The sequence below is a fragment of the Suncus etruscus genome, chromosome 3 (assembly GCF_024139225.1).
Source record: "Suncus etruscus isolate mSunEtr1 chromosome 3, mSunEtr1.pri.cur, whole genome shotgun sequence".
In the NCBI taxonomy this organism is placed as follows: Eukaryota; Metazoa; Chordata; class Mammalia; order Eulipotyphla; family Soricidae; genus Suncus; species Suncus etruscus.
In genome coordinates this window covers 11,382,678-11,454,766 of record NC_064850.1, presented here as the reverse complement: position 1 = coordinate 11,454,766, position 72,089 = coordinate 11,382,678, and the positions used below count along the sequence as shown (strand labels likewise).

The following is a 72,089-nucleotide window of genomic DNA, read 5'->3' as shown; positions in this document are numbered from 1 at the left end:
AGGAGATGGGCTACACCAGGGGTCTCAAACTCAATTTACCTGGGGGCCGCAGGAGGCAAAGTGGGGGTGAGGCAGGGCCGCATAAGGGATTTTGCTTCCCGAATATTCGCAATAAAAATTTGCATTAGTAAGAAAAAAAATCGCAAAAAATCACATTAAACATTTGCATCCCCCGAACGTAACTGCTCGGGGTATGCGAATGTTTAATGCGATTTTTTCTTACTAATGCGATTTTTATTGCGATTATTCGGTAAGCGAATAATAGCGAATACTGCGAGTTAGATCCTTGGCACCACCTGGCCGTGTGGCTCATAGCCAAAACCAAGCCCAACCAAAAGGAAATGATTTTTTTAATCAGAGATTGAACACCACGGCAGTCTTTTGGGGGTCGCTGACAAGCAAATAGCATTTCTCTCTTTTTCTCAAAGTAGCTTTTAGGAGAAATATTCAAGCCATGTTTTGGAATTTAAACTTTTTGGGTTTTTTGTTTGTTTGTTTTTGTTTTTGTTTTTGGGCCACACCCGGCGGCGCTCAGGGGTTACTCCTGGCTGTCTGCTCAGAAATAGCTCCTGGCAGGCACGGGGGACCCTATGGGACACCGGGATTCGAACCAACCACCTTTGGTCCTGGATCGGCTGCTTGCAAGGCAAACGCCGCTGTGCTATCTCTCCGGCCCCATGGACCGGCCACTTTCAAGGCAAAGAATACCCATTGTCCTATCTCTCCAGCCCCCGCTCCTCTATAAAATCTACTTAAAAAGAACAAGTCCTCAATAGTAGAATTAGGGGTGGGAGAAATCATGACGCAAACTACGCACATGGTTTGGTTTGCATTTTGCGAAAACGTGATGGAAAGCATTCGCCTCTTGGAGGAAGTTTCTGTTGGCCTTTTCGTCCCATGTTTTCAGGGGGTTGTATATTTATTTTTCTCGTAAAGTTCTTCCAGTGCTTTATATACTTTTGACGTTGTACTTTAATATTTCCGTGCCATATGTTTCCTTTTCAGGAATCATGCTGCTTTTTCACTCAGCTAGGGCAGGTTTCCTTGCTTTCAATGAGTCACAGAGATTTTCTGCGTTGCAGACTTTAAATCAGCTCAATGTATGAAAAGATATAAGAATCTCTCAAGTAACAGACTAGTTATAAGAAACTCCGACAAAGAGGCAGCTATTATTCCTTCCTCCGGTAGTCTTTGCTGTCTCGCATTTGAATCTATTTTGTTGCTAAGTATATTGTTTTATGAATATACCATCATAAGTAAATTCACAGATGTTTGGGATAATTGGCCTTGTTTGTAGCTTTTTACTAGTAGTAAAACTCCTATGATCATCGACACGCAAGATTTGTTTTAAGTACATATCTTACCCCATGCTGTGAACATGTTATTTTATTTTTATTTATGTATTTATTTATTTATTTATTTATTTTGTCACACCTGGCAGCACTCAGGGGTTACTCCTGGCTCTGTGCTCAGAAATAGCCCCTGGCAGGCCTAGGGGACCATATGGGATGCTGGGATTCCAACCACTGTCCTTCTGCATGCAAGGCAAACGCCCTACTACTGTGCCATCTCTCTGGCTCATGTTATTTTTCTTTAACAAATACCTAGGTGGAATGGTTTGATGTCATCTGATAAGAATGTTTTAACTTTACTATACTTCTATTTTACAAAGTGGTTATTCATGGACCATGATGTGGCAAGGATCATGTTGTTCCACAGTCACTTGTGTTTGATGAGGTTTGGCATTGAATTTTCTGGTGGGTTAGTCTGGACTCAGGGCTTATTCCTGTGTCTGCACTCAGGGATTGCTCCTGACAGAGATTGAGGACCCATAGCACACGAGGCAAGTGCCTTGCCTACTCTACTATCTCTCTGGGTCCTGGCACTGAAATTCTGTTTGGCTTTTGGCTTTGGACTACGCTAGATTGAGCACAGGACCCAGCTGGGCTCAGGGTTAATTTCTCTGATACTGGGGATCAAATCCACATGTCCCAGAATGCAAAGCATACATTCTCTCCTATTGAGCTATGTCTCCAGCCTTGGTACTGCATTTTGAAGGATTCTACTGTTAAACAAGCTAGTCATAGCTATGACTTTCTTCTCCAGAATAAATTTGCTGTAGATGACCACTTCCAGAAAAGCAATTCCTATAATGAGAGATTTATTTGCAAATTAAAAACGGCCATTCTAAATAGTTCGTGCTTAAAATAGCTCTGATGATGATCTTGTCTTGGTTTCTTGGAACACGACTTTATTCCTGATTGTGAAGGTGGGAAAGAAATTTCTTCTTCGACATGAATAAAAAGGAAGTCAGGAATCCTCTGGGCTGATGGCCAGAAGACTACAACTAGTGCAGCGCTGTTCACTGGAAGTATGTCAGCATTCTGTATCATTTGAAAAGCATCATTCAGTCTATTCTGTAAGAAAAATTAAAAAGACATGAGTGTAGAATGAATTTACAGATTTAACCCACGCCAAGCAACACACCAAAAAGCACGGTAATATTTGAACAATCTATAAAATGGAAACATCTGTTACTTTTACACAAATACTTCAAAATATGGTTTGTGTTTTAGACTTCAGCTTAGTTGCTAAATTTCCCATCGTTGAAGAGAAATAAAAAGACATTTTTGTGGGGGCCGGAGAGATAGCAAAGCAGCTGGGCGTTTGCCTTGCACGCAGCCATTCAGGACAAATGGTGGTTCGAATCCCAGTCCCCCATACCAGCCAGGAGCGATTTCTGAGCAGAGAGCCAGGAGTAACTGGATGTGGCCCCCCAAAAAAAGACATTTTCTTTGTGGGTGGGAGTATAGAGTTTCCTGAGATGTGCTCAGGTGGTATGGGGTCATTTCCTGCAACACTCATCCAATCTGACTGACAGTTCAAAGTGAGGGTCCAAGGACAGTCAGGGTCACACATAGCGATGCCAGCACTGCCCAGAGGTATCCAGGGCTATGCCCTGTGATGCTTGAGAGGACATAGGGTGCCAAGGATAAAACCCTGTCATATTTGGCAGTACATGCTATGCTACGCATGTGCCTAGCCTGCTATGTTGATCTCCACCATCCCCTGCATCATGGAAGAATATTCTACACAAGGGTTTTTTTTTTTGATGTAAAGAAATAAAATTTTTTATTTCTTAGTTACACTAGCCACATTTCATGTGCTCAAGAGTTCAATGAATTTAGTTGCTAGCATATCTGCGGGACAGGGAGGGGAAGACAGAAGAGTGACACATTCCTTGTCACAGCTCATGGTACAAATACCAGCAAGATCGGTGTGAAATCTGACGTGTATCAATTTTTTTATGGCTTTGAAGAAGTAAACTTAGTTTTTGTTTGTTTTGGGTGCTCGGGTAGTACTTAGGGCTTACTCTGTGCTGAGGTCCAACCTGGCAGTACTTGTATGAAGTGCAGGAATTGAGTTCAAGTCAGCCATACGCAAGGCAAATACTCTCCAGCAGAAACAAGTAAACTTTCTAAGTTTTCTTTTTCTTTCTTCTTTCTCTTTCTTTCTTTCTTTCTTTCTTTCTTTCTTTCTTTCTTTCTTTCTTTCTTTCTTTCTTTCTTTCTTTCTTCCTTCCTTCCTTCCTTCCTTCCTTCCTTCCTTCCTTCCTTCCTTCCTTCCTTCCTTCCTTCCTTCCTTCCTTCCTTCCTTCCTTCCTTCCTTCCTTCCTTCCTTCCTTCCTTTCTTTCTTTCTTTCTTTCTTTCTTTCTTTCTTTCTTCTTTCTTTTCTTCCTCCTCCCTCCCTCCCTCCCTTCTTCCCTCCCTCCCTTCCTTCCTTCCTTTTTTTCCTTTCTTCTTTCTTTCTCTCTCTTTTTCTTTCTTTCTTCTTTCTTTCTTTCTTTCTTTTCTTTCTTTCTTTCTCTTTCTTTCTTTCTTTCTTTCTTTCTTTCTTTCTTTCTTTCTTTCTTTCTTTCTTTCTTTCTTTCTTTCTTTCTTTCTTCTTTCTTTCTTTTTCGATCTTCCTTCTTTATTTCTTTTCTTTTTCAATACCTTTATTTAAACACTATGATTACAAACATGAAGTTGAGTTTCAGTCATAAAAATAATACCCCTGGCTATCTGCTCAGAAATAGCTCTTGGCAGGCACGGGGACCATATGGGACGCCGGGATTCAAACCGACCACCTTGGGTCCTGGGTCAGCTGTTTGCAAGGCAAACGCTGCTGTGCTATCTTTCTGGCCCCGAGGAAGGGATTTTTGAATTGTAAATTTGTGTTCCTAGGGTATATCCCTAGGAGTGGTATAGCTGGATTATATGGGAGGTCAATTTCCAGGTTTTTTTTTGGGGGGGGTCACACCTGGCAGCACTCAGGAGTTACTCCTGGCTCTATGCTCAGAAATCGCTCCTGGCAGGCTCGGGACGATTTGCAATGCTGGGATTTGAACCACTGTCCTTCTGCATGCAAGGCAAATGCTCTACGTCCATGCTCTCTCTCCAGCCTTAAATTCCAGTTTTTTGTTTTTTTTTTTTAAGAATCTCCATATTGTTTTCCATCAAAGCTGGACTAGACGGCATTCCCACCAGCAATGAATAAGAGTTCCTTTCTCCCCACATTCCCGCTAGCACTGATTGTTATTGTTTGTGATGTATGCCAATCTCTGTGGCATGAGATGGTACCTCATTGTTGTTTTGATTTGCAATTATTCCCTGATATTAGTGATCAGAAAAATGAAAATCAAAAAATGCTCCACATCAGTTCTTTTTTCTTTAGCAGAAAGATCTCCACCATCTTTCTGTTAAAATGAAAAGAAATAAGGGGCCGGCGAGGTGGCTCTAGAGGTAAGGTGTCTGCCTCGCAAGCGCTAGCCAAGGAAGGACCGTGGTTCGATCCCCCAGCGTCCCATATGGTCCCCCCAAGCCAGGGGCGATTTCTGAGCGCTTAGCCAGGAGTAACCCCTGAGTATCAAACGAGTGTGGCCGAAAAACCAAAAAAAAAAAAAAAAAAAGGAAAGAAATAACATCCCTTCATGAAGATTAAGAACACATGCATGATAATGTAGATTCAGTGAAGTTTTATGAAGAGAGGGCTTTTGGAAACACTGACCTTTCCTTACAGTTTATATCTCTTCTATATTTGTTTTGGTGCCACACCCAGAGATACTCAGGGCTTGCTCCTGGCTCTGAACTCAGGGATCACTCCAGGCAGTGCTTGAAGAGCCAGTTGTGGTGCTGCGAATTGAACCTGGGTTGGTTGTGTGCAAATGCAAGTATCTTATTCTCTATCCCTCCAGCCCCTCTATGTTTCCTTTTTATTTTACGCTCCCCCTTTCCTTTCTGTTGTAGCTACTATTTTGATGTTCAGGTGTGGTGCAGTTAGAGGTCACACAATTGATTGTGGCTGCTTGTATGCTAGGTTGAGGTGTGGCAGGGGTCACACTCACTGGAGTTTTCATACTTGTTATGGCCTGGGAAAATAGTACTCTGTAACGTCAGTGGTGCCAGGAATAAAATTTGACACCCATGTAGGCACTAGATCACCAAGCTGCATTCCTTAATCCATTCTTATATATATATTTGGTTTTTGGGCCACACCCTGTGACGCTCAGGGGTTACTCCTGGCTATGCGCTCAGAAGTTGCTCCTGGCTTCTTGGGGGACCATATGGGACGCCGGGGGATCGAACCTCGGTCCGTCCTAGGCTAGCGCAGGCAAGGCAGGCACCTTACCTCCAGCGCCACCACCCGGCCCCAATATTTTAAAGCTTAGGGATTGGGAGGGATTAGGTCTTTAAGCAACATCCAATGGTTCATGTTATTTCTCCTAAGTATGCAGGAATCAGTCCTGCCAGTATTCATGGAACCATATGTGATGCCAGGAATTGAACTGGGGTAGTCTGCATGCAAATGCTTCGATTCTTTCCCATCTCTTCAGCTCCAAACATGGGGATTTTTGAAATGCAGAACGCCCACACTGCAGATGGTCCACTGGGCACTACTTGGAGTCATCCCTAAAGATAGAGCCAGAAGTAAACCCTGAACAATTCTGGGTGTGTCTCAGCCACCTGGACGTCCACAGAAATTAATATAAATGTAGAAAGCAGAGATAGAGGGACAATGGCACCCATCTTCCAGGACCCATTGGTGACCTACCATAGAAATAACACACTATTGGTGAATGTCTAAAGGAAAACAATAAGTCAAAGGGAGCAAGTAATAGACTTAGGGACAGCCCTAAAGAAAATAATTCTTTTTTTTTGGGGGGGGGGCCACACCCGTTTGATGCTCAGGAGTTACTCCTGGCTAAGCACTCAGAAATTGCCCCTGGCTTGGGGGGATCATATGGGATGCTGGGGGATTGAACCGTGGTCGTGATCTTTCCTTGGCTAGCGCTTGCAAGGCAGACAGCTCACCTCTAGCGCCACCTCGCCTGTCCCAATGAAAATAATTCTTACAGATAAACAGTTTATGACCTGAAGAACATATAGGTTCTACATGGTTCTTTACTTGAATATCCACTATTCCAGTCATTAAGATTTAATAAACAGATGGACACAAATTAAGATATTGGTGTTTCAAAGTAGCCTTTATTTCTGTCTCAAAAAACACAGCTTTGTTTTTCTCTTGCACTTCCTATTATTTCTTGAGCTTTGTTTTGTAGTCTAGTCGTTGTTTTTTATCTGATAAAACAATGAAGTCATATTAATTAATTAGAAAGTTTGAAATATAGAACACGTCTATAGTATTACTAAGATAAAACAAAAACTGAGGGGCCGGAGAGATAGCATGGAGGCAGAGCGTTTGCCTTGCATGCAGAAGGACAGTGGTTGGAATCCCGGCATCCCATAGGATCCCCTGAGCCTGCCAGGGGCGATTTCTGAGTGTAGAGCCAGGAGTAGCCCCTGAGCGTTGGCAGGTGTGACCCAAAAACCAAAAATAAATAAATAAATAAATAAATAAAACAAAAACTGAAACATAAGCTAAGTGATTAAAATAAAGATTATAATTACTATATAACTTTCAATATAACAATAATAGTCTTTTTTGGTTTTTGGGCCACACCCAGTGATGCTCAGGGGTTACTCCTGGCTATGTGCTCAGAAATCACCCGGGCAGGCTCAGGGATGCTGGGGGATTGAACCGCAGTCCGTCCTGAATCAGCAGCATGCAAGGAAAACGCCCTACCGCTGCGCCATTGCTTTGGCCCCCACAATAAGAATTCTTTAGGCAGAGACGATGTCCTTACAAGTTTTGTTTTTGAGCCACTCCTGGTAGTGTTCAGGGCTTACTCCTGGTCTTAGACTCAATGAACACGCAGGAGGTTCAGGGGGCCATATGTGGTGCCAAGAATTTTAACCAAGACAGTTACAAGTCACAAGACAAGTGCTCTACCTGCTTTCTTTTCACTCCATCCCAAGACGTCCTTTTTTAAATCTAGAAATTGAAGCTATATCTAAGGGACACCAAATTTCTTGATTTTCAAAAATTGGAGGCTACTCCCATTGTGTCTGTGGGCCACTAGGGCCATACTCAGTGATGCTAAAGGGACAAGAGATACTAGTGATTGAAATTTAGATGTTCCATGTGCAAGGCATGTACTCTACCATTTGAGGCATATCCTTGCCCCAATTTATTTTTTTGGCTGGGGCTAAGAGACTTCTCACAGCTCTGTGCTTGGGGGTGACTCCCTCATGATAGGGGGACCATGGAATGCTAGGAATTGAACCTGGGCCTCCCATCTGCAAAGCATACACTCATTGCATGGAGATTTTGCTTTGTCCAAGGTTCCTAGTTTTTTTAATCATCTTATAAGTAAATATTTTTTTCATAAGAACGACTTCTCAAGTAAAACCTAACAATTTAAGATGTTCTAGTTAAATAATTTTCTTTCCTTAAATGTCTATTGAATGATTTGCAAGTTTGTAACCTGCTAACTTGATTTCTTTTTTTCTTTTTTTTGTTTTGTTTTGTTTTTGGGCCACACCCGACAGTGCTCAGGGGTTACTCCTGGCTGTCTGCTCAGAAATAGCTCCTGGCAGGCACGGGGGACCATATGGGACACCGGGATTCGAACCAACCACCTTTGGTCCTGGAGTTTCTTCCCCTCCATATTATCAACAATGTACAATGTAAATATTTGGCAGTCATTTCTAAAATTTCAAAAAGGAAGATTTCTATGTAGTGTGGGACCTGGAGAACTGGTACAGACTTCATGTGTATTTGAAGGAACATGCCTTGCATGTGCCTGACCCTGGTTCAATCTGGCATGGTCCCCCACAAGGTCCCCTCTCAGGCATCGCTGGGTATAGCTCTGAAGGGCCCCAACCTGCATTGACAACCTAAAATCATCAGGCACCACAGCCTTGGGTCCTTGCATTGAACCACTGGCCTGGTTGGCGTTTTCCTTCTTCAATTTGGGGGGGGGGTTGGTTCACACCCGGCAGTGCTCAGGGGTTACTCCTGGCTCTACACTCAGATATCGCTCCTGGCAGGCACTTGGGACCATGTGGGATGCCAGGATTTGAACCACCGACCAAATGACTTACCTTCATGCTATCTCTCTGGCCTCCAATTTTTCTTAGTAAGACCAGTGTTTGGAATATTTTTCCCTTTGGTTTTTGGGCCAAACCAAGTAGTATTAGGTGGATCATGCAGTATGAGACAATGATCTTGGGCCTCTCGCACACAGAGCACATGCTTAATCCATTGAGCTATCTCTCTGTATCTGACATTTCATAATTTTAGGATAATATATCGCATGTTGTAAAAGTCATCAAAAAGAATTAGGTTTTGGGGCTGAAGAGAAAGTACATGAGTTAAGGAAGGCACTTGCCTTGCATGTGATAAATCCTGGTTGGGTTACGTGATCCTGGGTTCCAGTGAGCGTCACCCTGAAGCCCAGAGCAGGAAGTAGCCTTGAGGTGTGGCCCCAAAACCTAACACTCCCTACCCTCCCGAAAGAGAATTGATCATTTTCAAAGAAACTAATCTCTCTGAACTCCATAAGACATTGAGTGATGCCAGGGCTTTGACATTTACTGCTAGATGGACAGACTAGCATGTACCACCTAGAACAACACCACTGCGCTGCCCTCCACCTCCATAAAGAAAGCTCTTCGAGTCAGGGAAGAAAATGACCAGAGCAGAGACACAGACTAAGGAGTGGATGTGGACATTGTGGCGCTATTGAGCAGACACTTTTCATTCACATTTTCCTCTGGTGTTGAGCTCTGGTCCGGGGTGCATGCGGGTGGGTCCCCTCAATAAACTATACAGACTATATGTATGGCCTGTAGATAAACATTTGTACCATTTTCTTTTTTGGTTTTTTTTTTGTTTTTTTGGGTCACACCCGGCAGTGCTCAGGGGTTACTCCTGGCTGTCTGCTGAGAAATAGCTCCTGGCAGGCACGGGGGACCATATGGGATGACCTAAGGGCCTTAGCTCTGCTGGCGAATCTGAGAAAACAGGAGTGTGAGGAGGAGCTAGAGGGTGAAAGAGAATGAAAAGAATTCCTTGCAAAAGCAGGAGTAAGGGCCGGAGAGATAGCACGGACGTAGGGCATTTGCCTTCCATGCTGAAGGATGGTGGTTTGAATCCCAGCATCCCATATGGTCCCTCGAGCCTGCCAGGGGTGATTTCTGAGCATAAAACCAGGAATAACCCCTGAGCGTTGCCGGGTGTGACCCCAGAAAACAACAAGAACAAATCAAAAGCAGGAAAAAGTTATTCTCTCCAGTACTCTTCTGCCTATCCTGATACATTGACCCATGACAGATTTCAGAGCAGAAACCACCACAAAACCGTTCCACATTTCTTCTACTTTGGTTGTTACTATAATAAATAATAGGATTCAATGTTAAATGATTAAATCAATATTTTAAGTTGCTATTCACAGAAGAGAGAACTTTCTGTGAATAACCAAATGCATTATTCAGAAACTATTTTTCTTGGATCTTTGATTCATTTTACTTGTAAAATAACCAAAACATTGCCTTTCATGAATTATTTTTGAATAGAAAATTTTTATTAAAATAAGTACAAGATTCAATCCATGGAATTGTTTCTTTTTTTTGTGTGTGTGTGTGTGTGAAAGTCATCTACTTAGAGCTAGCTATATCTTTATATCTACAGAAGCTTAAATTAATTTTATTAATAAGAAATGGTTACCTTGATATTTGCTTACATATCTTTTCCATATGCTTTTTCTTTGACTGTTTATTTTTTCTTTATCACATCCACTCCCCCTGAGAAAGGGGGAAACAGATGAGCACAAGATTGAGAAAATGAGAAGAGAATTAGACATGACGGGAGAGAACCAGAGGGCAAATAATGAGGGGAAGAAGAAGTGTTCAATAGGAAGGGCGAAAGTAAGGAAAAAAAAAAGACAAAAGCAGGAGAGAAAAGGGCACAGAAAGAAAGAAAAAAGAAAGAAAGAAAAGAAAGAAAGAAAGAAAGAAAAAGAAAGAAAGAAAGAAAGAAAGAAAGAAAGAAAGAAAGAAAGAAAGAAAGAAAGAAAGAAAGAAAGAAAGAAAGAAAGAAAGAAAGAAAGAAAGAAAGAAAGAAAGAAAGAAAGAAAGAAAGAAAGAAAGAAAAGAAATAAAGAAGAAACTAAATTTGGGTTTTCAATTCATTTTAAATTCATTCATACAATATTCTAACCACTTCATCCCTGGTCTCTGCAATGTTCAGTAGCGCTCCTTGTTAAATTCCACATTCAAGTTTTCTGTAATGGCCCTCCCTTTCTCTTATTTTTTTGGCCCAAATTTCATAAACAGAGAATGAACCAGGCTCCTTAGGATTCCCAGGAATTTGATTTGTAATAGTTAAGGGGAAGCTGAAAAAGAAAGACGGACAGGCTCCCCACTCACAGTGTGTATTGTTTTCTTCCCCCCTCTTCCTTTCTTGAATTTCTATCTTTTGTTTCTTTTCTTTTCCCATCTTGAAAAAAAAAATACCATAGGATAAATAAGCCTATTGTTTGGGGTCACAGTTTAAGAGCCCAAAGACTAAAACAGTTAGCGATGGAGAGTCAAGAAAGGAGAGAGGGACCCCCCACCCAGAGACAAAGGCTTATCTGGGGCTACATCTGATCTGCTAAGTCTTTTATATAGACAATACCTTTGAAATGTGTCTCTCTCCATAATTTTACTTTAAAAGTAGAAAAAGTAAAGTTTTTTCAAATTTCTGAGAGGTTTGCGAGGGGACAGGGCGTTCTGTGAGCACTCTCGAGTAGTTTTAATGTGGATCTATCTGACAAGGTTAGAAGGAACAGTGACGCATTCTTTATCGAAGGGAGGACTTTTTTCTGGCTTGCAACTAGAAATGAGACTGATGGACTCATTTTTAAATCTACATGCACTCCTAATTCAGTAGGCCAAGGGATTATGATTCTACTAATGTTTGCTTTCCCTGGATGTGAATAAGGTATGAAAGGGAGAAAAATAGCAATTTAGAGGATTGTGAAAAGGGGGAAAGAAAGGCTGATCAGAGGGAAAACAGCAAAGCTATATAAGCCTAAGTAAGGGAAAATGGGAAGAAACAGGAGAGGAAAGTGAAAAGAATGAGAAAGTATGTGGGGGAAAAAGAAGAGGGAAAATGGTTAATCCTTTATGAAAACGGCATGTCAACTTTGCATATTGTACCATCTTTTGTGCTTTTAGCAAGCAGAAAGTAGAGTCAGCTTTTGATTTCCCATTACTTTCTGTTTTTTTGTTTTGTTTTATTTTGTTTTTACTGCTTTCTGTTTTAAGTTGCCAGCTAAATTTACTTCGGGGCCAAACACCGCCACAAACACTTATGTTTCTAAAATAATAGCAGAAATGGGCTTGAAACATCTTATCATGGGGCGAGTGAGACAGTGGTGCAGGTTATGAGAAGAGAATTCTGATATGAGAAGAGGTATAAAACCCCATACGGTCCCTGCAGTGCCCACTAGGAGTGTTACCTGAACAGAGCACCAGGAAAAAAAAAACCCTGAACACAGATGTGGTCCCCTCTTCTCTGCCCCCCAAAAAAACCCACATCAGCTCTTCATAATCTCTTAATACCCTCATTCTCATATGCACCCACATTTTAAGGTTGGAGAGACTAAATAATGCCTTCATACATAGATACAGTGAGAACTTAGATCTAGGGTTTTAAGAAAAAGGAATTTTAATAGCAAGTATTTTATTTTATTTGGGCCACACCTGGCAGCACTCAGGAGTTATTCCTGGCTCTATGCTCAGAAAATCACTCTTGGCAGGGACCATGTGGGATGCCAGGGATCAAATCTGGTTCAGCTGCGTGCAAGGAAAGTGCCCTACCCACTGTGCTATCTCTCTTACCCTTAAGAAAAACGTTTAAGTTCAACATTCAATAGCTGATTTATTCATCATTCCTTTTAAATTTCCTTCACTTTCTTCCTCCAGCTCTCTTCAGGTCTGTCTTAGACATCTGCGACTTCTCAGGTTCTTCATTCTCAGTTTCTGTGATAGTTGCTTTGTCTTATCATCTTAGGCAAGCTTGACTGTGTTCAAGTCATTTTTTCTTTCTTTCTTTCTTTCTTTCTTTCTTTCTTTCTTTCTTTCTTTCTTTCTTTCTTTCTTTCTTTCTTTCTTTCTTTCTTTCTTTTCTTTCTTTTCTTTCTTTCTTTCTTTCTTTCTTTCTTTCTTTTTCTTCTTTCTTTTCTTTTCTTTCTTCTTTTTCTTTCTTTCTTTCTTCTTTCTTTCTTTTCTTTCTTCTTTCTCTCTTCTCTCTCCTTTCTCTTCTCTCTTTCCTCTCTTTCTCTCTTCTCTCTTTCCTCTTTCTCTCTTTCCTCTTTCTCTCTCTTCTTTCTTCTTTCCTTTCTTTCTTTCTTTCTTCTTTCTTTTCTTCTTTCTTCTTTCTTCTTTTCTTTCTTTCTCTTTCTTTTCTTTCTTTCTCTTTCTTTCTTCTTTCTTCTTTCTCTTTCTTTTTCTTTCTTTCTTTCTTTCTTTCTTTCTTTCTTTCTTTCTTTCTTTCTTTCTTTCTTTCTTTCTTTCTTTCTTTCTTTCTTTTTCTTTCTTTCTTTCTTTCTTTCTCTTTCTTTCTTTCCTCCTGATGGCTACTTTACCTAGTTCAAGACTTTGGCACCTTTCAGGGGACTATTCCAAAGACCTCCTCCCTCTAGCCTTCTCCAACTTCTGTTAGATATGGCAATCAGATGACAAAGATGATTTTAAAACATCATCTGAGTTGTAGAATTTCCCCATCTTTCAGCAGCAAGTGTCTCCTCTTTCCTACCTGAACTATTCAAATTTCTTACTTGTTCACAAGGTGGCTCTTGCTGTCTTGTTCGGTGCTTCATGCTCAGCACTGTCCATCGCTTTGATTTCACTTTCAGCAATTGTTCTTTGTATCCAAGATATTCCTGTTGCCCCTTTTTCTAATTCAAAGATGACCTCTTGAGCATTCCACTTTCGAGTTGCCCAGATCCAACTTTGGTCCATGCAACTCCTTTCTTTTACACTTCATGAGGTCTGTCCCTCTTTTAGTATTCCTTAAATAAACCTATTTTACTTCTTACGCACACCCCAAAATAGACTGCCTCATTCAGAGATTTTTCATGATTGTTTTCCTTTTTATTTGAGCTAAAACCAAGTGCTTCACATTTTTTCTTTAGAGGCTATAATGGTCCAATTTAAGTTTTTTGTGTCTGTGTCTCAGAACAAAGTAATATGTTCTGTTTATTTTTAATTGCATAGCGATCCTACCACAGTCTCTTATACATAATTGAAAGGCCTTGAATGTATGCACAACGAAGCAACATTGAATTTGTGTTAGAGACAAGTGAAAGAATCCATCTTATACAGGATAAAATTAAAAGTGTCAATGCCTGACGTTCACTTAAAATTTTCATGGTTTAAAATTGGCATTTCTCTCTCTTTTGGGGGGGGTACATCTGGTTGTGCTCCAGGCTAACACCTGAGTCTGAGCTGTGGGACCACTCTTGGTGGGCTCAGGTATCCTATGGAGTGCTGAGGCTAGAACTAGATACACCATTTGCAAGGCAAGTGCCTTACCTCTTGTACTATTGCTCCAGGAAATTGGAGTTTCTCAGAGGCTTTATGGTACTCTGGAGGTCTCCAGAATATTCCCAAGGGGGCACAGGCAAAAATAATATAAATGGGGGTGCACAGTATCAGATTAAGGGTCCAACTGGTAGGACAGCAGAGCCGCGGGAAGAAAGCAAGGTCAGAAGTAAACCATGATTGGATGAATGTTGAGAAACACTGGTTTAAATAATGGGTGATTAAAATGCATGCAAAATACACTGACTGGAAGGAACTGATTATGTATTAATGGTAAGGAGGCTGCTAGTTTTATCCTTGTCTTTAGAAAGTATTTTTACTGTAATAGAGACCTATGGGATTTATATAAATTTAATTTGGTTTCATTTTGACTTTTTTGTTTGTTTGTTTTTGGGCCACACCCATTTGATGCTCAGAAATTGCCCCTGGCTTGGGGGGACCATATGGGACGCCAGGGGATGGAACCGCAGTCCTTCCTTGGCTAGCGCTTGCAAGGCAGACTCCTTACCTCAAGCTCCACCTCACTGGCCCCTTTCTTTTTTTTTTTTTTTTTTTAAGGATTATTTTTTTTTTTTATTGTGGGCAAAGTGAATTACAAATCTTTCACAGTAATATTTAAGGCACATAGTAGTGATGAATGAGGGGCATTCCCACCATCTGTGTTGTCCTCCCTCTACTCCTGTTCCCAGCATGCATTCCTCTTCCTTCTCAGGGGTTTTTTAACACCTGGCTCTGCACTCAGAAATCACTCCTGGCAGGCTCAGGGAGCCATATGTGAAGCTAGGGATCAAACCTAGGTGGAACCCAGGTTGCATTCTTGGCAAATATCCTCCCTGCTGTGCTATTGCTCTGGCCCCTGATTTTATTTTGAAATACAATTTTGGATAGGAATTGAGAGTAAACAATTCTATCTACTGCAGAGCTGTTTTTTTTTTTTTTAATAGACTGTGGGTGTGCCTATTTGAGACCCTAAGACCCACCCATTTCTGGGAGGGGTCTTGGGAGCCGGATAGTAGGTGTAACTTTACCTGCGAGCCCCTCCCATTCTTGGGAGGGGTCTGGGAAATGTTAGATAAGGGTTGGACCAAGGGAATTCGGCCCTTTTGGCTTTTGGCCTTTTTGGCTCCTTGCCCTTTCTGCGCTGCTGTGCCCTCTGGCTTCTGGGTTTCTGTGTTCTGGTCTTTGACCAGCATGGAGCCCAAAGGAAAGATGGCTAACAGGAAATAAGATGCAGGGCTAGCTAAGAATGGCTGAATGCTTAAAAGGTTATGATATAGGCCACATATGTGGTGGATAGGGCATGAATAAAGCTGATGCTTCCTAATGGCTGCGTGTGAGTGAGTGATTTCACCTGGGCCTGGAACTCGCCGGCTGCATGGAGGTTGCAGAGCCACGTGAACTGGGGTGGCAGAGAGAAATCCACCGCCATCCAGCCCCATCGTTAATTATTTAACACAACAATAGACCATAATGGCAAATGTTAACCCTTTTCATGCTCTAGTCAGGGGTCCTCAAACTTTTTAAATAGGGGGCCAGTTCACTGTCCTTCAGACTGTTGGAGGGCCAGATTATAGTAAAAACAAAAATTATGAACAAATTTCTATGCATACTGCATATATCTTATTTAGAAGTGAAGAAACAAAATGGGAATAAATACAATATGTGGCCCACGGGTCATAGTTTGAGGACTGTTGCTAGATGAAAATACAGACAAAACTATATTACTACTCCTGAACATTAAAAACTAATGCAGGGCCAAAAGATCGGTATTATTTGTAGAGACGCTGCACCTATGACCATTTGCTTCTTTTGTAGTTTTCTGGCAAAAGTGACTAAGAATGCCTTGCAGTGTTCTTGGTTTCTTAAATACAAGTATTTTTCTCTCTCCATTTAAGTACCGTAAAATGTGCCTTCTGTGTTCTTTCCATGATGTTCTTTTATATGCATGACTGGCCTGGCCTATTCCATTTCCCAGGTTAGACTGTAACTTAGAAGCGGGACAAGCCAAGGGCTGGGGGAGATTTCCACTGGGGCTCATATAATCATATGATCACAACCAGAGATAGCATGGAGGAAGGGCATTTGCCTTGCAAGCAGAAGGATGGTGGTTTGAATCTGGGCATCCCATATGGTCCCCTGAGCCTGCCAGAGCGGTTTTTGAGCGTAGAGCCAGGAGGAACTCCTGAGCGCTGCAGGGTGTGACCCAAAATCCAAACCAAAACAAAACAAAACAAAAAAAACTTGCTACAAAATAAAGAGTTGGAGAACAGGAACCCTTCAAGAAAAATTCTATGAAAAAAACAAAACAAAATCTGTTTTTTTGCGGGCTCTGAATTCAGGAATTACTCCTGGTGGGTTTAGGGGACTTTTATGGGTTGCTGGGGATCAAACCCCGGTCTGCTGCATGTAAGGCTAACACCCTCCTTGCACTTGCTGTATTATTGCTCCATCCCCAAACAAAATCTTTTACCTATATTACCTGACAATAAAGCACAGGGCAAAGATGTGATCAGGAATTAAAAGAAGGGTTAGATGATTATAGATTTATTTAAAAAAATTTTGCTTGTGAACCACTCGGTTTCCAAAACAGCGAAAAAGAAAACCCCCACAACTTTTTTTCTGAGTAGTTTGACTTAAGGAACTAGAAACTTAAATTCTACAGGCCCAGAAAAACAAAGTGCAGCGATGCTTATCGATGGAAGAGAGTGTAAAGATAGACTCTAAGAAACAGTCTGCATTTTGCAGGACTCTCGAAATATAAAGGCAGGAAAGGAAACACATAAGAATGTTTGTCTGGGTTCCTTTGCTTGTAACTACTTGGTTCCAGAACCCATGGTGACTGCGGGGTACCGGGGGCCACAGAGAAACTCGGTGGCATTGGTTCCATACCTGAAGAGTCTGAGTCAGTTCTCAAGCGCCTGTAAAAATAAACAGCACATTTCAAAATACAAACATTTCCAAAAGACTTGCCAGATATGAGATAACGGGTCATTCTTTAAATGCTTTATGGGTAGAAGTGAAACACAGTTAGCAAGCTCGGGGTATTCCCAATTAGACTTTATGGAAGAGTCAGGAAATTTTTAAATCAGCAATACAGAACATAAACTTGACTCAGAGACATTTCTGAAAGTGAAATCGTCTGGAAAATCTATTGGTGGCCTCCTGTTCTATCCAGTAACCAAAATTTTACCCAGTTACCAAAATTTCTGTAATATGCAAGCTTTTCGCTTGGAGAGTGCAACTGATAAAAGCTCAAAGTACGCACGACTAGAGAGCCCCCCTTTAGTAGCTCTACTATCATCCGTTCCATGACACTGTGGGGATCCCCGTGTCTAAAAACATTTTTGGGCAGTTGAGACTGAGAAGGAACTGCAGCTCAGGAGGTTGTGTCTAATTGTACCGGGAATAAAGAGATTCTCAGAGATTTGGGGTGACTTCTGGGAATGGAGCGTGCCTGAGGTTTGCTATTTTCTGTGAACTTGCTTGTGTGACAGTGCTCAGGTATTTGTAGGGGAACATCAAAGTATTCGTACAAATTACTAGATTTGTTTGGATTGCTGGGTAAAACAGGAGGCTACCTATAAATTTTCTAGACCATTTCACTTTCAGAAATGTCTCTGAGTCAAGTTTATGTTCTGCATTCCTGATTTACGTTTTTTTCTTGCAGGGGTGGGGCTTCCTAAGCAATGCCTAGGAAGTTGTTCCATTCCTGGGCCCAGTATTACTGGGAGCCAGTAGAGTCCCCCTGGTGATGGTGCCAGCTATGCATTTCTGATTTTCAAAATTGTTTACAACTATAATGATTACTTTTGAGTCTCGGTGTACGTTAAAACATACTCCACTCATTTCAATCTTCAGCTCTTTCTTCCCTGAACTTGTTTCTTTGGTGTGGTGCCAGGGATTGAACTCAAGTCTCATGCATGCAAGGCATGTGATTTACTACTCAGCCACCTCCTTGAGTCTTCTCGATATTTAATACTTAAAAGCCCTCTTAAATATTTTAAATTATTTAAATAAATGTGTAAACATTGCTATTTGAATAAAAGGAAGCATTTGACAAGAATAATTATCCTCATAGGTAATATCTTTCAAGCTAAATCAGTGGTCCTCAAACTATGGCCCGTGGGCCACGTATTGTATTTGTATCTGTTTTGTTTCTTCATTGCAAAATAAGATATATGCAGTGTGCATAAGAATTCGTTCATAAGTTTTGTTTTTACTATAGTCAGACCCTCCAATGGTTTGAGGGACAGTGAACTGGCCCCTGTTTAAAAAGTTTGAGGACCCCTGATAAATGGACAAAGAATATTTATGTTGGACCATAATCTGTGGTACCTGGAAGTGACTTCCAGTTATATTCAGGGACTATGCTGTGTTAGGTAGGAATTGAACCCAGGTCCCATTAAGCTATCTCCCAATCATTTAAATAAAAAGTATTGTTTATGGGGCCAGAGCAATGGCACAGTGGGGAGGGTGTTTACCTTACACATAGCTGCCCCGAGGTTGATCCCCAACGTCCCATATGGGTCTCTGAGCCTGCCAGGGGTATGTTTTGAGTGGAGTCAGGAGTAACCCCTGAGCACTGCTGAGTGTGACCCAAAAACCGAAAACCAAACCAAACCAATCAACATACCCAACCTGTTTATTTAAAGAGGTCTTTTAAAAGGATTTGCTAACCTTTTAAAGAGATTTCCCTGATCCTTTGAAAAGTTATAGAACTTTGAAAAAAAAAACTATAGAATTTTGAGAGGTTTGGGCCATACCTAGTGGTGCTTAGGGCTTATTTCCTACCTCTGTGCTCAGGGATCCCTCCTGCTGGCACTCAGAGATCAAACCTGGCTGGCTAAATGCAAGGTAGCTACTTTCTTCACTGTATTATCCGTGTCACTTTATGATATATATCTGCAATGCTCAGGGCTTATTGCCAGCTCTGTGTCTAGGGATCACTCCTAGTGAGGCATGAGTGACCAAATGTGCCAAGGACCAAACCCAGGTCAGTTGTGTGCAAGGCAAATGTCCTACCTGCTGATTATCTCTGCTCCACTTTATGATGCTTTCAGAGGGGTTTGGCAAGTACATCAAGTTCAAATCCTATAATGACTCTTTCAAAGTAAAGATAGATGGCTACTTTCCTAAGGAATCTGCAAAATACATCTGGCGATTTAAATTTAGTGCCGTTGAAGACTGCACTTAATATATTAACCAAGGTCATCCCATTTTTTTCTTCCAGTAATTGAGTGTTACTGAAACCCTTGGTTGTAAAAAACAAAACAAAACAAAAAAAAAACACTGTTTTTTTCAGTCTCAGAGTGATCTTGATTTAATCCTAAAAAGTCCAAGAAATAGAATGTGCGGAATAGGAATTCCATTCTATATTTAGACCTCACATCTTTCATTTATAATTAACACTGTAAAATTAGCTCTACTTAGTAACTATATCCTGACCCCAAAAAAAGTCAATAAATAAAAGCATCCAGGCTTGATTAAATTGGGCTGAAGGGGATTTCTTAGAAATACGTTTGAGGGCCCGGAGAGATAGCACAGCGGCGTTTGCCTTGCAAGCAGCCGATCCAGGACCAAAGGTGGTTGGTTTGAATCCCGGTGTCCCATATGGTCCTCCGTGCCTGCCAGGAGCTATTTCTGAGCAGACAGCCAGGAGTAACCCCTGAGCACTGCGGGGTGTGCCCCCCCAAACCCAAAAAAAACCCCCCAAAAAACAAAAAAAAACAAAAAACAAAAACAAACAAAAAGAAATACGTTTCATTTTTCTTTGTGATTTTTTTCCCTCCTCTGTCTCTTCCTTCCTCTTAACGTTTCCCTTTGCTCTGCTAAATTGTGCTGTTGGGATTCTACACACTCAAGGTGTGTAGATTGGTTGTGGTGTTAACACTCGCACACTAGCCATGGAGTTTGTCAGGGACTACTCCTTCATCTGTGGTGTTTATAAATGCAATTGCTGGATCACACTTACTTAGCTGTGCTCATGGATGGCCTACTTGACTTTGGGCCTTGAATATTGTCATTGATTGAATTGAATATTGAATATTGACACTGATTCCATGTGCTCACTGGGGTTTGTGCTCCCAGTTATGTATGGTTCCTGCAAAGTTGTAGTTACAGTGCCTACTGGAGGGGGCTGTGGGGGGGGCAAGTCACACCTCTTCCTTGCAGTGCTCACACACAAATGATGGTGGATCTGCTGATCACTGCTTGCGATGACAGAGATCTCAGGCACTGTCAGGCACAACAGCTGCTAGGCACAAACAGCAGAGCTGTCAGGATCGCAGAGAGCATGTGAGGTGACACCAGAGGAACTCGAGGTCTCATGCTCTTAGGATTAGAAGACAAATGGCACAGTGCGTTCTGAGGAGATTAGAGCGTAATGGCTTGAGGAATTTGGGGTTTCTAGTCTTTAAGATACTTTTTTGTGGGGATTGGGCCACACCCAGCAGCGCTCAGGGGTTACTCCTGGCTTACGCTCAGAAATTGCTCCTTGCAGGATCGAGGGACCGTATGGGATGCCGGGATTCAAACCACCAAACTTCTGTATGCAAGGCAAATGCCTTTACCTCCATGCTATCTCTCTGGCCCCTTTAAGATATTTTTGATCTTAGAGATAGAATATATACAGAATGGTCTTTCTCATATGTGGGACTTAAACATAGCAAGGTAGCAATAACGGTCCAAAGGGAACATAACTGGAAAACTTATTCGCACAATTCAGTTGTGTGTGTGTATGTGTGTGTGTGTGTGTGTGTGTGTGTGTGTGTGTGTGTGTGTGTAAAGGAGGAGTGTTGGGGTCCTTGGGGAAGGGAGGTGTATACACTAACGATGGGTGTGTTGTCGGTGTATTGTTGTGCATGGCAAGCTATCATTGGCAGCATTGTTAATTGTAATCTGAGTCAACAAAACATACAAATAGAGGATAATTTTTACCTTAAAAATTATGCGATTTTTGCTGCTTATATAGGGAATTACTTTATTTTTTGTTTCAATAGTGAACATAATAGAGTAAGCCCCCCCCTTTTTTTTGAGCCACACTCGGTGACACTCAGGGGTTACTCCTGGATATGCGCTCAGAAATCCATCCTGGCTTGGGAGACCATCTGGGATGCCAGGGGATAGAACCACAGTCCATCCTGGGTCAGCCACATGCAAGGCAAATACCCTACTGCTGCTCTATTGCTCCAGCCCCTAGAGTAACATTTTAGTAGAAAAATTATTTTTATCTTTAAAATGAGTTAAACTTATGATTTTTTAGAGGAGGGGTCATCTCTGAAAATGCTTAAGTGTTGGTTACTGCTGGCTCTGAACTCAGGAATTCCTACTGGAGATGCTCAGGGGACCATATGGGATGCCTGATATGGAATCTGGGTCAGCCCCATGCAAGGCAGCGCCTTACTTGCTCTACTACCTATCTAGTCCCCCAATTTTTTTTTCAAAGCACCATCAAAAAACTAATCTAATCCTTAGAGGCCTGTAGGGTAGTAAGAATATTTTACTATGCAAATATGCACATATCAAAGCTTATAGCATATAGTATAACACAAGGAACAAACTTTAAACTAGGGACTAGAGTTAATGTGTTGATATTAACCAGCAGTTATAGCAAGTCTATCATTAATGTATCTTTAATCAATTAATTCATTAAATTAATTAATTAATGTATCTTTAAGGGGAGATTGGGTGGAGTGGAGGAACTTCAGATGTGGTCAGAACTCTATTTTCTCTATGCTCAAATATTGTTAGCCTAAAACAGTATTTAAAATTAAAAATCTAGGTCTGAGAGATAGTACAGTGGGCAAGGCACTTGCCTTGCACATGGTAGACCCTGGTTTGATCCCTTGTACCTTATACAGACCCTTCAGCCCAGGCAGAAGTGTTCCATGTGCACAAAAGTAGGAATAAATCTGGAGAACTGCTAAGTATGATTTCCCCCAACCCAAAGAAAACAAACATATTCATTAAACTTAATTTGAAATTATTCATTTTTTGATGCCAAGCTGAGAGCCTCACATATGCAAGGAAAGTGTGCTATTGCTGAGCTACGCTCTGAACCTATTCTCTTAAATAGTTTCTTGCAAAGGAACAAGCAAATCTTTTTTTTTTAATATATATTTTATTTAAACAACTTGATTACATACCTGATTGTGTTTAGGTTTCAGCAATGTAAAGAACACCACCCATCACCAGTGCAACATTCCCATCTCCAATGTCCCAAATCTCCCTCCTCCCCACCCGACCCCCACCTGTACTCTAGACAGGCTTTCTATTTCCCTCAAATATTCTCATTATTAGGACAGTTCGCAATGTAGTTATTTCTCTAACTAAACTCGTCCCTGTTTGTGGTGAGCTTCATGAGGTGAGCTGTAACTTCCAACTCTTTTCTCCTTTGTGTCTGTTATTATTGCAAGAATGTCTTTCATTTTTCTTAAAACCCATAGATGAGTGAGACCATTCTGCGTTTTTCTCTCTCTCTCTCTGACTTATTTCACTCAGAATAATAGATGTCTTCCTTCTATTTTAAAATGTGCATTCAAATTCTGTCTTACACTTATCTAAATCTTCAGAAATACTACATAATTAAACATCTCACACAGTGTTAACTTTAAATCATTTCAGCTTTTTTTGTGTGCTTTTGCACAGAATGTATTACAAAAGATTTGATTATAGAAAAATACCTTCCTTACACCTATATTCATTGCAGCACTATTTACCATAGCAAGACTCTGGAAACAACCCAGATGCCCTTCAACAGACGAATGGCTAAAGACACTGTGGTACATATACACAATGGAATATTATGCAGTTGTCAGGAGAGATGAAGTCATGAAATTTTCCTATACATGGATGTACACAGAATCTATTATGCTGAGTGAAATAAGTCAGAGAGAGAGAGAAAGATGCAGAATGGTCTCACTCATCTATGGGTTTTAAGAAAAATGAAAGACATTCTTGCAATAATAATTTTCAGACACAAAAGAGAAAAGAGCTGGAAGTTACAGCTCACCTCAGGAAGCTCACCACAAAGAGTGATGAGTTTAGTTAGAGAAATAACTACATTTTGAACTGTCCTAATAATGAGAATGTATGAGGGAAATGGAAAGCCTGTCTAGAATACAGGCGAGGATCGGGTGGGGAGGAAGGAGATTTGGGACATTGGTGATGGGAATGTTGCACTGGTGATGGGTGGTGTTCTTTACACGACTGAAACCCAAACACAATCATGTATGTAATCAAGGTGTTTAAATAAAATATGAAACAAAAGAATATCCCAAGAATCTCCACACACTCTTTATCTGGATTCAGCAGTCTCTATTTGTCCCCTTTAAAAGTTATTCTTTCCTTTTCTTTATGTTTATATCTCTGCTGTCCAATACAGTTGGCATTCATGAGCTACATGTTACTATTTAAATTTAAATGAAATAAAATAAATAATTAAAAAAAAAGAAATGTGCTTTTTTATAAAAGACAAACATAGAAGCAAAATCTGTCTTGAGACCGGCTCTTGCTTCTATCTTTTTGTGTCTTAAATTCCTTTCTCTTTTCTCTCACTGCTTCTGGCTGATAGTTCCTATTATTTTTGATACCCCCAATCTCTCTTTCTTTTAGTTTTCTCTTATTTTTTTCTCCTCTAACACAGCAAATTTACCAGTTGTCCTTTTTTTTTTTTTTTTTTTTTTTTTTGGTTTTTGGGCCACACCCGGTAACGCTCAGGGGTTACTCCTGGCTATGCGCTCAGAAGTTGCTCCTGGCTTGGGGGACCATATGGGACACCGGGGGGATCGAACCGCGGTCCGTCCAAGGCTAGCGAAGGCAAGGCAGGCACCTTACCTTTAGCGCCACCGCCCGGCCCACCAGTTGTCCTTTTATGTCTTCATTTAGTTTCACAAGAAGAATTTGCTTGTTGCGTTAATAAATAAATGGATGGATTTATTTATTGAAATAATTTCACTTTTTCCTACCTTCAAACTGATGCAGAAAAAATTCTTAAATATTAAACCAATTTTTAAAATTAAAAAGTGTGTGAAGTCAGAACCCAAATTCCCTGGTCAGATAGGGGATCTTTCTGTAGGTTTGAAATAGGATACTTTCTGTGATGTTCTTCCTGTGTATAAAGAGGAACTCTATTTTGACTCTGATGCTGCAAGACAGATTTTTCTTTGTGGGGGAGAAATTCTTGCTAGACCTTACTTTATGCCTGATACTGGTTTCTAGGAGCACAACTGTTCTCAAATATCATGTCTTAGAGTCTAGCTTTTTTTTTTTTTAATAAACACTTTAATTGAATCATCTTGAGATATACCTATAAAGTTGTTCGTTTTGTTTGTTTGTTTTTGGGGGGTCATACCTGGCGGTGCTCAGGGGTTACTCCTGGCTCTATGCTCAGAAATTGCTCCTGGCAGACTCGGAGAACCATATGGGATGCTGGGATTTGAACCACCATCCTTCTACATGCAAGGCAAATATCTTACCTCCATGCTATCTCTCCGGCCCCTATAAAGTTGTTTTTTATTGACTTTCACTTCACCAGTACACATTCCCTGTCACAAATGTCCCCAGTTTCCCTCCCTTTCTCTCCAGTCTGCCTTTGTGACAGGCATTTTTCTTCTTTTTTTCTCTTCCTTTTTTCCCTTTTAAACACTGTGGTTTGCACTATTATTACTGAAGGGGTGTCATGATTACCACTTTATTTCCTTTCACCACCCCAGTGTCCAGAGCAATCATTTTCTACTGTCATTGTCATAGTGGTCCCTTCTCTGGCCTAACTGTACTCCCCCACTATTTGTGCCATGGGCTTCCTGACTCTTGTCTCTACTATTTGGATATTAATACCACAATTCTTAATACTGTGGGTTGTGACCCTAACATGTGACAGTTGTGAAATATTTGGCAACAGCAAAATGCTTCTGAATGTGCAACAACCAAAAATTAGTTAAAAATTCAAGAATAGGGGGGCTAGAGTAGTACAGCAGGTAGGGCGTTTGTCTTGCACATGGCTGGCATGGATTGGATCCCAGCTATCCCTTATGGTCCACCAAGTCTTCCAGGGGAGTTTCTAAGCACTGTTGGGTGTGGCCCAGAAAACAAAACAAAACAAATCAAGCATGGAGTGAACAAGGTATTCCTGGTAGTTTGGCAATTCTGGAGTTTCAGGTAGTTTCAAGTTTCGGGTGTAAAAGGGGTTTCAGGTGGAAAGGTTTCAGAAATCCTGCATTAGCACTGCTTGGGACCTGTTCTATTATGCACTGAACCTATTCCCAAATTTATGAATCAGAAGGATAGGGATAGAATGTTCTCAGGTGATGCTGCTGACTGTTGACACTGAGAATCACTGGCTTATACCACTAGAAATTAAGTGACATTTTACTTGAGCAAACAACCAAAAGCATTGTAAATCCTAAGTAACCGTCAGTCTTCTGCCTGTTTCAGTTCTTGCATCTGGAGGCTCTTGAATTGTGAGGAATGTGGCATTCCAGGAGCTAACATTATTCTGAGTTCAAGGTCTGTCAATCTCCTGAGTTTTTCATATTTTTAAAATTTCCCTTACCTCCAGTTGCCTAAGAAAGGAGGTTAACGGAAAATTCATCTAGAATGCTTAATCCTTTGATCATTAAAATGGGTTTACTTTTTAGTTTTTGGGCCATCCACAGTGGTGTTCAGGGCTTCATCCTGGGTCTGTGCTCTGGTATTACTCCTATTAATGTCCAGAGGAACCACACGCAGGGCTGGGGACCTAATTGGGATTGGTTGTATGCGTGCTAGAGAAGCAACTTATCCCTTGTGATGTTTCTTCAGCCATTCATTAAATAGTTTTGAATACTTTTTTGTTTTAACTCAAGAGACAACTTCCTTTCATTGGCCCACATACATCTAATAATCTCTTCTTGTCTTTCTCTGGCTTGTTTTATCTCTCCTATGAGCAGAGTGAAGAGAACAAAAGATAGTATAGAAAGGGGCTTTGATCATTTCTATATATACATTTCTTTTCTTTTTTCTTTTTCACAGCATTATTTATGGTACATAGTGACAACGAATGAGGGGCACTCCCACCCCAGTGCTGTCCTCCCTCCACCCCCGTTTCCAGCATGCATCTCATATCTCCCTCCTTTACCCCCAGAATACTAGTGCAACTGGTCTCCACTTTTTTTTTTTAAATATGGAACGCTTCACGAATTTGCGTGTCATCCTTGCGCAGGGGCCATGCTAATCTTCTCTGTATCGTTCCAATTTTAGTATATGTGCTGCCGAAGCGAGCACTGGTCTCCACTTTATAGCTTGTTGTAGATTGTTATTCTGCTGTCGTTTGTGATAAAAAGGATAAGAAGGAAAAAAAAAAGAAAAAAAAAGAGAAAAAAAAAGGAAGAGAGAAAAAAATTGGCCGCAACTACCAAAAAAAGAAAGAGAAAAAGAAGAAAAAAATCACCAAATAATAATCTCAGGAGTAAAAAGGGAAGAGAAAAGTGGAGGAAAGAAGGAAAATAAAGTCAAAAACTAACAAATCAAAACAAAACAAGAAAAAGAAGGGGTGCTGCAGTGGTAGGGTTTGGCGTTCCCTCCACTATTTTTTTTTTTTTTTTGTATAGGCACAGTAAGCATTGGGGGAGAATGGGAATTCCCATGGCCTAGGAGATTCAGGGCTTCTCCATCCTTGAAGATACCATCATGGGATCAACCCCTGTCTCCATAGGTGTTCATTACCTCATTCCAAGGGCTTTGTATGTGGTGCCAGGAAACTTTCACAAACTTTTACAATGAGGCCACTGTATCCAGCGTTCTTGGCATTTGTCCAGGTCCTAGGACAGGGTCTAGGTTAGAACCTTTACGGTTCTAAAGGTTCTATTCAACCATTGTTGTGTACAGTCTTCTGTATCCGATGCTCCCTGTTTTCATTCAGTCCCCAAGCCAAAGTATGGGATATTATGGATCTAAGGGTTCTGCTCAGTCTCTGTTGTCCAAGTTGGGCCTCTGCAATAAGAAATTCATTTTTTTTTTAAATAAGAGTTCTGGTCCACAGTCTAGGGCAGTCCCCAGCATGTCCTTATCAGTCCCCAGGATAGTTCTGCCCAGTCGCAGCTGTCAAAGTCAGTTTTCTGTACATGGTGCTCTTATTTTTCGCTGCTCAAAAAACAGTACATCTTCTGGTTTCCATCCAGTGTTAGGTGAGGTGATGAGACGACTTGGTCTTGGGTCAAGTTGTCATTTCCTCATTGTCATATCATAACTGGTACAAGTTGGTGCCAGAGCTGTGCTATAATTCTCCCAATGGAGTTGGTTCCTGGAGTTGTTTCCCAGAGCTGTATCAGTTTTACATCTGGGATCTGGGGTTTGGAGTTGAACTGACACTGTTCAATCTCCTGGAGACTGGGTTGTATCCACATGACACATGTCCAGGTTGGGAGGCACCCTTGTGTTATAAAAAGTGTGAGGTCTTGGGCCCGGAGAGATAGCACAGTGGCGTTTGTCTTGCAAGCAGCCGATCCAGGACCAAAAGTGGTTGGTTCGAATCCTGGTGTCCCATATGGTCTCCCCATGCCTGCCAGGAGCTGTTTTTGAGCAGACAGCCAGGAGTGACCCTTGAGCACCGCCGGGTGTGGCCCCAAAACAAAACAAAACAAAACAAAAAAAAGTGTAAGGTCTTATCCCTAGAAAATAAGATCTTGTTTCTGTGTCTTTGGTTTCCCCTTGTTTACTGTTCCCATACAAAAACGTATAGTTTCGGGGGCCGGGCGGTGGCGCTGGAGGTAGGGGGCCTACCTTGCCTGCGCTAGCCTAGGACGGACTGCGGTTCGATCCCCCGGCATCCCATATGGTCCCCCAAGAAGCCAGGAGCAACTTCTGAGCGCATAGCCAGGAGTAACCCCTGAGCGTCACAGGGTGTGGCCCAAAAACCAAAAAAAAAAAAAAAAAACCAAAAAAAAAAAACGTATAGTTTCATGTTGGATTGCTGCTGCTATTCTGGATAAGGATGACTGGTTATACTCACACTTTCTGTGGTCTGTTTTTGATCTGCCATTTTATCCCAGGCAAGGCTTTAGTACCAAGCAGCACCAAAAATGATAATGATAGCAAAAGTATGAATACATTAAAATAGAACAGATAAATAAACCTGTGTTTAAAATGAAAAAAAAAAGAAAGAAAGAAAACAAAGGTATTTGAAGAAAACAGGTGATAGTTGAGTTTGAGACATGTTTTGCGGCATTACAGAACCCTATATTGTCCTTGAACTATGGAGTTTGCTGAAGCTGATTCCGCTATCATGCAACAGTCCATAGTTTGATGGGGGTGAGAGGGGCCACAAAGCATGGGTCAGCGGGCTTGTTGGTTGTAGTTCTTTGTCGAGGCATGAGATGGGGACCAGGAGGGTGTCTTTCAATGAGGAGCTGGATGGTGGTCTGTTGGGGCAGAAGGTCAGTCTTGGTGTCTACCCAGTTAGGAACTGAGGATAAAGAGGGTTAAATAAGGGGAAGATAATGATTCAGGGTTCGGGGATGAAGGGGTAGGAGAGACACAAGGGTGAGGGGAGAGGCAATACAGTATAGAGACTATATACAATATATAGATGGACTGTTTATGGTTTAAGTCTTGGAGTCAATATAAAAAGTCACGTCCACAAAAAGACTAGAGAATAAAGGTCTATTTGAGTGTTTTATCCAAATCGTGGGCATCCTGATTCCATTCCTAGGAACAGTCTAGGATCAGGAATGTTTTTGAATAATGCTTAAAAAGTATATTTGTCGCGTGAGTGCGTTTGCGCCCGCGGGGTTTTGAAAAATAGTATTAGTAGCAAACAATACAGGGGGTTCAGTATGCATAGGGAGGGGTTTCCCTCCTCTGCCTGCCCCCCAGGGCCCGAGTTGCCAGGGCCGACCATGAAGACCCACCTGGCGTGGGGGGGGGGTCTCAGTCTCCTGGACCAAGTGTTCAGTCCAGGAGGTCTGTGGCCCGCTGTCTGCCCAGAGATCCTGACAAACCAGAAAAAAGACGGACAGCTTTCCTGGCATGTGCACTCTGCTGGGTCCAACTGCAGGCACCCTCTCCAGTTTGAAAATTGAAAGGGGAGGGGTTTCCCTCCTCCGCCCACCCCAGGGCCTGAGTTATATCTACATTTCTAAGAAAACTAGAGCAGCTTATGATGATGTGTCATCTCTGCCAGCACTGAAATACAACCTACTTTTTCTTCTTCAAGCTCTCTTTTATTTTTGCCATTAACATTTGTTTAGTTTGGTTTTGGGGCCACCCCTGTTTTCAGGAGTTACTGCTGGTTCAGTGTTCTTGGCACATTCCTGATAGTGTAGAGGAGACCATAAAATGTTGGAGATATGTTCAATCTTGGCATGCAAAGCCTGTGCTACAGTCTGCTAAGCTCTCTTTGGCTCTGAGAAAAAGCTGGGTTTTTTTTTCCTTTTTAAAATATTTTATTTTATTGAAACCATTGTGATTTACAAAGTCCTTTATAGTTGGGTCCCAGACATATAATGAATCACGGCCAATGCTTTGCCTTCTGTTTCAATCTCCTTTTACCAATGTTCCTAAAGTACATTCCATACCACCTCTCCCTGCCCCCCAGCATCCTGCCAGTATGGCAGGCCCATTTTAAGTTTGATTTGCTTAAGTTTGGGTTTTTGATTCCACTGTTGTTGCCTTTTGCTTGGATATTTAGTTCTGTCCTTTTTAAACACTATCAATACACCTGAGACCATTTGGCCCTTGTTCCCCATGCTTTCATATTTGTGTTTCTCCTTCTTCCTCTTGAAAGATTTGTAAAAATTCAAATCCATCTGGGCCCAGAGTTTTGATTTTGGGAAGACTTTTGATTACCAATTTGATTTTCTCAATAGTGACATGTCTCTTCAGTTATGCCCGATCATCTTGGTTTAACTTTGGGAGGTTATAGCTCAAAAATTTATTCATTTCTTCCAGTTTTTCATATTTCAAGACAGAGGGCTTCTCAAAGTAATTTCTGATTGTCCTTTGAATTTATGTCCTGTCTGTAGCAATCTCCTCATAATTTCTTATCTGATTTATTAAGTTTCTCTCCCTTTCTTTTTGAGTTTGGCTAATGGTTTGTCAATCTTGTTTACTTTTTCAAAGAACCAACTCTTTCATTGAGCTTTTGGATTTTTTTTGTATTTCTAGTTCATTAATTTCTGCTCTAAGCTTTTTATTTATTTATTTATTTATTTATTTATTTATTTATTTATTTATTTATTTATTTATTTATTTATTTTTGGTTTTTGGTTTTTGGGTCACACCCGCTAGTGCTCAGGGGTTACTCCTGGCTCCATGCTCGGAAATTGCTCCTGGCAGGCACAGGGGACTCTATGGGATGCCGGGATTTGAACCAATGACCTTCTGCATAAAAGGCAAACACTTTACCTCCATGCTATCTCTCTGGCCCCGGCTCTAAGCTTTATTATTTCCTTCTGTGTGCCTATTTTTGGTTGATTTTGTTTTTATTTTTCCAAATTTTGAGCTGTGCCATTAAGTTATTTCAGTAGGCCCCTTCTTCCTTCTGGATGAATACTTGTAAAGCTATAAATTTTCCTCTTAATATGCTTCGGCTGTGTCCTACAAATTCTGATAATTTGTGTCTTCATTCTCTTTTGTTTCCAGGAATCTTTTGATTTCCTCTTTGACTTAATCTTTGACCCACTGATTCTTTAGTAGTAAGTTGTTTAATTTCTAGTAAAGTTTTTTCTCTGTGTCTGTGATTCACCTCTAATTTCAGTGCATGATGAACTGAGAAGGTAGTTTGTTTTTTTTTCTTACGATTTCTATCCTCTTGATTTTATGGAGATAGGTTTTAGGGCCCAACATGTGGTCTATTTTGGAGAATGACCCATGTACATTGGAGAATAATGTGTACCTACAATTTATCCAGAATATATCTAGTTTTCTGGGGATGAAGAGCCCTATATATATGTTACTAAAGTAAGCCATTCTCTTCCAGTTCTTCCTTCAGAGCTAGTATATTTTTGTTGGGTTTTAGCCTGGTTGACCTAGCAAGGCAAGACAAGACTGTGTTGAAGTCTCTTACTATTATTGTATTGCCAAGCAATTGTTTTAAATATTTTGCTGGTCCCTCACTGGATGCATATATGTTTATGAGTGTGATTTCTTCTTGGTGTGCATATCCCTTGATTATCAAGAAGTGTGCATCTCCATCTTTTTTTTTGGGGGGGGGGGTCACACCCAGCAGCACTCATGGGTTCCTCCTGGCTCTATGCTCAGAAATCACTCCTGGCAGACTCAGGGGACTGAATGGGATGCTGGGATTCAAACCACTGTCCTCCCGTACGCAAGGTAAACGCCCTACCTCCATGCTATCTTTCCAACCCCAGCATCTCCATCTCTTATTGCCTTTTTAAGTCTGAAGTCTGTGTCATCTGATATAAGTCTGGCCATTCCAGTCTTTTTTTTTTTTTTTTTTTTTGGCTTTTGGCTTTTGGCTTTTGGCTTTTGGGCCACACCCGGTGACGCTCAGGGGCTACTTCTGGCTATGTGCTCAAAAATCGCTCCTGGCTTGGGGAACCATATAGGACGCTGGGGGATCCAACCACAGTCCTTCCTAGGCTAGTGTGGGCAAGGCACTGCCTTACCACTTGCACCACTGCTCCAGCCCTAAGGATTCAACATTTTTATTCATTTTGTCACTCTGAGTCTCTTAACGTGTATGTTTAGTCCATTGGCATTGAGATAGATGATTGTCATGAGATTTAGTGTCATCTTTTTGTAAGAGTTTGGTCTGTTTGTTGGGTCTGCCTTCCCTTAAAGTAGACCTTTCAGTTCTTCTTTTTTTTTTTAATTATTTTTTTTTTTTTTTTTTTTTTTTTTTTGGTTTTTGGGCCACACCCGGTAACGCTCAGGGGTTACTCCTGGCTATGTGCTCAGAAGTTGCTCCTGGCTTGGGGGACCATATGGGACACCGGGGGATCGAACCGCGGTCCGTCCAAGGTTAGCGCAGGCAAGGCAGGCACTTTACCTTTAGCGCCACCGCCCGGCCCCTTTTTTTAATTATTTTATTGTTTGTTTTTTGGGGGTTCGCACCTGGAGGTACTCTTGGGACCTTATTTGTTGCAGGGGAGTTTTTAACTCAGGAGGGCATGCACCTTAGTCACTGTACACGCCCCACATATTTGTTAGCTCTTGAATCTACTGTGTGTGTGTGTGTGTGTGTGTGTGTGTGTGTGTGTGTGTGTGTCCATCCCTTGCTACGGCCTGAATGCCATGGGACCAGGTGTGTTGAGGGAGGGGAATGGATGCAGGGCATGCTGGAGAACTGTATTATATCTCCAACTCCCCACATTTGTTAGCCTTTGAGAAAGAGAGAGAGAGAAAGAGAGAGAGAGGAGAGAGAGGAGAGGAAGAGGAGCGAGGAGAGAAAGAGGAGGAGAAAAAGAGGAGACAGAGGAGAGAAAGAGAGGAGAGAGGAGAGAGAGAAAGAGAGAAGAGAAAGCAGAGAGAGAGGAGAGAGAAGAGAAAGAGGAGAGAGGAGAGAGGAAAGAGGAGCAAGAAGAGAAAGAGAGGAGAGGAGAGGGGGAGAGAAAGAGGAGAGAGGAGAGAAAGGAGACAGGAGAGAAAGAGAGAAGAGAAGGAGGAGAGAGAGGAAAGAGGAGAGAAAGAGAGAGGAGAGAAAGGAGAGAGCGAAAGAGAGAAGAGAAAGAGGAGAGAGAGGAGAGAGGAGAGAAAGAGAGAGAGAGAGAGAGTCAGCTCTTCTTTTAAGGTTGGTTTTGAGTCTGTAATGTTCCTCAGCTGTTGTCTAGATGTGAAGCTGTGTATCTTTCCTTCAAACCTGAATGTCAGTTCTGTCCTTTTATAGTAGCTCTTGGGTGATCTTTCTATTGGGGGTCCCTCAGAAGAACCAATGGCCCCACTAGCTATTCTTAGCCAGTAGATTGTGGTTAAATTTGATGCTGCTTAGTCCCAAGTCCTTTATGCTAGGCATGAGCCCTGACTGCTGCAATGTATCCCAACTAGTTTTGTGTAGCAAGTCAGCCCCTGAAGAGGTTGACTGATGGTGGGATGGAGAATGAGGCCTTTTTCTTCCAGCTCGGAGCACGCGTCTGCCACCCTGTCTAGCCCACGGTTCTGAGGTGAAACGGCGGGTAAACAGCTCGCAGACAATCAGGCTCGTGGAAATATTTGCTTTATTCGGATGGACAAAACTGAAGTCCAAAGACTCAGATTCAGTTCCAGCCAGCAAAAAGCTCCCGGCCTTCCACAGACTCCCGTTTTTATACTCCAGAATCAGGTCCCACCCAATGGTGGGATCAGATACCAACCAATGGTGAAAGCAGAATCAGGTCCTACCCTAGGGTGGGGGCAGAATGCCAGGTCACACCCTAGGGTAGGGCACAATCACCAATCAGTTTAGGGTGAGTAACATAGTAATCCCCCAAAATATTTACATACACAACAGTTTTGGATAATCTTTTCTTTTTCTTTTCTTTTTTTTTTTTTTTTTTGGTTTTTGGGCCACACCCGTTTGATGCTCAGGGGTTACTCCTGGCTATGTGCTCAGAAATCGCCCCTGGCTTGGGGGGACCCTATGGGACGCCGGGGGATCGAACCGCGGTCCTTCCTTGGCTAGCGCTTGCAAGGCAGACACCTTACCTCCAGCGCCACCTACCCAGCCCCTGGATAATCTTTTCTGATGTTTTCTATTTAAGATTGTGTTAGTTTTTTCTTTTCTATATATTTTTAAGATCACTAATTTGAAAGTTCTGAATTAATAAAGTAAATCATCTTAATCTCAGTAACAGATAAAAATCTTTCTCATTATTTTATTCGTTTTGCTATTAATACTGCATGTTTCTAATTTTATCCTTTAAAAGAATCATCTGATAGTTTGTCCTTTTTAATTATCCCTTTGAAAAACCAACCAATCTCTTTCTATTTTATTTTTTGGGACACAGCCAGTAGCACTCAGGGGTTACTCCTGGTTCTGCACCCAGAAATTACTCCTGACAGGCTTGAGGGACTATATGGGATGAAGAGGATTGAACCTGGTGGGCCTGTGCAAAGCAAATATCTTAACCTAGTGTGCTTATCTTACCTACTGTTCTGGCCCCAACCAGACTCTTTACCATTTCAAATTACTTTAAAATGTTCTCGTTTTATTCTTTAGTTTTATTCCGTCTGTTTTACCCTGCTTCCTTTTCATTTTAAAAAAGAATTCGACATAATCCATCATTTTCAATCATGTCAATTATGAAGTTTTACTTCAGAATAATCAGTTTCATTTTTATCTTTATGATACTACAATGATCTTTTATAGTTAGCTTACAACCAATGACAGACACTTTTCTGTTTCCTTCCTTCCTTCCTTCCTTTTCTTTCTCTTTTTCTTTCTTTCTAGCTTTCTTTTTCTTTTTCTTTCTTTCTTTTTCTTTCTCTCTCTTTCTTTCTTTTTCTTTCCTTCCTTCCTCTTTCTTTCTCTCTCTTTCCTTCTTTCTTTCTCTCTCTCTTTCTTCTTCCTTCCTTCCTTCCTTCCTTCCTTCCTTCCTTCCTTCCTTCCTTCCTTCCTTCCTTCCTTTCTTTCTTTCTTTCTTTCTTTCTTTCTTTCTTTCTTTCTTTCTTTCTTTCTTTTTCTTTCTTTCTCTCTCTTTCCTTCTTTCTTTCTCTTTCTTTCTCTTTTTCTTTCTTTCTTTCTTTCTTTCTCCCTTTCTCTTTCTCTCTCTTTTTCTTTCTTTCTCTCTCTTTCCTTCTTTCTTTCTCTTTCTTTCTCTTTTTCTTTCTTTCTTTCTTTCTTTCTTTCTTTCTTTCTTTCTTTCTTTCTTTCTTTCTTTCTCTCTCTTTCTTTCTTTCTTTCTTTCTTTCTTTCTTTCTTTCTTTCTTTCTTTCTTTCTTTCTTTCTTTCTTTCTCTTTCTTTCTTTCTTTCTTTCTTTCTTTCTTTCTTTCTTTCTTTCTTCTTTTTCTTTCTCTCTCTCTTTCTTTCTCCTTTCCTTTCTTTCTTGGACACACCCAGTGGTGTTCAGTGTTTGTTCCTGGCTCTGTGCTCAGATATTACTCTGGGTGGGCTTGGGGAACAATATAGGATTCCAGGGATTGTACCCCAGTAGGCCATGTGCAAGGCAAGTGCCCTACCCACTGTACTATTGCTCTGGCCCCTATTCTATTTTCTTTAGCATAAAGTCTACTCTAGGAAGAAAGGTAGAATGACAAGTAAATAGTGGGAGAGGTTGATGAAAATATAAAAGTTAGTTAAGATTGAACCAACTGATAATTAAAGTTGACCATACTATCACTTAATTTCACTCCATCAGTGTGTGAGACTCGAGCAAAACCAAAACATCTGCCAGGGACTTTAGAGCACACATCTATCTATTTCTCTGACGTCCTGTCAGCTTCTCTCACACTTCCCCACCTCGCATACCTGGATGCTTCAGCTGTGTTGGTTGTGTCTTTACGATCAGTTATCTTCTTTTTAGAGATTTTATCCTCATTGCTGGATGCACTTTTGCCTGGAGTCATGGTGGAATGAATACGTTTTTCACCTTCAAAAGTCAATGTCAAGTTTGAGATGGTGACACGTTTCGAAAGATCACTCTTATTGCTTGAATCTCGTAGACATCCAGGCTTCGGAATGTTTTTTATTTTCTATAGAAATAACAAGCAGTAGCAAATCAAAAAAATGCATCAGGTAGACATAGAATAGTATGAATTCATATCTCACATGGCTATATGTCCTTCCTATTTTAACTGAGTTGCCCTTTTGTGCCCAAGCAATGATGAGTGAAGAAGGCTAGGTGTTGCCAGATCACCAACAAAGTGGATTCTATTGTGGCATCATGCAGATATAAAACAGTACACGCTAAAGTTCATGTATTAATGTATGGAATTTATACAAGACCATCAGCACTTGCAGTACTTCCTTTTATTGAATTATCAGAGAAAAGTTTTTGTAGAAATGCCTTGCCATCTACTTACTCCTTAAATTGGGATTGCTTTCTTTTGTGGGGAGGGGGGAGCCACACCTGGCATCACTCAGGGGTTACTCCTGGCTCTGCATTCATAAATCACTCCTGGAAGGCTTGGGGGAGATCATATGGGATGTGGGGGATCGAACCTGGATTGGCTGCGTGCAAGGCAAATGCCCCATCTGCCGTGCTATTGCTCTGGCCCCGAGGGTTGCTCTTAATTTAAGAACATCTAATGGTTGACAGGAGTTGGTGGATCATATTAATAATAAAGAGTTTGTTTTTAACAGATTTAGACTCTAAGACTTACTACTCCGAGGTTTAATACCTAAGATTTAGTACTCTAGCATTGCTTCCTCTCATTCATTTCCTGATGTGTTAATGATTCATTTCTCACAGTCATTCTACCTTCTCAGAGTCTCTCAGAAACATTGTCTATAATAATCTGCCTAACTGTACCTTTCTTCACAATCAATTCCTGGCATTTATCAAACGTTTTCTTAAAAATAAAGTTATTGGGGCAGGAGTGATAAGCACAGTAAGTAGAATGTTTGCCTTGTGGGTGGTCAACCTGGGTTTGATCACCGGTATTCCATGTGGTCCCAAGCACCACCTAGACTGGCCCTTGAGCAGATAGCCAGGACTAACCATTTGGTACTGCCAGGTGTGGACCAAAACCAAAACCAGGGGCCAGAGTGGTGGTGAAGTGGTAGGGCATTTGCCTTGCATGTGGTTAACCTAGGACGGACCATGGTTCGATTCCCCGGCATCCCATATGGTCCCCCAAGCCAGGAGCGATTTCTGAGTGCAAAGCCAGGAGTGTCCCCTGAGCATCACCGGATGTGGCCCCCTCCAAAAAAAAAACAAAAACAACCCCCCCAAAACAAACAAAAAAATCAAAACCAGAACCAAAATAAATAAGCCAAATAAATAAATAAAACCAAAATAAATAAACCAAATAAATAAATAAAACCAAAACCAAATAAATAAACAGAAAAAAACCCACAAAATTATTTTCCTTCTTAAAAATACAACTTACTTTTTATCTTCATAATGAGATACACATTTTATTAGAAAATGTCTAGGAAAATACTGCAAGATATAAAATGAAAGGGAGTAAATTATTGCTCCCTTGATGGTACAAACTTGAAATAATGACTCCTATGATACATTTCCTCCTGCTCTTTTCATCGATGTATTGATTCTGTGTTTGCTGTCTGTCAATACTGCATTTCTTTATCCTTTATTTTTCACTTAATGATTTTAAATATATATTTTTTTAATTTTTGGGCTACCCTGTGGTGCTTAGGACTTACTCCTGGCTCTGTGCTCAGAGATTATTCCTGGCAGTGTATGTGGTGCTAGGGTTTAAGGTGCAATTCAAGCATGCTACCCATTGTATTATATCTCTCTGATCCTATAAACATTTTTATTCACATTAAAATTATGTAAATTAAAGCATTTTTTGCAAAACAAAATTATTTTAGGTAAAATTAAATTTAGAAGGCTAAAGAAAAAAATATAAATTGTTCATAATCCCACATTACATAAATAAACAAAATATGATCGATTCCTTGTCTACATGTATACATGAAATTTTAGATAAAAGGGTCATAGTCTTTATCTGTTTCCTATCATGATACTTTTTCTAAATCTATGAAAGACTACAATAGACTGTACATGCCTTGCATGGGGTCAACCATGGTTTGATTTCCGGTACCACTTGGTCTCTGCCTATACCTGACACCTGAGAATTGTTGGAAGAAGCCTCCCGAGCACTACCTGGCAGGGCCTCCCACTCTAACCCCTCCCAAAAGTGTTTGTCTACAAGTGTTTGTCTACAAAATGGGCATTTATTTAACAAAAGTTCACTGAGTGTTTAAGAGCTTGGCCTAGATTCCTGAAGATCAAGAGCTCATAGATTTATTAAATCAATGTAGCCGTTTTCTTATGATGTTTAGAATACTTTTTTTTTTTTTTTTTTTTTTTTTTTTTTTGGTTTTTGGGCCACACCCGTTTGACGCTCAGGGGTTACTCCTGGCTATGTGCTCAGAAGTCGCCCCTGGCTTGGGGGGACCATATGGGACGCTGGGGGATCGAACCGCGGTCCTTCCTTGGCTAGCGCTTGCAAGGCAGACACCTTACCTCCAGCGCCACCTACCCGGCCCCAATGTTTAGAATACTTTATTTACTATTTACCAAATAGAGACAGAGATAGATGGCTTCTGTGTGTTGAATAGATGCTTTTTATGTAGGAGGCCTGGATTCAATCATGAGTAGTACATATTCTCCTGAGCACACAGAAAGTGAATTAATTGGGAATATTACCCCAAACACTGTTGGGTGTGGTACAAAAATAAAATAATCATGAGCTTTTTAATAATTTAAAATGTATAAACATGGGCCCGGAGAGATAGCACAGTGGTATTTGCCTTGCAAGCAGCCGATCCAGGACCTGGTGTCCCATATGGTCCCCCGTGGCTGCCAGGAGCTATTTCTGAGCAGACAGCCAGGAGTAACTAACCCCTGAGCACTGCAGGGTGTGGCCCAAAAACCAAAAAAAAAAATGTATAAACATGGTATAGATATGATAAATTCATATTTTTCTTTTTATTCCACCCCAAATTATTATGTTGGTAGCTAATAATTCATTTCTTTATCTAAAGAATTACATATTAACTACTACTCAGACAAGGGACTTGATTCATGATTTTAGAAATCTCTGTACCACTTCTCATCCCAATTACAGTTATATAAATTCCAAATTAACCATACTTTTTGTTTTTGTTTTTTTGACCACTATCATTCTGTATAGTTCCTATTGTTTGGTTTTTGGGCAAATTCACTGCCTTCAGGGAAAATTCCTGGCTGTGCTCAGGGATCATTCCTAATGGTGCTTGAAGGACTATATGCAGTTCAAGGAAATAAATTAGGGTCAAGGTGAAGGCAAATGCCTGAATCCTTTTCATATTTTTTAATTTTGGCCCTGCTTATATTCTTTTAATAGCTTTATAGGTTAATTTTTTTTTTGGGTCATACTCAGCAGTGCTCAGGGGTTCCTCCTGGCTCTACACTCAGAAATCGCTCCTGGCAGGCTCGGGGGACCATATGGGATGCCGGGATTCGAACCACCATCCTTCCGCATGTAAGGCAAACACCTTACCTCTGTGGTATTTCTCCAGCCCTTAAATAGTTTTTTATAAGCTTGCATTTCAGCTGTGTACAAGGCACACAGCCTACTCATCATATTATCACTCCAGTCTAACATGCTGGGTAATCTCATGATCATTTGAATCTCATTTTAAGCCACATGTCATATTAATATCCTCATTATAGAAATGAGGGACAAAGGCTCATATAAATTAAGGGGATTAGCCAAACTAATATGTAATACGTAGCAAGCAGGGAGAGATTCTAACCCAGGTATTTTGATTTCAAAGTTATTTCCTCCCCAGTTTAGATTCCTGATATCAGATTAAATTGCAAAGTGATGATGTGACATCCAATTTCAGGAGGTCATATTTTACAAACCCCTTCAGCACATTTTTTTTTGTGGTTTTTGGGTCACACCGGCAGTGCTCAGGGGTTACTCCTGACTCCAGGCTCAGAAATCGCTCCTGGCAGGCGCAGGGGACCATATGGGACGCCGGGATTCGAACTGATGACCTCCTGCATGAAAGGCAAACGCCTTACCTCCATGCTATCTCTCTGGCCCCAAGTTTTTTTTGTTTTGTTTTGTTTTTGTTTTTTTTGGGGTCACACCTGGTGGTGCTCAGGGGTTAGTCCTGGTTGTCTGCTCAGAAATAGCTCCTGGCAGGCACGGGGGACCCTATGGGACACCGGGATTCCAACCAACCACTTTTGGTCCTGGATCGGCTGCTTGCAAGGCAAACACCACTGTGCTATTTCTCCCGGCTCCGCCTTCAGCACATTTTAAGGATCAAAAAATCTCTTTATGAAAATGATCAAGTCTTCAGGCTGAGAAATAGTACAGGCATTACGGTGAATGCAAACCTGAGTTTAATCCTTGCTCCTAGATGGGCTCTATAAGGTGTGGCCTTGGATGCCTCTGAACACAAGCAGGGTGACTGAAGGAACCCAGCAATGCAGGACCCAATACAAGGCATACTAAGGCCCTGGCATTGAACCCTTGGCTGAGTGTTGCTGGGTGCAGTTCCAGGAACCCTGAGCACTGTTGAGAAATGTCCCTTTCCCCACTCCCTAAAATCAAATCTCAAAGTTTCACTGCATTTTGATATCCAATGTTAGGAAGTTAACTAACAAGAGTGATGGTTTTAATTCTGAGAAAATCGTCTTTCATGGCACGTACCGTTTCCTCTGCTTTGGACTTGATTATGTCTTCATTTTCAAATACCACCGTGACAACTGAGCTAGTTTTGATCTCACTTTGATCTTGGATCTCTGTGACTTCTGTGACAATTCTTACATCCGGGACTTCTTTGACTTCGTTTTCAGGAACATCTGTAACATCGGTGACATCAGTGTTCTCAGTGACATCGGAGAAGTCGACACTTTCGATGACATATTCAGGATTGGCGGCCGAGTGCGTGTTTAGGCACTTCTCATCTACTATTCCCATCAGATCCACGTTTTCTGTTGAACATGTGATGTCTGTGCTGTTGGTCATTTCGGAGGCGCTCGAGATTTCTGATACTTTGGAAACTTTGGCTTTCTCCTGATTTAGGAAGGAGATGAGCTCTACCCATTGATCAAACAAACTGTCCTGGAGGTATGCAGGGGCGCAGAGCTGCAGGTAGTAGGCTTTTTTACTTACTAACTTTACTTTCAGTCGCATCTTATCAAAATCATGCACAGTAAGAGTAACAAACTGTAGAGGGAGGAACCTGCAATCAAAAAAAGCAAATGTCATGCAGAGGCATCATTTGGAGACTATCACAGGACATCTCGCTGTTCATTTGGTAGGCAGTGCTGGGGACTGAATCTTATACATGCAAGGCAAGTGGGCAAGTGCTCTACTGCTTTACCTTATTACTAGCCCTTTTGATTGTTTTGTAGGAGTTGAAGACACTTAGGACAACTGTATGTAAATCATCTCTGCAGGGCTTATTCCTGAAAACTAATCAAAGACCAGTGATCACTTATGGTCTCTGTGCCAGGGAAGATAGTAGAACAGAATTTGGAGGAACAAGGAAGGAGTTTCACTCCTGCTCCAAGGGAAGGAAGAGGTGCCAGGGGAGAGAGAGAACCCAGGCCAAAGTACTCCCTAGTATAGGCCTCAGCCAGGACCCATGTGGCTGTGGGAGCTATACATGGATGTTTCTAGAAAAGAATGGGAAACTCAAGCAATACGGAATTGGAGATCACCACTTTGGCATCAAGGTTTCCATGAGCACCTGACGGCAGCAAAGCAGAGGTGCAGGATCAACAACATCAGTACTTCTCTGCCCCTCCTCCCCCCGTTATTTTTGAAGATAGAACTGAGGGGCATGCTTAACGCTTTGGAGAGACACAAAGCAGTAAAAGCTTCAGAACATTTGGTCAAGCAGCTGGAGACTCATAGAATTCATGTTCCCTGGGGAAGAACAGGTCACACCTTCAGTATTCATCTTGAATAGAATGCAGGTATCCTGTGGTGAATTGATGAAAGGCTGTTCACTGGTCAGAGGAAACTGAGAAACAGACTGAGTGATTTCTTTAGAGGGGTGCATGCCTGAATGACTACTAGTGGTTCCCAGACTGCCCAAAACAGAGAAACAGGTAGGCACACATGAGTGGTGATCAGACAATTTCTATCTCCTAAATTCTCAGAACAGAGAAACAGGCTAAGCAGTTGCCTCAACATAGGCAGACTAACACGTGAGGGTAAACAGTGAAAGGAATTAAAAGAATGAGAACAAGCAGTGATGGCGGGGATGTGGAGAGAAAGGAACTCTTATCCACTGCTGGTGGGAATGCTGTCTAGTCCAAACTTTATGGAAAGCGATATGGAGATTCCTCCACAAACTGGAAATTGAGCTCCCATACGATCCAGCTATACCACTCCTAGGAACATACCCTAGGAACACAAAAATACAATACAAAAATCCCTTCCTCACACCTATATTCATTGCAGCACTGTTTACAATAGCCAGACTCTGGAAACAACCAAGATGCCCTTCAACAGAGGAATGGCTAAAGAAACTGTGGTACATACACACAATGGAATACTATGCAGCCATCAGGAGAGACGAAGTCATGAAATTTTCCTATACATGGATGTACATGGAATCTATTATGCTGAGTGAAATAAGTCAGAGAGAGAAAGATGCAGAATGGTCTCACTCATCTATGGGTTTTAAGAAAAATGAGACATTCTTGCAATAATTTTCAGAGACATAAGAGAGGAGGGCTGGAAGTTACAGCCCACTTCATGAACCTCACCAGAGAGAGTGATGAATTTAGTTAGAGAAATAACTACATTGCGAACTATCCTAACAATGAGAATGTATGAGGGAAATAGAAAACCAGTCTAGAGTACAGGCGGGGGTTGGGTGGGGAGGAGGGAGATTTGGGACCATTGGTGATGGGAATGTTGCACTGGTGAAGCGGGGGTGTTCTTTACATGACTGAAACCCAACCACAATCATGTTTGTAATCAAGGTGTTTAAATAAAGATATTAATTTAAAAAAAGGGGGGAGATTGGGGCTTGATAGTTCAGGAGGCAAGGAGTTTGCTTTCCATGCAACACATGCCAGTTCAATTCCTGGCACCAGATATGGTCCTATGTACAGAGTCAGGAGTACACAATGCTGTATGGCCTAAAACCATCTGCCCCTACACACAAGAAAGATAGAAAGAGAAAAGAAAAGAAAACAAAAAAAGAAAGAAAGAATGGGAGAAAAAAAGAAAAAGAAAAGGGAAAGAGAAGAGGAAATTGGAAACTTGCTCACGAGAGAGTGATCTGATAGACAGATGGCTGGTGACACCAGGCTTCCCAGAGTTTCATCTAAAATCAGGCACAAGGACAGGAAGATAGCAGCTGGCAAGACAATAGACATAGAGAAGCCCTGGATGCCAACTAAGCCTTCTTAGCATAGCCACTCGGGTATTCTTGGGTCAGTACTAATCTAAAGCCTAGCTCTTTCCCTTTCTCCCCCTCCAAGGTAGAACAAACTTGCCTCACACCTGCCTGTGGCCGTGAATAAGCCTAGTTTATCTTACGGTGATCATCCGGCCCTTTGAAGCTGATAAAACAGCATCATTCATGGCACCAGAAATTGGTAGCGTCACCGATACCAGCCTGTTATTATGATTAGAAACACTGGCTTTCTGACTGGAATAACTTGGACACTCATTTGTAGATCCCATGCAAAATTCAGCCACATCAACAGATGATGACAAAAGTCTAGAAATAATCTTAATCTGATGATGATGATGATGATGATGATCCCTACGTCAGATCTTTCTAAATTGCCTGAAGAAGACAAACACAACATTTCTCCTTAAACTGATCTGACAAATCATTATTTTTTTTTAAATTTTGGGTCACTCCCGGCAGTGCTCAGGGGTTACTCCTGGCTCTGCACTCAAAAATTACTCCTGGCAGGCTCAGGGGTCAATATGGGATGTTGGGAATTGAATCCAGTCTGTCCAGTGCTGGTGGCGTTTGCAAGGCAAACACCCTACCACTGTGCTATCGCTCCGGCCCCTGAAAAATCATTTGAATAGAGAATCAATAAGCTTAAATAAAATGATAGTAAAATTAAAGAACAGATTTAAACAGTAATGATGGAGCTAAAGGATAGAGTAAAAAGTCTCAACAGCAAAATAATAAAGCTGCAAACTAAATCAATGACCCAAAGATAAGGACCACAAAAACCATTCATAAAGAAGAGGTAACAGAAAAAAGAACAGAATCAAAGGAAGAAAATTTGAGATGTATATTTGATAATACCAGAAGGAACAACTTCAGTAATCCCAGGAGAGGAGAGAAAGGGTGAAGAACGGCTGAGTAAAAAAATTAATAGCTGAGAATGTTCTGAGTCTGAAGGAGACTAATGCATTGATCCAGGGGATCAAAGGACGCCAATCACGATAAAAAACAGGAGAGGCCAGAGGGATGCTAGAAGCCCTGTCAAACAAGTTCCCAAGTGCTCAGGGGATCTCTGGGAATAGATCTTAAGTTCCACTGGGTGAGACAGAAAAACGGAATGAAAAAGAGAAGACAAGTCAATATAAACCCGAGAAGAACATTTAGACACATCATAAAAAATGGAGAGAAAGAGAAAGAGAGAGAGAAATTCCTTAAAGCAGCAAAAGCAAAGCAAGGAACATACGACTCACTTCAGATTTCTAAAATATATAAGCCAGAAGAGAATGGAATGATATATTCAAAGTACTGAATAAAAAGGACCAAACAAAAATTATCTGCTTTTTAAGGGTATCACTCAGATTTGAAGGGGTGATCCAAAACATTTGCAGTCAAATAATTGTTATGGGCATTTTTTCACATCTAAATTAGCTCTGCAAGGATACTAAATTGCCTTGTAGAATAGAAATATTAAATGAGAAAAAGAATCAAAATCTTCTAAAAATCAGTATCAAAGTTGTTCACATCAAAATTTTATCTAAATTCAATGGACTAATCTTTTAAATTAAAAGGTACAGTGTGTCTGGATGGACACTTAACTTTCTGTTTCTTACAAGAGACATGCCTGAACTCTTATCACAACACAGACTCAGAGTAAAAGAATGAAAAAACCCATTAAGTTAACAGTACACTAAAAACAGGGATGGTGTACTTACATAAGACTAAATGGCATTCAAGTTAAAAAATGGGGGGGGTTAGACATTACTTACTGGTCAAGGGATCAATAGATTAAGAAGACTTAACTATTATAAATACATATGTACCAAATAAAGGGTCAATAAATTTACTAAAGCAAGTTTATAAGAGATGAATGGCATTTTAATAGTAGTGGGAGATTAACTTTCCATTCATCATTGGAAAGGTAAGATCATTAAACAGGAGCTGTAAGAAAGTAAGAACTGGGGCCGGAGAGATAGCATAGAGGTAGGGCATTTGCCTTGCATGCAGAAGGACAGTGGTTCGAATCCCAGCATCCCATATGATCCCCCAAGGTTGCCAGGAGCGATTTCTGAGCATAGAGCCAGGAGTGACCCAAAAACCAAAAACCAAAAAAAAGAGAGAGAGAGAGAGAGAGAGTAAGAACTGATATTAATAAACATGTGCACGGATTAATAAATTTCACACCTGTAAAACTGAATCCAGAAATTTGAGAAATAGTACAAATTTAGGTGCTTGCTTTGCATGCAATTGGCTCCAATTTAATCCCCGCCATTACAAAGAATCCCTTCAACATTGCCAGTAATCATCTTTGATCACAGAGTTAGAAATAATCCTGGGCACTACCAGATGCCAACATCTCCAAAATAAAACACTTCAAAGGTGCTTTCATTTAATATCAAGTACACTAGTGAGGATATAAAAACAAACTACTTGTCCAATGATAGATGAGTGAGGAAAAAAAATGCTGTGGTATATTACACACAGTGGAATGTTGTACAACCATGAGAAAATATGAAATATTGCATCAATGTTGATGGAACTGGAGGTTATTATGTTGAGTGATGTAAGAGGAAAAATAACTGCTGGATAATCTATTCATCCATGGTTTATGGAGAAACAGAACAAGAGAAAAGACAATATCAAGAGGTGACAAATCTTTGGCTTGTGTAGAATTGAGATTACCAAGCAATGAAAGGAGAGGTTCCGGAGAGGGTGTGTGTGTGTAGGGGAAGAAATGAGAAGATGGGCTAGAAATGATCACAGTAGTCTTCGGTGTGGCACTTCAGTACTGGTGGGGGTGCAAAGGCTGTATGTTAAAACAACAGAAGTCCAAACATAAATTACAATAGAAAACTTTTTACTACATGCTATCAGACTTTGGGGGGGGGTGTCATTTCATCCTAATCCTAAAACTATGACATATTAAAAGAGCAGCAATGATCTACTACCAGTTACTATACCATTAAATTCCCAAGCTGAAATTTGGAGAAGTGATTTGCTCTTGCCCATTCAGTTAATGACTTGAGAATGCTAGAGCGAATTCTGAGAAGTCGGGCTGATGAAGGGAGAGGGGCACAGTGAGAGGAATTCTCACGTCTACAGTTTTTGTTAATTAGATTTAATTAAAAAATCTGCTTCCATGTTTATCCTTGAGCAGCACAAATACTAAAACTGAATGGACTCTGGACTTTTTCTTTTGTTTTGGGGGGCCATACCTGGAGGTGCTCAGGGACTTTTCCTAGTTGTCTGTTCAAAGGACTGGGTAATGCCAAGGATCAAAAGTAGGTGCTCAGCCTACTAAGCATTCTCTGGCCCAACTACATTGACTAACATTAAATTAATAGGCAATATTAGCACAGATCAGCACAATATTATATAAAAATTCAAGAATCAATGTGAGTTGCCTTCTTGACTGCCAGGTTGACAAACTGATTTTTTCCCCCCAAGACTTAAGAAATGACTTTCATTTGTGGAACTGAGCAAAATGAGATGTTTGTTCCCTCGGAGCATTTGTTGCTGTGGTTTCTGTTTTCAAATCCTGGGGGAAGGACATTCTATTTGAGATTCTTAACCTTCTACCTTTGTATCTCACCTGGTAAGCACCAGTTTCTCTGGAGATGATGGCTCTAGGAAACTACTGTAAAGCGGTTCTGTATCGCTGTCAGTGACAGATGCTAGATGTGCGAGTAGCATCACACTGGGGGTCTTGGTGGTGTGGTTGGCAGAACAGATGCCTACAGTCACCCAGTTGGCTCTGTTATGAAGATATATGGACTCGCCTCTCCTGTTGACCTAAGCAAAGAATGAGAAGAGAAGTGTCCTGGTAATGCGCATGCCCCCTAACAGCACTGCTTATCTGAGCAATGACTCAGATAATGAGGAATGACTGAGGAATGAGTCATTTTTGTTCACTCAGTTGTTCTTAGGAATTCCTAATTCATCAGTGATTCATAGTGAGCAGGCAGACCCTAGTCCCTGATTCTGCGAATCTATTAGAAAGAATAACTTTATTTTTATTTCTTGAGGTTCTTTTTTTGGGGGGGGGGGTGGGGTGGGGAAGGATAGGGCCTACAGAGCTATTCAGGAGTTATTTCTGGATCTGTATTTAGGAATTATCCCTGGGTTTGTTCAGACAACCAAATGTGGTGCCAGGGTCAGCTGCATGCAAGGCAAGTTCCTTAACCCCAGGCTATCTTTTTGCTCCTCCCAGAAGGTGCATCTTAAACATGTCATTATTTTCGCCAAACTGCTCTGTCCACAACCCCAAGATCCTCAAGAACAGTAAAATATAGTAAAATGAAAGTAGTGATTTTTTTTGAGTGTTTGTTGTCCAGGTGAATAATAGTATTTAATTGTAAATATATATAATTTAATCTGATTTCTTATAACTTTTTTTTAAAATAAATTCGCTATTTAAACACCATGGTCATAAATTTGTTGATACTTGAGTTTCAGTCAGAGTATATATACCTAACCCTTCACTGGTTACACTTTCCCTGCCACCAGTGTCTCTGGTTCCCCTCCCATCTACACAGACACACAATACACACATCCTGAGACCTTACCTGAAACAAAGATCATTCCTGGTTCTCTTTTTTTTGTTGTTGTTGTATTTGTTTGTTTACAACCTGCTTTTACCCCAAAACAGAGATTGTCTTATATGTAAACCTGGATAGGACAGGTTCAGGTTAGACTCAGCCATCTGCCCTTACACTGTTCATACTCTCCCACCTGGGGTGGTCTCTAGACTCAATTACAACAGGTTCAGGCAGGCAGTTTGCTCTCCATATGAGGCAGATGATTGAAAGACTACACGTGCTTCACCCTCAGCCTGGTCTGAATTACTTTGTGCAGAGACTCTTCTTTAGACACGTTCACCTGGGGTTGGAGTTATAGTATGTGGGGTGATTTTATACCCACCTGTCTCTGGAGGAGGAATTTTGCTTCTCTCTCTGTTTTTCTTGTCACTCTGGTTTGCACTAGCATTAATTAAAGGGCACCATGCATGTCATTTTATCCCCTTTCAGCACCCAGTTCTTGTACAGAGTGATAAGCTTCAACTACCATTGTCAAAGTGGACCCTTTTCAACTCTTTTTTTGGCGGGGGGGGGGGGGGAGGGCCACACCCAGTAGCACTCAGGGGTTATTCCTGGCTCTACACTCAGAAATTGCTCCTGGCAGGCTCGGGGGACCATATGGGATGCCAGGATTCAAACCACTGTCCTTCTGTGTGCAAGGCAAATGCCTTACCTCCATGCTATCCCTCCAGCCCTCAACTATTAATTGTATTCACTACTCTTTGTTGCAAGCATCTTACCTCCTGATCCTCATCACTACTGTTTCTGGATAGTATTACCATACTGTCTTTTATTTTTCTTATGTCCCACAAATGAGTGAGATTATTCTATGTCTATCCCTCTCTGACTCATTTCACTCAGCATAATAATCTTCATGTCCATCCATGTATAAGCAAACTCCATGACTTCATTTTTCCTAATGGCTGCATAGTATTTTATTGTACAGATGTACAACAGTTTCTTTAGCCATTCATCTGTTGTTGGGCACTGGGGTTGTTTTCAGATTCTAGCTAGAGTAAATAGTGCTGCGATAAACATAGGAGAGCAGAGGGCATTTTTGTATTGTGTTTTTAGGTTTCTAGGCTATATCCCTAGGAGTTGTAATGCTGATCTAGGAGCTCAATTTACAGCTTTTTCAGGAATATTCATATTGTTTTCCATAAAGGCTGTATGAGGCAGCATTCCCACAAGCAGTGACACAAGTGAGTTCCTTTCCCCCACATCTGCCCCATCACTGGTTGTTTTTGTCCTTTGTGATGTGTGCCAGTCTCTGTGGCGTGAGATGGTACCTCATTGTTGTTTTGTTTTGCATCTCCCTGATGATTAGTGTTGTAAAACATTTTTTATAGGACTTTTGACCATCTGTATTTCTCCTTTGAGGAAATATTTGTTCATTTCTTCTTCCCATTTTTTATGGGGTTAGATATTTTATATCTTACTCAGTTCTATCAGTACCTTGTATATCTTAGATAATATTAGCCCCTCATCAGAAAGGTTTGGGTGAATAGTATCTCCCATTTTGTGGGTAGCCTGTTTCTCCCATTCTGTTGGTAATCTTTACATCCTAGTCATCATTTTCTTTGAAGTGCAGAAGCTTCTCAGTTTTACATATCCCAAATTATTTTTTATCTTTTTTTCCACTTGCTTGACAGTGGTGTTTCATCTTTGAAGATGCCTTTAGTTTCAATGTCACCAAGTGTTTTACTTATATTTTCCTCTACGTACCTTATGGTTTCAGGTCTGATATCAAGGCCTTTAATCCATTTTTATTTGATCTCAGAGAGGTCTGAGTTCATTTTTTTGCAAGTAGTTGACCAATTTTCCCAATACCACAAGTTGAAGTATCTTTCCTTGCTTCACTTCATATTTCTTGCCCCTTATCTTAGATTGATTGTATACCTGAAGGGGTCAGTTATGTTATGAAACTAGGCCCCTAGGACTCATTAGATTATTCAAGAGATTATTTGAAAAAAAAATACAGAAAGGAATGTGAAAAAATAAACTGAAAGTTTCATTGGTAGAAAGAAACAATTTGGAAATAACGTACATTATCAAATCATGACTCATGAGTTCTGGGGTCTCATTAATGTTCATTAGGCATTACCTCTGGTCTCTAGTGTTCTGAAGGTGAGGAGGTGGCCTTAGTATCCAGGTATCCATGCAGGAGACATGGACGGTGAGAGAGATGTTCCTGGAGCTTCCCTGTCCTCTGCAGACGCAAGCTGAGGATCAGTGTGCAAGTGTGTGTTTCATGTTTGCCTTGGTGGTAGTATTTCAGGGGTCTCAAACTCAATTTACCTGCGGGCCGCAGGAGGCAAAGTTGGGGTTATCCTTGAGTGCAAAGTCAGTAGTAAGCCTTGAACATTGGGGGTGTGACCCAAACAACTAAAACAAAACAAAACAAAACAAAAAAAAGATTCCTCTAGGGCAGGGCCCCAAAATGTTGTAGGGAGGGCCGCAAACCGCACGCACGCGGGCCAAAACATAAGGGTGTGGTCCACACTTTTAACTTATCCCTCCATTTCTTTTTTCAAATTTTAAATTAGGAAGTTTAAAGAAAAATCAGAAATGCTCCTTAATGCACTGTAACAACTCATTCACAATGTAGGTACATTTTTATGAGAAAGAAGATTTTTTTCCTTGAGACAATTTAGCAACTGGAGTTTACTTTCAGAATTAAGAATCAAAGTCATTCATTGTAATGTCTAGCTGGGTCACAAATGTTATTTTCAATGTCTTCTTGAGTCTTTTATTGGGGGTCAGAGGCTCACACTGGCACTGCTCTCAGGGACAGTATTGGCAGCGGGTTCCATAAGTGGGCAATGTCTTATCTGCTGTATTATCTCTCTGGCCTTGATCTTCAGAGTCTAGGAAAGAACTTATCTGAATACTTTTCGGTTATAGATTGTTCTGAGAAAAATCACCATGATCTCTTCATGCAATCCTTGGAAGATTAGAATATGAGAAATATGATGGAGATAGAACAGCACTTCTATATGAGAATTTATTGGGAAATTGAAATACATTTTCTTAATTGATTTATTAGTGTTGACACTCATGGGTTTGAGGTACAAAGCTATTGCACCTCATCATTCATAAATTTTCCTTTAACCTTAGGACTTTAAGATTGTTTAAGGTGGGCCGAGTAGGTGGCGCTGGAGGTAAGGTGTCTGCCTTGCAAGCGCTAGCCAAGGAAGGACCGCGGTTCGATCCCCCCGGCGTCCCATATGGTCCCCCCAAGCCAGGGGCGATTTCTGAGCACATAGCCAGGAGTAACCCCTGAGCGTCAAACGGGTGTGGCCCAAAAACCAAAAAAAAAAAAAAAAAAGATTGTTTAAGGTTCTAAAACTGTACCCCTTAATTGTTTCACATGTTCCCTTTCCAAAAAAAAATCACCCAACCTCTTCATTGACCTTCTGAAGTATACTGGAGTCATTATACAGTAATTCAACGTTTGAATATTATTTACCTGGATAAAGTTGCTCTCTAACATGGGAGGAGATACGAAAGGGGCATATTCTCCTTCATCCAACGTATTTTGGAGATTTGCTAGATCTTGGGGGTGTTCCATGAAGTTGTCATCTTGTATGTTCATCATTGTGGTTGATTTCCAATCAATTTTCTTCAATGTTGACATACGAACATAAAACGCTAGGTAACTATACAATATAAAATGTACAAAATCATACTAAACTGAGAACAATCTAAACACTAAACCAAACCAAAAAAAACAGTCAGTTTAAACTAAAACATCTTCCTGACATGACTGAGATTTACCTCTTGCCTAGAAAATTATGGATTTCTATCTAATCTATGAGAGTTCCTCTCAGGATATTTCCTTGAAAATGGATTCAACAATGGCTCTCTGTATCTTTGGATTTCATTTTTGTCCTAACAGAAATGTCTAAGAATGGAACAAAGTCCCAGAATGTACCATATTTTTCACTCTATAACATGCACCTGACCATAAGACGCACATAATTTTTACACGCTTTTCTCCCCTGCACCCAGGCTTCAGTTCTAGGCAGCATTTGCTGCGTAAGATATACTTTCAAAGAAAAATATGTCTTATGGTATGAAAAATACAATATAATCCTGTTTACATTTTCAAAATATCACTCATCTCGTCACAAATTCTCTATAGCTAGTAGTAGTCCTTAACTGACCTGGAGAGTATTTCCACCTTAGTGCTTCCCTAAATATTCCATCTTTTCCCTAACTCAAGCTAAATGGCAAGTTAAATAAACATGCTGCTGTCTCATCCAGAGCGTGGCACAGTGACCAAGACACATGATATCCTCTGACTTCTGAGATTGCTCATAGAAACTGTGGGAATTTCTTGACAGATATGTTGCTAGCTTTAACTCAGTCCAAAAGAGTAGAGAAGTGAAATAATCCAGAGAAGTAAAAAGGAATAATATCAAAAGAAAGCATTATAAAGAAAGAAAAAGAGAAAATAACACCATATAAAAAAGAAGATAATGAGAGACTTGTAATTAGTTAAATGTATTTAGAACTCGCTATGTAGAAATCACTCTAGACTTAGTGCCACTATCTCATTTAATTCTGCTTACACTATGAAGTGGCGTTATTTTAATTTTTTGATTTTAGGGCCATACCCGATAGTTCTTAGAGTTTACTACTCATGGCTCTGTGCTCAGGAACTCACTATTCATGGCAGTGCATAGGGAACTATATGGGATGTTGAAGATGGAACTCTGATTGGTTGCAGGTAAGGCAAGCACTCTACCCACTGCACTGCATTATTACTCTGGCCTTATGCACTATTTAATATTCCATGAAACTGATACTAGAAAGAAAGAATAACCTACCAAAGGTCCCACAATTTTGGGGAGGCATACCCGATGACGCTCAGGGGTTACTCCTGGCTATGCGCTCAAAAATCACTTTTGGCTTGGGGGATCATATGGGATGCTGGGGGATTGAACCGCCTTACCATTCTGCGACACTGCTCTGGCCCATAGTCCCACAATTTTTAAGTGCCAACACTTACTTGCCTAACACTGACCAGATGAACACCTACCCTCTAATTTTAAGGTTTAATCCTGCCTTAAGTAATTAAAATAAAGATGTGAGAATTTACATGCCAACAGAGCCAATGGGAACAGGAAAGTAAAAGTGATGAAGCAAAAGCATACAGAAAATAACTTTCCTTCCCCTTCTTTTTACTATACCCTTTCTCCCGATACAATTAAGTTCTAAACTCATAACTTCAGGCAAAACAAAGGATGACTCTTTACTGGAAGGAAATATTAAGTTCAGAACCAGTGGCAGCAAGAGGAGAGGTGGTTCAGACAAGTGTGAGAAGTTAGGAAACAGAACAGGACAAGGAGGGCACACTAGTGGGGCAGAGAAAGGTGGAAGAGATGGACAATTCATTATAAGTGGATGATAAATGAATAAGAAATCTTGAAAATCCATACTGACAAATAATTGAATAAAATGTTCATGTTTGATGAGGAATAGAGCATTTATAGAGTCCAGACTTAAGAGACAAAACAATGAGATGCAATTTAAAACTCTAAAATGAATCCTTTATGCAGGGACAATTGGTAAAATATGACTTGTCTTCAGAGTTTCATTGTATAAAATACAATGACTGTAAATATATTTTATGGGCTGCATTTTGGCATGTTTGATGTCTTTGATCATAGGAAATACAAACTAGAGTATTTTGGATTATGCATCATCAAACTGATAAAATACTTTCAAAAGATTCAGGGGAAAAGGAAAAGGTCTTTGTACTTTTTTTGTAATGTTTCTGTAAGTTTAAGATGGTTAACAAATGTATGCAACTAATAATACAAGAAATAAAGAGGTAAAAGAAGGTAGGGAGGAGACAACTATAAGGGAAAGACAGAATATGAGATTTAGGTCAACTTCAAAAAGGCTATATTTAGCCATTTGAGATTCCCAAGAAGAGAGCTTAGTAACAGCAGTAGAATAATTGTCACAGTGATAACATGGTTAGGAAAACGAAAAGCACAGAACTAGTGTCATCTTTATTTTCTCTCCTCCATTACTTATCCAATAAAAAAGACATTTATTTCCTTCTCCCCCCACCAATCCATTGGTTGGTTGCTAAGAAATAACTTGCAGACATAGAAAACCAGAGGACTCAGCAAGTATTCACAATCTAATTTTTAAATCTACTACAAGATGATATCACTAAAAGGAATTTTTTAAAATAACAGCAAGGTATGATGGAGGAAGAAAATCTAAGATCAGTAAACTTTTGGATTAGTTACAAACTGTACCTCAGCATTTGTTCATTTTCCAGAACAGTAATGATTATTTTACACATTATCTCTCACAGCTTATATACACTTATCTCTGTCCATATGTCCTCCCTTATGATCTAAAAGAAACATATTTGGAACACTGAATTTCAAGAACAGAAAGAAGGGGAGAAAACCAGGGGAATGAAGTAAATAAAATGAGAAAGGAGTGATGACGAGATAAAAGTAGAGTGATGATTTTGTTTCACATGATGACATACATTAAGAAAATGCATCTTACCTCAACTCAGGGCCACGTCAGAAATGTCAGCTGGAAGCAACGTTTTTAAACTCACTTCAGTTGGTTTTCCTCCTTTTCATGATTCAGTCTTTTGTAAAAGAAACAAATAAAGTCTCAATAAGAAAGTCTCAATACTAATTCTCACTCATTTCAAACAAGACACCTGTCTGAGAGCTCTCTAAACTAGGTGGGTAATATCAGAGAACTACTGTCCACTATTGATGATGAGTCTAGCCATGGTTTTATGGTGAGTCGATGTAGAGACTTTTGAATCTCTGCTCAGAGTTGGCCCAAATCTGCCGAACAGTGAAATCCTGGGTTTCTGTAGTCAATGAGGATATTTGATAATGTGAACTGAACAGACTCAAATAACCTTAAAATGGAGGGTTTTTAGAAACCTGAGTGATTTGTTTTCTCTGTAAAAAGCTGGAATAAGGGCCTGGAGAGATGGCATGAAGGTGGGGTGTTTGCCTTGCATGCAGAAGGTCGGTGGTTTGAATCCCGGCATCCCATATGGTCCCCTGAGCCTACCAGGAGAGATTTCTGAGCATAGAGCCAGGAGGAACCCCTGAGCACTGCCAGGTGTGACCCAAAAACCACAAAAACAAAACAAAACAAAAAAACATTTTTACAATGATTCCCAGAGACAAGAGAGAGGAGGGCTGGAAGGTCCAGGTCACGACATGAAGCTCACCACAAAGAGTGATGAGTGCTGTTAGAGAAATAACTATATTGAGAACTATCCTAACAATGTGAATGAATGAGGGAAGTAGAAAGCCTGTCTAGAGTACAGGCTGGGGTGGGGGGAGAGAGATTTGGGACATCGGTGGTGGGAATGTTGCACTGGTGAAAAGGTGTTCTTTCTTTACATGACTGAAACCCAACTACAAACATATTTGTAATCAAGGTGTTTAAAGAAAGATATCAATTTAAAAAATCTGAAGGATAATCTAACTGGATAAAGTATTTTTGGTGAGTGTTCATTTCCTTAAGTTTTTGTATTCTATCTCTCCATTCCCTTCTGGCTCAGAGGATCTCACTTGATCTGTTGTGAATCTTTTGAAAAATCCTTTAATTGTATATTGCTTTACTGATCTTGCTGCCTCCAATATTTTGAGTTTTTTACTTGGAGCACAATGTGTCTTCTAATTTTCCAACTGGGTTTTTCTGGGATCCTTTAGGCCTCTTGGATCTTGGTGCCTATAGTCCCATAGTCTAGTAAGTTCCTGTTTATGATTTCTTTAAATATGGGGATTTTTTTGTTTGCTTGTTTTTGGGCCACACCTGGTGGTGCTCAGGGGTTACTCCTGGCTCTGTGCTCAGAAATCGGTCCTGGCTTGGGAGACCATATGAGATGCCAGGGATCGAACCTGTATATGTCCTGGGTCAGCTGCATGCAAGGCAAAAGCCCCACCACTGTGCTACCACTTGGGCCCCATCTTTAAATCTTTTTTTAAATCTAATTTGCTTTTTCCTTCTTCAGGACTCTGATGATACTTATATTGTTCCTCTTGCACTTGTCCTGTATTTCTCTGGCATGCTGTTCATACTTTCTTTTTAGTCTGTTCATTTTTCAGAAGATTTTCCCACCTTCTGTTGTTTTCTAGCAGTTTCCTTCATCTCACCGTGGACTTCCTTAATCTTTTGTTCAACTGCTATCAATATATTATTCCGCGTTTCTATTGAGTCTTAAAAATCACCTGCCAGTAATTCTGCTTGTAGTTTTCTCATTGCAACACTCATCTTCCGTGTCCACTCTTGGCTTTGCTGACTACCAGGCTATTGTTTCTTTGATCTCATTAAGCATCCTCACAATAGGGACATTGTCTGAGGAATTTCTGAGCTGGTTGGTGCTGTTTGAGCCCTCTGTGTTTTTATTTTTGCTCCTACGTGTTTTCCCCATTGAGTTTGCTGTGCTCCTACTATGCTGGGAAGGTGTGAGGCATGCAGAGTTCAGAGTTGCAGGGCTGGGTGCTGTGTGATAGGTGTGATGGTGGACGTCAGCTGCATTATTCTTTTTTTTTTGTTTTTGGGCCACACCCGGCAGTGCTCAGAGATTACTCCTTGCTCAGAAATCACTCCTGGCAGGTTCAGGGGTTCATATGAATGCCAGAAACCAAACCTGGGTCTGTTCTAGGTCAGCCGTGTGCAAGGTAAACGCCCTGCTGCTGTGCTCTGGCCCCAATTTATTCTTTACTTTTTTATTTTAATTGGAGCACCACACCTGGTGATGTTCAGGGATTACCCCTGGCTTTGCCCTCAAGAATTACTCCTGGTGGTGTTCAGGGGACCCTTTGGGGAGGCAGAGATCGAACCCAGGTTGGCCATCTGAAAGGCAAATGCCCTACCTACTGTGCTACCTCTCTGGCCCTTCAACTGCATTATTCTTAAGACAAATGAATTGTTCTGTGAAATAATTTTTCATCCTCTCCACTATACATTTTGGAGTATATAGATCTTCGAGGACCTGGGTTAGATAGTATCACATGAGAGGCAGGCATGTACTTTCTCAAGGAACTACATCCCTGGTCCAACAATAAGTATTTTTGAAACAGAAATGATCAGCCAAGAAGTGAGTCTATTTGGAACATCACAATCTTAAGGTTTTCACGCTGATAAATTCCTTATGATCTGCTGTGCTTTGAGGTCAGGGGAGTCACAGAAGAGCAGCCTGACAGCTGGCAGCTTACATCCTTCTTCGCCAAGAAGCAACCCTTAACGAGTTATTCTTGGGATTCAAATATGTGGATTGGATTTACACAGATATTTTTGTTTTCCTAATATTTTATCCCTTAATCAGTTTTTATTATAAATAATGTACAGTAATGGAGAAACAGTGTAAGTTTCATTTTCATTCATTGCATGCAGCTGGCTCCAGTTTGATCCCTGGGACCATATATAGTTCTCCAAGCATTATCAGGAGTGATACCTGAGCATAGGGCAGTGAGTTCTCAGCACTGCTGGCTATGCCCCTCCCATGCCCTAAATCCCACCACAATAAGTAATTTACATATTATTTATTAACTTCACTCACTTGAGTGATTTAACGATGCAATGTCCATGTCTTTGATTCACTTTAATTAATTAATTAATTTTGGGGCCACACCCAGTGGCACTCAGGGGTTACTCCTTGCTATCTGCTCAGAAATAGCTCCTGGCAGGCACGGGGAGCCATGTGGGACGCTGGGATTCGAACCAACCACCTTAGGTCCTGGATAGGTTGCTTGCAAGGCAAGCGCTGCTGTGCTATTTCTCCAGCCCCAACACTTAAGTACATTTTAATAATTTTTTTAGCTTTAAAACCATAACTGTAATAACAACAGAAGAGTCTTGTCTATAGCTGAGAGCACAAATAGTGGATTTGATCTCTTTTGCATCACCCTGTGACCACTGAATGTCAAACAGTATGACAGTAGCTGTTATGATGAGAAATAAAAGCAGAGAGCTAATGCAGATAAAATCAATACAAATAAAACTTGCATATGGTTATTTATATTAGCGAGATTAGCACTAATCTTATATATTTTTAAAGTAAGATTTATTTATTCAAATTATTTATGTAACTTCATACTATCTTGTTTTATTAAAATGACAAGCTCAGTAGAAGTCTATCATTTAAACTCTGAAAGCAAATTAAAACAAATTATTCACATACAGGGCTATAAGTGTCTATATAATAGAATCACAATGAGTTCTGTATAATTGTGTAAACTAAAGCAAAGAAGAAAAGCAGAAATGTTATAGGTCATGTGTCATCCCTGAGCTGGTTTCATTTCACACATAGTCTTTTTTACTTTCTTTTACTGGGATTTTGTACTAATTTTTAAAATCATAGCTTAAAATCTACAAATAATTCTTATTTCTCACTAATCTCATAAGTGCTTTTATATCTCATTTAGCTAGAAGTTATCAAGCATTTTTTTTTTTTTTTTGGTTTTTCGGTCCCACCCGGCAGTGCTCAGGGTTTACTCCTGGCTCTATGCTCAGAAATCGCTCCTGGCAGGCTCAGGGGACCATATAGAATGCCGGGATCCGAACCACCGTCCTTATGCATGAAAGGCAAACGCCTTACCTCCATGCTATCTCTCCGGCCCCATCGAGCAATATTGAAGATGACCTTTAACTGAAAAATTTGGTTTGTTTTTGGGCCACACCCAACAGTGCTCAGGGGTTATTCCTGACTCTGCACTCAGATGTTAACCCTGGTAGACTCAGGGGACCATATGGGCTTGTGAAGACTGAACCTAGGTCGGCCACAAGCAAGGTGTGTGCTACTCGCCGTGCTGTTTTCTGGCCATTGTTAGCTGAATTTCTGAACAGGAGAGCATAAAGTCTTTTTAGAGATGGGCCCTATTAATCCCAATTTATTTATTTCTATCAGATTCTTTACATTCCTTGTTATTTCTTTTAATTAGTACTTTCTGCCTTCTAATTTTTTTCCTTTTTGTCTCTTCTAATAATATTTTCCTCTATTTACATAGATGAGTTCAACAGTTACATTATTTTGTACTTTCTTGGAGAATTACAGTATACTTTTCATTTTAAAAGCATTGTTGGCTATTTTTGAACAGCGGACACATCCAATTGTGTTGGAGAGGGCTGTAGGTCAGGGGCCACTTGATCTGGTGGTGGGTAGGAATGACCCAGTGGCTACACTTAATGTTTCATGCTTTGGGTGAAATCATCAAATACCATAGATCAAATGTAGGGTGAGCCAAATGGAAAGCATACACCTAGGACTTTTGAATCATAGCCAAGTCTCTTGGCTAAGTTTAAACATATTGGATTTTTTTTATGTTAAAACTAATTGTAGGTTACAGTTTTCATCCTGGAGATTCACCCATATCTCAACTTCAGATGTTTAATCTCTATCCTTACAACAGGTGCATTCTCCCTCTAGGAGATAACCCACACTAAAATTTGAGATGTGTATTCTTGCCTCTCTCACCTCTGGAGAAGTCTATATTCTCTCTCTCTCTCTCTCTCTCTCTCTCTCTCTCTCTCTCTCTCTCTCTGTTTCTCTCTCTCTCTCAGATTTCTAAATAAAACTTAAAATAAAAATTTTGACTGCAGACCAGAAATGAATGTTAGTGGAAAGGAGAAACATAGCAGGGGAAAGCAATGATGTTTATATTTTAGGGGTAAAAATATATTTCAGCTTTAATCTAGATATTCTGCCAAAACACCTGAATTTCTCCATTTGGGTGGTATTGTTCAAGAATGACCAAGTTCCTGTTTAGATTAAGAATAGGGTGGAATAGCCAGAATCTGGAAACAACCCAAGTGAACAAGAACAGATGAGTGGCTAAAGAAACTATGGTAGACCAACAAAATGGAATACTATGCAGCTGTTAGGAAAAAGTGGAGTCCTAAAATTCGCTTTAGTGAATATTGAGAGTATTATGCTGAGTAAAATGGGTCAAAAGAAGAGGGATATTAAAAAATATGGTATGGTGGGGCCAGTGAGGTGGCGCTAGAGGTAAGGTGTCTGCCTTGCAAGCGCTAGCCAAGGAATGACCGTGGTTCGATCCCCCGGCGTCCCATATGGTCCTCCCAAGCCAGGGGCGATTTCTGAGCGCTTAGCCAGGAGTAACCCCTGAGCATCAAACGGGTGTGGCCGAAAAAAACAAAAAAACAAAAAAATATGGTATGGTAATACCAGGTAGGATATATGCCAGTGATGGCTAACCTTTTTAAGCCCGAGTGCCCAAACTGCTGCACAAAACCAAAGAATTTCCTCAAAGTGCCAGCACGTCAATTAAACTTTAATAACAAAATGTTAGTATCTACCTTCCAGCCATTATCTCTCTTGTCTCTGAGAATTATTGCAAAAATGTCTTTCATTTCTCTTAAACCCCATAGATGAGTGAAACTATTCTGTGTCTATCTCTCTCCCCCTGACTTATTTCACTCAGCACAATAGATTCCATGTACATCCATGTATAGGAAAATTTCATGACTGGAAGGTGCAGCTCATGACATGAAGCTCACCACATAGAGTGATGAGTGCAGTTAGAGAAATAACTACACTGAGAACTATCCTAACAATGTGAATGAATGAGGGAAGTAGAAAGCCTGTCTTGAGTACAGGTGTGGGTAGGGTGGGGAGGAGCGAGATCTGGGAAATTGGTGGTGGGAATGTTGCACTGGTGAAGGGGGGTGTTCTTTACAGGACTGTAATCATACAACTGCAATCATATTTGTAGTCACGGTGTTTAAATGAAGATAAAAATTAAAAAAATTTAGTATCCAAAAACGCTTTATAAATTTTTTAAATTTATTAATTGCAGACCTTTCCGCATGCTAGTTGCAAGGCCTTCAAGTGCCACAGCTGACACGCATGCCATAGGTTTACCATCGCAGGTATATGCCATGTATGGTCATACCAAGTATGGTAATAATACCCAAAGACAATAAAGATGAAGTCTATGGTGGGAAACTTGCCATGGGATGGGGTAGTGCAGTGAGGGCAGGGAAGGGACCACTAAGACAATAACTGGGAATAATCTCTCTGGAGAAGAACTGGGTGGAATCCCCTCAGTAACACTATTGCAAGCCACAATGCCTAAAGTGAAAAAAGGGAGAGAGAAGGGAAACTAGAAACATCGATGGCAAAATGTGCACTGATAAAGGGATGTATGTTGGAACGTTGTATAACTGAAACTCTTTCATAAACAACTTTGTAATTATATCAGTGAGTCAATAAAAAGTTTTATTAATAGAGAAAAATAGTGTGAATATGTGATACATTCACTCTATATTTGTTGTGAGACAGCCATTTCCTCGCACAAATACAATCATTGGGAATTTTTTGCTTTGTGTTGTTTTTTTGGTTCACACACGGCAGCACTCTGGGGGTCACTCCTGGCTCAACGCTCAGAAATCATTCCTGGCAGGCTCGAGGGACCATATGGGATGCCGGGATTCGAACCACTGTCCTTCTGCATGCAAGGCAAACACCTTACCTCCGTGCTATCTCTTTTAAAGTGGTAGCTGGAGTTAGAAAGGAAACTGAAAAGAGGAGGGAGTCGGAATTCAGGAGTGTAGGAGTTTCTAATCTCATAATTCATAGATTCAAAGACATATCTATAAATGTCCCTAAGATTCCTGTGTTTGCTAATCACATGTCCCATGTGGTCAGTTTTCATATTTGATTATATAAATGTTCAAACCTTGTACAAAGTTAAAATTTCCAAAGAAACTCTCCTGCTTGCTTATTTTTTGGTTATTTCTTGTTTCCAATTATATAAAAGATGCTAATGACAGAGTTTACTTGTCACTTGTTAAAGATGTTTTCTGTGTTTTACATTTTCACATTAGTTCTTTGGAGCATTTTTAAGCCTTTACATAGTTTTTTGTTTGTTTGTTTGTTTGTTTTTTGGGCCACACCCGGCGGTGCTCAGGGATTACTCCTAGCTGTCTGCTCAGAAATAGCTCCTGGCAGGCACGGGGGACCATCTGGGACACCGGGATTCGAACCAACCACCTTTGGTGCTGGATTGGCTGCTTGCAAGACAAACGCCGCTGTGCTATATCTCTCCGGGCCCACATAGTTTGTTTTTTCTAAGATTCTTTAACACACTAAACAATTTTTTGTCTGGTTCATTATAATTTTAGGTTGCAATTTTTTTTTTTTACACTTCTAAGGTCAAACTGTATAGTCCCCCTCACTCTTGATAATGGATTGTCCTTCTAGTTAATCTTTCTGCTGTGTTTTGCGTCTTCTTTCCCCTTTGAATGATTACAAATAATGTACAGATTCAATTTTCTATGCCGAGACCAGGGTTAATAGTTTAAACATCAAAAATTTAAAATAATCTGGAAAAAAAGTCTTAATTTCAAAACTTAAAACTCAATGAAATTATTTTTAAGAAAAAGAAATTTTATAACTAGGACTTAAATTTCTGAGCTCTCTGGCTTGTTTTGCTTGTGGAACAATAAATGAAAGAGGGGGCCGGTGAGGTGGCACTAGAGGTATGATGTCTGCCTTGCAAGCGCTAGCCAAGGAAGGACTGTGACCAGGGTTCGATCCCCCAGCATCCCATATGGTCCCCCCACACCAGGGGCAATTTCTGAGCATTTAGCCAGGAGTAACCCCTGAGCATCAAATGGATGTGGCCTGAAAAAAAAAAAAAAACCAAGAAATAAAAAATAAATGAAAGAGGAAGATGGAAAGAAAAAGAGATTCTGTCTTCCAGTTCTTAGGATTCAGTGAACTATTCATTTCTTTCTGCTTAGGTTCATATCAAAATGGAAGTACCAGTTACTTACATAGAAATATGGCTGAGATAGATCGTTGGAGATCCCCTGGATGTCTCTGAGGAGAAGTCTCCAAATGACTCGTTTCCAACTCTTTACATTTCTTTAGCAGGAAATGTTGATGTTGCTAGGTTGGCAAGTAACCACTTGCTAGATGGGAGTGTAGAGGCCCAGTCTTCCTAGGCATTGTTCTATGGCTCTTGCATCATAATGCGCTGACACAGCCGCTGAAGTAAGAGAAGTGGGATGAGAAGCCCTGAAGGTCAGTCTTTGAGATGAGAGCTGCCACTGTTCTTCACACACTTATTCATTTCCAGAGTGGTTGTGTGGTGTGAAGCTTCCAATGCTTTTTCAGAGAGAAAAGTACATTTAAAGGCCAGAGTGATGGTACAGCGGGTAGGGCATTTATTTGTCTTGCACGTGGCCCACCTGGGCTTGATTCCCATATGGTCACCTGATCACCATCGCCGGGTATGGCCCAAAAAAGAAAAAAAGAAGTCATTTAAACATGGTGTATTATGGAAAAGAGATCCTACCAAGAAAGCTGGCAACTCTTCATGTAGTTTACCATTCTTTCCAGAGATTCAACCTATTTAATTCACTTTGAATTTCAAGAACATCTGTCTTAGGTCTCTGTGTCTCTCTCTCTCCCTCCCACTCCATCTCTCCCTCCTCTTTTCTTTCCTCTCTCTCCTCTCCTCTTCTCTCTCCCCTCTCCTCTCTCGCTCTCTTTTCCTCTCCCTCCTTTTTCTCCCCCTCCTCTTTTCTCTCTCTCTTCACTCTTTCCTCTCCTCTTCTCAAAAAGAAAAAAAAGAAAGAATATCTCTCTTAGATGGCAGAGGTCTCTGCTGTCTTCTAGCGTGTTTGGGATGCGAGAGTGGGCATCAGCGAAGGCTTGTTGAGTGAATATATACAAATTGCTGATTCCCTCAGAAGTTATTCTTTCAAGGATATGTGGTTAGGTTGTATTTGTCCATGAATACCATTGGCTAGATTTCTAATCATCCAGTTCTTCATTATCTTATTTAAACTTGTTTTGTTCCTTCTCTTCCTGCTTCAGGATTATCTGTTTATTTATTTATTTTTGAGGTTCACAGCTGGTTGTGCTCAGGAATCATATTCAGTGATGGGGATCAAACTCAGGCTGCATGCAAGGAGAGTGCCCTATCCACTATACTATCTCTCTACTCCTCAGGAAACATTTCTGTATAAATATAATTTTAAGTAGTTTATATTGATGTTACTCATTTTGATGAAACTTGAAACTCTTCGGCATTATCTTCCACTTTTTTGTTTTGGGGTTACACCCGTCAGTGCTCAGGGTTTTACACCTGGCTCTGCACTCAGAAATCACTCCTGTCAGGCACCGGGACCATATGGAATGCCAGGATTCGAACCACTGTTTGTCCTGGATCGGCTGCATGCAAGGCAAATGCCCTACCACTGGGCTTATGTCTCCAGCTCTGAGCTTCCACTTTTTTAGGCTGTTATATTAAATAGGAAAAAAAAATAGACAATAGAATTAAAATCATGGCAATTTTAAACATTTACCATTAAAATATTAATGCTTTTAAACATGCAAAAAATGTAAAGTCATGCATAACTTAATTGGAAACAATGCCCACATATCAGAATTTGTGGGGTAGTCTGAGTAAGACCTTTGTCCTTGTTTTTCATCAGAGGTGCTTGCTTGCTTCTACCTGCACTGGGTGGGTGATTGGGTGACTGTTGGATGTTTGAAGACTGCTGGGTTCTATCTCTGGCTCCCTGGTGAGAGTTTAGCAAGTTGGTCAGTGTGGTAATAAATACTATTTATTGGGCCATGAAGAGTCTTTCAAGGGACCATCAGGTTGGGGAGAGTGTGGGTTATTCTAGTGAGATGCAATTATAAGCAGTGTACAAATGAGGAAGCATTTAATTCAGTCTGGGAAACTATAGAAGGGCTCCTGGTAGTTAATGCCCATGTTAAGTCTATAGTTCAGCTTGAGCAGAGAAGGGATAACTGAAGTGGTTTTCAGGGTAACTGTAAAAGGTTCAGAGTTACATAAAAATGATGGGTGGAAGAAATGAAGTTGTGAGAGAAGAGTTGGATTGTATGCCAATGTAGAGGGCTTTGACGTAACAGTCGTCCTGGATTTAATTTGCTGCAATTGTTCATTTGTTCATTCCTTCTTTCTTTCCTGGCACAGAGCTCACTAATGACAGGGCTTAGGGGGACCATAAAGGGTGCTAGGGGATCGAACCAGACTGTTCATGTCTTCTTCAGCCTTAGCCACTGTACTGTCTTTCTGACCTCATCTCTCTTCTTTTATTTAAATAGTTCTGCTCTTTATTTATTCTTGGGCCTACTAAGTAATGCTCAAGGAGTCTGCTGATTCTTGGGCAACTTTGTGAGATTGCTAGGAACTCAGTTGGCTGGGCTGCTTGGGTTCTGCTGTTCTGAGGAAGGTTCATGCTGTGAGACATCCAGGACTGCACTCTGCGATGCCCAGGACTCCATGTCGTACTAGGGGTGAACCCAGATGGGATGCATAAAAGACATTTGTTTTAATCTCTTCTCTCTCTCTTTCTTTTTTCTTTTTTTTTGGGGGGGGCACACCCATTTGATGCTCAGGGGTTACTCCTGACTAAGTGCTCAGAAATTGCCCCTGGCTTGGGGGGACCATATGGGACGCCGGGGGATTGAACTGCGGTCCTTCCTTGGCTAGCGCTTGCAAGGCAGACACCTTACCTCTAGCACCACCTCACCGGCCCCTCTGTCTCTTTCTTTCTCTCACACAGACACTCTCTGTCTCTGTCTCTGTCTGTCTGTCTGTCTGTCTGTCTGTCTGTCTGTCTGTCTGTCTCTCTCCCCCACCCCTCTCCTGCAATAGTTTTCTAATGAAGAGTTAGACAGAGAGATTTGTGCTCTGAATTGATCAGAGAGGTAGAATTTCATAAAGGAAATTCTGGAGATAGGGACAGTGTGGTAGCAGTGGGAATTAAAAATAAAGATATTGGTACTGAAGAGATGCACAAAAGCTAAGTATGTGTTGTAAATGTGAGAGGCCTAGGTTTGGTCTTAGCACTGTATGATCCTCAAGACCACCACCAGGAATGCTATCGCTACGCCCAATACAGAGCTTAGAGTAGTATTGTGGCCCTCAAAACAAAATTCACAACTGCAACAGCAAAACACTGCTTCTCCTCTCCCACATTCCACACAAGAGATAGTCTCCATTTTGAGAATGTTTTGCTTAAACGTAACTTCAGTGGCTTTCCCAAGACTTTAACATCGTGTTCTATATCCAAGAATGTATACATTTCTAAGCTTTATTTGCCCCCATCCTGACTGGTTTTTAGCTCTTCCTATCACATCTCACAATATATCTTGCCTCTCCATACTTTTATTTCCTCATTGATACCATTTTTGTTAAGATCCTTTCTCTGAAATAAATCTGCCCTCAATTCTACGTTTGCTTGTTTGTTTGAATACCCAGTGGTGGTCAGCATTGCTTAGCAGTGCTATGAGGACCATGTGATAGGTACTGAACTTGGGCCTCCTGCATGTGTAGCTTGTGCTCCAGCCCAAGAGAAACAGATTTAAGTAAAATTAAATTTTTAATTTAAAATTAAAATTGTTCTGGCTGGAACAGCTTCAGCAAAAGTCCAGCTCTGATGCTAAGCCGCTGCTTTGGAAGATGGAAGGAGTGGCAGAGTGAGCTGGTTTATTTCATAGGCAGACAACACACGGACACCGATTCTTTCTCAGAACTTCATGAAGAAACCAGCTCAGGAAGGAACCTTGACTTTCCCTTAAAAGATTTGACTTCTGACCTCCAGAATGCAAAGTAGCTTCAAGTACACACTGGTGTCTAAATTGGTCTGTTCCTACAGGGATGACAGTATTAAAATATTGAATTCGCCCAGCTTTTGTGGTCTTGTTTTCAACTACTAGGCCTTCCAAAAGTATGAGAAGGTGGGAGGGGGTTCGGAGGTTACCCACATTCACTCCCAAAAAGCCCTCGTATTTTCAGTCCAAATATCGGCTTACCTGGAGTTTCAGCCAGATTGGTGTGTCTCAGAGAGCAGTAGAGGAGTGGTGAAGCAGTGCCATTGGTGAATCAGAGATTGTGGATGGGGTGTAGCTGGCAGGACTTCATCAGGACAGGGGCTTGGTTCACCTTCTCCTCCCAAGATTGCCAGTTTTCAGTGGCATGGCTGGTGTCCTCATAATTTTTCACAGCTTGGTTAATTTACGACTTCTTCCAGGACAGAGTAAGTCTATGGAGCTGACCAAATGCACGCATGGTAATAGTAGAGTCCAACATATTTCTAAAACGCAAATATTATCATGATAAAACATCTATCAACTACAAAGAATTTCTTGGAAATACTGTACTTCAATGAGAGATAAAGTGGGATATCAGTGTCTTTTAGTTACAAGAAAACTTGTAGGGAATATGGAATCATAAATAAAATACCTTTCCAGTTTATAAAAAATTAAGCTCCTTAATAATGCTCTTGCAGTATTTCTCAAACATTGTTTTTGGAGGGTGGGCACACCTGATAGTGGTTTGGACAATTCCAGAACATGTTCTCTACCTGCTATACCATCTTTTATATCTATATCTCTATATATGTATATATATATATATATATATATATGTATACTGCCCTCTTTTTTCAATTCTTTTTTTTTTTGTTTGTTTTTTTGGTTTTTTTTTTTTTTTGGGCCACACCCGGCAGTGCTCAGGGGTTACTCCTGGCTGTCTGCTCAGAAATAGCTCCTGGCAGGCACGAGGGACCATATGGGACACCGGGATTTGAACCAACCACCTTTGGTCCTGGATCGGCTGCTTGCAAGGCAAACACCACTGTGCTATCTCTCCAGGCCCTCTTTTTTCAATTATATTTTTGTTTTGTTTTGTTTTTGGGCCACACCCGGCGGTGCTCAGGGGTTACTCCTGGCTGTCTGCTCAGAAACAGCTCTTGGCAGGCACGGGGGACCATATGGGACACCGGGATTCAAACCAACCACCTTTGGTCCTGGATCGTCTGCTTGCAAGGCAAACGCTGCTGTGCTATCTCTCCGGGCCCTCTTTTTTCAATTCTTAACATGTGGGGATTATTTTCATTTTTCAGGCCCAAGTTCAAATGTCACCACTTAATACATGACTCTCAGCTCCAAATCCACATTGTGGTGGTGGAGCTGAAATTACAAAAACAATTCTTTTCTCATCAAGATGGGAATGGAAGAAACTTTTCTCAATATAGTCAAGGCCATCTATCACAAACCAATGGCAAATATTATTCTCACTGGATATAAATTAAAAGCCTTCCCTCTAAAATCTGGTACAAGACAGGGATGCCCTCTCTCACCACTCTTTATTCAACATAATGCTGGAAGTTCTTGCCATAGCGATTAGGCAAGAAAAAGATATCAGGATTAGCCTCTGAGCACTGCCAGGTGTGGCCAAAAACTAAAAACAAAAACAAAAGCAAAAACAAAAAGCTGGACCCTGACACAAGTTATATGAATGATTTAGGCTTCTAGACTGTTCCTCAAACTATACTGTATCTTCACTGACTTTTCATTTTTGAATATTTTTTCACTTTCTCAAAATGTATTTCCTTCACCAGGATATCAGTCTTTGCCCCTTTATCACTCTATCCTTAGTGCCTACCATGGTACCTGGCATTTTTTGGGAATTTTTGTTCACTTACCGAATTGTTACAAATAAATACAGGACAGCACTGGTAACAGAATGTACAATATTGACAGAATTTAGCAATTCTTCAAACCTTTTGTTCCAGGCCAAGTTACTGATGAGCTCTAATAACATAACTGTTGAAGAGAGTCAAGTTAGCTTATTCCTTTAAGCAGCTGAATGAAATGATTTTTAAACTTATATTCAGCATCATCACAATAAAATATTTAATGTGAATTCTACAGCTGCGTTACTCCCCACTTTCTATAACTGAGGATGATAATGACTTACCTTTTAGAGTTTCAGTGAAAACTGAGAATTGGTTATAGATTAGAGTCTAAGTTTTCTTGGTTAGCAAATAATTGTAAAAAAGCAATACAAAGAATCCTTTTGTAATTTGTGACACCACTTAAAAGCATTTGCTTAATAAGTGCAAGCTTCTCTTAATTCAGTGATATGGTCTGAAGAAACAAAATATGTAGGACCACAGAGATGGCCAAGGGTTTAAGGTGCTTGCCTTGCACATGGTCAATACTAGTTTAATCTTTAGCACCGTATCTGAGCCCCAAGCACCTCTGGTAGTAATCCCTGAACACAGAGCTGGAAGGAAGCCTTAAGCACCACTGTATGTGATCCCCCAAAGAAACAAAACAAAAACAAAAACCCACATGCAACAACAAGTTAAAGGTTAAGCTTAAATTTCACAAGAAAAAACTTCATGGGGTTGGAGCATCACTGGTTGTGGGTCTCTCTGCCCCCGCAAAAACGTGAGAAAAAATTTCATTAGAATCTGAAAGTATCTTAGCATGATAATGAATTATCTTATTATGAATCATATTACTATGTCTCTATAGCCCTATCTGATGTTGTCATATGTCTTAATATGTCATATATGCCTAATTATAAAGTAATTTTGATTAAAAAAAGACAAATAGTTTAGAAGTCATTCACTTCTATGGTGAAATGCAGAACTATTAACTTTAAAAAGAAATTTTCATTGTATTTCAAATGTGTTAGTATTGATTTCCTTTTCTCTAAGAAAAATATTTCTTTTATTCTGCAGATTAATTAGGTTAGCAGGGTCCTAAAGCCCAGGCTTTTTTCTTTTTTCTCTATCTGGAACCATTTTACATTTTTTTTTTTTTTTTTTTTTTTTTTTGGTTTTTGGGCCACACCTGGCGGTGCTCAGAGGTTACTCCTGGCTGTCTGCTCAGAAATAGCTCCTGGCAGGCACGGGGGACCATATGGGACACCGGGATTCGAACCAACCACCTTTGGTCCTGGATTGGTTGCTTGCAAGGCAAACACCGCTGTGCTATCTCTCCGGGTCCCCATCCATTTTACTTTTTTTTTTTTTTGGTTTTTGGGCCACCTCGGCGTTGCTCAGGGGTTCCTCCTGGCTGTCTGCTCAGAAATAGCTCCTGGCAGGCATGGGGGACCATATGGGACACCGGGATTCGAACCAACCACCTTTGGTCCTGGATCGGTTGCTTGCAAGGCAAACGCCATTGTACTATCTCTCCGGGCCCCCCCCATTTTACATTTTTTAACGTGCCTACTCTTATTGTTTTTCTTTTCTTTGTTGTTGTTGTTGCGACATTGACCAGACCTGTCTTCTATAAACCCCTATTTCTTTCATTTCATTCATGGTCTTTTCCAGCACTCTAAAACAAAGTACTCCCTAAAATCATGGTCTGTCTGTCTATCTCTCTCTCTCTCTCTCCTCTCTCCCTCTCCCTCTCTCTCTCCCTCTCTTTTTAAACAAACCTTTTTTAAAATAAGCTTTCCTATTCACCTCACATTTTATAAACTCCTACCCTGTATTTTCAGATGCCAACAGGTCATGTCAGATATAGATTTCATCAGGTTTTTCAAGCACAACATGTCCAAACTCATTATCCCTCCACGAAAATGTACTTTTTTGGGTGATTTTTTTTTAAATGGTTAAATGTTTTCTCAGTAAGGATTAATAATCTCTTATTTCTCTAAGATTTGAAAAGTCCCCAAACTTTTTCAGATTCTTGACAGTTACCCTACAGAACTTAAAATTATTTAACTGGGGTCCAGGAATAGCTCAGCGGAAGAATGCCCATCTTGTAGCATGGGGTGACACATTCTATCTTTGGAACCTCCCATATACTGAGTGTGATTCCACTTGGCTCTCTGGTGCACTGCAACCAGTTGAGGGTAGGCACCACAATTATGATTGTGAGCACTACAACCAAGTGTGGAATCCCCCAAAGCATTGCAAACACAGCTAACGTGTGTGGATTCTAGCAAACATCCCAACCGAGTGTGTGACCCAAGGTCATGTCAACACATCATAATGGACTCCACCTCTATGGTTTAAGGCTGGAATATTACTCTATGAAACCACAATTCTTTTTTTTTTTTTTTTTTGGTTACACCTGGTAGAGATTGGTGGGAGGGGTCAGTTGATTCTGTGTTTTGCCTTTGTCATGGGAGCCATCGCTAAAGCCTATAATTATAGACTTCAGCTCTTAGCTAAAGTATTACTCTAGTTTCTTCCTAATTGATCGTACTCGGTGCTGTTTCAGCATTTTACCTAAAATGATACAATTACTTACATATCAACAATCTCTATCATTTTGTCTCTAAAATAAATTTAAGCTCCTTAACATTCTGAGCCTGTAACGTGTCCTTTTTTTTTTTTTTTGGTCTTACAAACATACATCATTTTGTCTCTAAAGTATTTAAGAATATGGTCTCAGGGCCCGGAGAGATAGCACAGCGGCATTTGCCTTGCAAGCAGCTGATCCAGGACCAAAGGTGGTTGGTTCGAATCCCGGTATCCCATATGGTCCCCCGTGCCTGCCAGGAGCTATTTCTGAGCAGACAGCCAGGAGTAACCCCTGAGCAACGCCGGGTGTGGCCCAAAAACAAAATAAAACAAAACAAAACAAAACAAAAAAAAGAATATGGTCTGAAAAGCTAATCTAAGTTTTAATCTCAGTTTTTCTATTACTGACACGAGCAAATTTCTTAAACTTTCTGTGCCCCAGTATTCTCATTTGGAACAGGAAAATTAATCCTTATAGAGTTGTTGTGAAACTTAAAGTGTGTAGAAAAGTGCCTGGCATTAATAGTAAGCTTTCTATAATGTGTTTCATTGAACAATTGCTTTCTGAAAACTAAACAATATGCATCCATGCTAGAAACTCTTAAAAGGACTTGAAGAAAATATCAGAGAACAAAATAATTAGAAAATCCTTATCTTTGTGGTATTATCTTCTGTAATAAAAATAATATTAACTGTTCATAAACTGTTCTTGGAATATCCTTTTTCATGTGTCATTTATAATATTCCACCCTTTAAGATCCACAATAATATTTTCTCCCTTGAAATTTTATCTTGTACTCTGAATTATAACAATGATCACATCTATATACTCTAACATTTATTAAATAACAAATATCTTTAACTTTAACAAAAATATTTTTTACTTTAATAAACTATGATTATTTGCTCATGTTTTTGTTATTTCTCTTGATGCAGTATTTTGTCTGGTACTGATCCTACTCATCTTTGTAAATAGTAGCATGATGTACCTGTATCCAAGCACATAGCAGGGCCCAGAGAGATAGCACAGCCGTATTTGCCTTGCAAGCAGCTGATCCAGGACCAAAGGTGGTTGGTTCGAATCCCGGTGTCCCATATGGTCCCCCGTGCCTGCCAGGAGCTATTTCTGAGCAGACAGCCAGGAGTAACCCCTGAGCACTGCCGGGTATGGCCCAAAAACAAAACAAAAAACAAGCACATAGCAGACAATTAATATATTTTGAATGCATTTAGAGAATTCTGTATAATCTCTAATTTATATCTATAACTTATTTTATCTTTAACTGCAAATATAAAACATTTATAATATAGTCCATTTTATTTTTAATTCTGGATTATGAAATGTCAGTATAAAATATTTATTATTTTCTACTTAATTTTTATCACCATCATTTAGAACCATGTAGGTTATATATATTTTTATTATGTATAGTCTATGCATTATAAATATTCTCTGTTGCCAGTTTAAAGAGTCCCTAAATTTTTACTGAAG

General features: G+C 40.5%; 1 protein-coding gene, 1 long non-coding RNA gene and 1 other non-coding gene across 3 annotated transcripts; all 3 read right to left on the bottom strand.

The window, feature by feature from the left end:
• Positions 1-6,506: 6,506 nt before the first annotated feature.
• Positions 6,507-10,226, bottom strand: LOC126004147 (uncharacterized). Its single transcript, XR_007493844.1, has 2 exons — positions 10,112-10,226; positions 6,507-6,621 (listed from the first exon to the last, which is right to left on the bottom strand). It is a non-coding gene; the product is annotated as an uncharacterized LOC126004147 (long non-coding RNA).
• A 6,437-nt stretch (positions 10,227-16,663) lies between these two features.
• On the bottom strand, positions 16,664-52,510 carry GARIN2 (golgi associated RAB2 interactor family member 2). Its single transcript, XM_049770271.1, has 6 exons — positions 52,485-52,510; positions 50,997-51,186; positions 46,543-46,742; positions 40,229-40,763; positions 35,316-35,578; positions 16,664-16,892 (listed from the first exon to the last, which is right to left on the bottom strand). Exons 1-6 carry the CDS (start codon positions 52,508-52,510, stop codon positions 16,664-16,666), a joined length of 1,443 nt encoding a protein of 480 aa, XP_049626228.1.
• On the bottom strand, positions 26,129-26,235 carry LOC126005566 (U6 spliceosomal RNA). Its single transcript, XR_007494615.1, has one exon. It is a non-coding gene; the product is annotated as a U6 spliceosomal RNA (small nuclear RNA).
• Positions 52,511-72,089: the final 19,579 nt, after the last annotated feature.

What these genes read in the sequence shown, in the direction of transcription:
- GARIN2 (XM_049770271.1), bottom strand. Translation starts at nt 52,510, where the DNA reads ATGGGCCAGAGCAGTGTCGCAGAATG. An exon ending in GAGAAACTGGTGCTTACCAG is followed by an intron (nt 40,764 to 46,542) that starts GTGAGATACAAA and finishes TTTTGATTGCAG; the next exon opens with GTTCCTCCCTCTACAGTTTG. An exon ending in GTGAGAGAAGCTGACAGGAC is followed by an intron (nt 16,893 to 35,315) that starts GTCAGAGAAATA and finishes TTATTTTTACAG; the next exon opens with GCGCTTGAGAACTGACTCAG.